The following is a 72089-nucleotide window of genomic DNA, read 5'->3' as shown; positions in this document are numbered from 1 at the left end:
AACACTCGAATTCCGTACGTTTTCCACAACAATTCCACATGGAATCCGCATAAATGGATAGCTGCGTATTCCAGGGGGTGGCTGCGTGAACCTGCGGAAATACCTGCAGAAAATTCCGCATGTATTTTCTCCTGTGGGCACAGGGCCTTAAAGAATTAAAGTGACGGTGCTCAGAGTCTCTCTTAAAGGGGCAGCCACCATATAGTCGCTAAGGTGGGGTAAGCTGATAACTCATTCTAAAGTCTGTAACTATAGCAACGGCTGTCAACAACCAGTGCACAAGTAACTGGGGCCTGATTTGTGAGAACTGCCTCACAGTAATATTGTTCTGGTTGCCTATAGCCACTGCAGAAGTAACTGAGGCCTCATTTATGAAGATTGCCTCAGAGTATCTTCTGGTTGCCTAGCAACTAGAGTGCAGCTTTCAGTATTGAAGCTGCTTACACAGTTTTTGCCCAAAAGGTCTTAAAGGGAACCTGTCACCAGTTTTTCGGCCTATAAGCTGCGGCAACCACCAGTGGGCTCTTATATACAGCATTCTAAAATGCTGTATATAAGAGCCCAGGCCGATGTGTACAAAATAAAAAACACTTTATAATACTCACCTAAACCGGTCGCTGCGGTGGATGTGGCTCAGATGGGCGTCTTCATCCTCCGGGGCCGACACCGGCTCTTTCGGCCATCTTTGTCGCCGCCTCGGTCGTCCTTCTGAAGCTGCGGTGCATGACACGTCCGACGTCATCCACACTCACCGGCATTCAGGTCCTGAGCAGGCGCACTTTGGTCTCTCCTGAGCAGACTGACATCGGGATTTGACTAGTGAACAGGCGCAGGTGGATCTCTGATTAACCCACATCTGTAGGGCCTCTTTCACACATCAGTGAAAAACACATGTTTTTCACTGACGTCCTGAAGGTGCATATGTCCCTCTGTTTGCTGTGATTTTGGCACACGTGTGATCTCCACATGCGATCCGTGATAATATACGAAGATCAGGCACTAATACTCACCTGTGTATGCCGCTGCTGTCCGTGGTGCTGAAGTATCCCGCGATGTGTCCGGCCACCAATGTCTCCCTGCTGCTGCTACTTCCGGGTCGGCTGTGCAGTGCATTTGCATGAGCATAATTAGCCGGCCTTGAAGCAGAGACAACAGAGGCTGAAGACAGCATTACTGGAGACAGGTGTTTATAAAAAGATTTTTATTTTAAATGTACGTGATTTTTCTGGTACGTGTTACACGGATCACACCATTACGTGTGCACCGCACGGAAACACGTCAGTGAGAAATCAATGATGTGTGCGCAGACCCGTTGATTTTAATGGATCTGCGTATGTCCGTGATTCTGGTATGTATAAAAACAGTAACATATGTACCAAAATCACTGACGTATGAAGGAGGCCTAAGAGGCATATATCTGCTGATCATATCAGCCACCATGTGCAGTGAACATGTGGGCTTGCCGCTCAAGCCCACATCAAATCCTCAGCTCCAATTCTTGGAGAGTGGGAGGCAGAGCCTTTTTCCAGTACGAAGCTATGAGATATTTCACCAAGGTTCATATGTGAAGGAGCAGTCTGGCTGAATCCTTTGTAATCCCCGGGGGTGGAACATTAAGGAGATAATTGAACTGATCCAAAGGGACCATATACCCAGAACTTTATGGGCCAGTTCCCTCACCTCTATCCAAAAAAGGGAAAGGACCTCGCAATCCCAGAAAATATGAGGGAGGGATCCTCTCTCATTCATAAATATCCAGCACTGATCCGATGAATCAGGAAAGAGTCTTGCAATGACTTCTGGGGTATGGTACTAATGCATAAATATTTCATTTTGATACTTTTTTTGTGTGGTGCAGAGAGATGTCTTTGCAGCCCTTTCCCAGATAGTCTGCCATAGTGATTTCGGTATATCCCTTCCCAAATACGTCTCACATTTTGTCAAGTATGAATGTTGTAGCTCAACATGTGAGGCAAGGATGTCGTATATGCGTGAGATCAGTCCCTTCGTCAAGGTACCCTGCCTGCAGAGGCCCTCAAACGGAGTAGGCTTAGAAAATGAGGTAGATTTTACATGGAGGTGGCCAGATAACATATCTGTGCATATTTATAGAAGGCTGCCGCAGGAATTTTGCACCTTTTCCGAAGTGAAGAAAAGGGTAGAATTGCATTAGTAAAAGTGTCGCGGGCGGGGAGGGCGCTGCGCTCACCACGCTTGGGTCCAGCACTGCTGCTGCTGCTGCTCGGTGGCTCGAGCGGTGGGCCGGATCCGGGGACTCGAGCGGCGCTCCTCGCCCGTGAGTGAAAGGGGTGGTTGGTTGGTGTTTGGGATGTCGGTTTGTGACGCCACCCACGGTGTGTGGTGAGGTTGGGGCACCACCGCTGCTCTGTACGGGGATCCCGGGAGCGATGGCAGGGAGCAGCTGAGATGTTTCTCTCCCCTCCGTGGGTAGGGGGTTTTTGGCAGTCCCGGGGCCCGGAGTTGTTGTCTGTTTGGTGGATTGCGGGGCCGGGCCAGGTGCAGGGTTGCGGGGCAGCGCAGTGCCCGAAGGCACGGTGGTACTTACTCAGCAAGTAATGCACACAGAGTCTCTGGTAAAATAAACGGCTGGATGGACGAGTCCCACAGATGGCTGCGACGGTCACTCCCGGTAGGTTGGCGGTAACTGTCTCTCTCTGCACCGGTGCTATGTTCTCGGCCCGATGACTTCCCACCGGTAACCCGCTCCCCAGCGGTAGGTTGGCTAAGGGAGCCCCTGTTTGCCCGCAGGCTCTGGCCCTGGGAGCTCTCGCTCTGGCGGTAGCTTTCTCTCCCTCACGGTTTGGACGGTTGCCTTCAGTCGGGTCTTTACTGCTGGGAAACCCCGGAGGTTCCTGTCGCTGACGGATTTGACCGGTTTAACGGCGACTCCTAGCCTGGTCGGGGTCCGTAGGCCCTGCCGGATAGTGCTGGCTTCTCTTCGCTCCCCGATCCGGTACCGGCGGGCCACCGCCCGTCCCCGGTCCTTACGGTTGTGCATCAATCGGCCTCTCCTGCAGACGGTCACCACCGTCTGCCAACCTTGCTCTCAGGTGCCCGGGCCACGTACCCGGACACGGCCAGTCAGTTCCTCCACTACCACTTCCCAGACTCTCACTCTACACTCACTGTTCTCTAACTGCCTTCCTTTTCCCGCCTCCAGGACTGTGAACTCCTCGGTGGGAGGAGCCAACCACCTGGCTCCGCCCCACCTGGTGTGGACATCAGCCCCTGGAGGGAGGCAACAAGGATTTGTGTCTGACTTTGATGTTCCTAACCGGGGTGTGGGGTGTGTTGTTGCAGTACCTGTGACGTCCTGGCTTGTCCAGGGCGCCACATAAGTATCAACAAAACAAAAAGATGTGCTCTGACCCATGGAACAGTCATTTGGCTTGTGGAGCTGCCTGGCAATGCTGGGGTGTATAAGTTTGGCGCCAGTGAAGACTTGTCTGAGTGGGAAGATTTTTATGGCCACCCTCCAAATATGCCTAGTGAAGTCAGCCATAGAAGAGCATTGGGGTGAGTGCGCACCAACCAAATCCGCTCCACTTCCATCCACTTAGTTTTAGCGGCTAAACTAGTCCAGGCCGGAATGAGTCTTAAATGTGTGGCTATGTAGTATTTCCATATGTCCAAGAAAGCTAGGCCGCCTAGTTTCCTAGGACTTAATAACACTGACTGAGCGATTCGATGGCCTTTATAGGCCCAAGCGAAATCATTCAGCCGTTTCTGAAACTGCCGGATTACCAACCTTGGGATTGTTACAGGAAGCGTTTCCAGCAAATATAGGAACTTTGGAAGAATCGTCATCTTAATAGAGGCCATCCTTCCAAAGAACGATAGGCATAGCTTATCCCACTTGGACAATGTTAATTTGAATTCCTCAAAAAAGAATGGAAAATTATGTGCATAAAGTTAGTCATATGAACGTGTTATGTATATCCCTAGATATTTTAAACGTTCCTTTTTCCAGGCATATTTAAATGTGGATTGTAATACGGAGTGGACAGATGACTTTAAATTTAGTGGTAAGGCTTCTGTTTTGAGGCATTAATTTTATACCCCAAGAGGTTCCCATATTCTGTCAGAATGGAGTGGAGGTTAGGTAGAAACACTAGTGGTTTGCGTAAGGTTAAGAGGACAAGAGTGACAATTTGTATTCATCACCCTTGACCTGAAACCCCTGCACGTCTGGACTTTCCCGAATTTGCGCTGCCAGTGGCTCTATACATAATAAAAATAGCAAGGGGGAGAGGAGGCACCCCTGTCTAGAACCATTATATATGGAGAGAGGAGATGATGAGGCATGGGGAAGCTTCACTATCACCTCAGTGTCCATATACAAAGCCTGTAGAAAAGGCCCCTCAATACCAAATCTTTTAAGGGTGACGAATAAGAACGGCCAACCCAGGCTATCAAAGGCCTTTTCTGCATCGAGGCTAAGGAGCACCCTTTCCCCTTTATTTTGGTTCAAGTCATCTATAAGGTTTATTGTCCGCCTGGTATTATCCCCCGCTTGTCTATTGAGGACGAACCCCACCTGGTCCCCGTGTATCAATTGTGGAAGAAGCCCAGAGAGTCTGGTGGCCAGTATTCTCGTAAATATTTTTAGATCTGCATTAGGCAGCGATAACTTGCCCAATCAGCAGGTTCTTTTCCCTGTTTTGGTATTAGGGTTATATGTGACCACAGCATTGAGGGGGGATTAGCGCACCATTCAGAAATGAGTTGAAGTGGGATAACATAGGGGGCATGAGCGTGTTTTGAAAAGTTTTATTGTACAGATACGTGAAGCCATCGGGGCCTGGCGCCTTCCCGTGTGGTAACTCTTTGATAGCAGAGGTCAGCTCTTCCACAGTAATCGGGGCATTGAGTACTTTTAAATTTTCTGCATGTAATGTTGGTAGGGAAAGACCTACATGGTATTCTTTGAGGAAAAAGGTCCCTCGTCGCTACATCTGTTGGTAAAGTGAATACAATCTAGCATGATAGTCTTTAAAGGCATCCGCGTGCCTATGGGGGTCATCGGTCAGAAGGCCTTGCGCATCTCTAACAGCCAGGTGGGAAGTCTGTGTAGTGCAATCTCTAAGCTGTGCTGCATGAATGGAGTGAGACTTGTTACTGCTCTTATAATATCGTTGCCTGGTGTAAACCAGTAACTTTTCCACCTTGTTTTACTACTAAATCTTTCAGCCTGCTCCTTACTTAAACGATACATTTTAGCTTGGATATGGTAGGGCATGGAATCATATCTCGCTCTAGTTGCCCAAGCCATTCAGTAAGCTGTCAATGCTGCTCATTGGCATCTCTCTTCAGGTAGGACGCCAAGGAGATGCAGTTACCTCTCATTACTGACTTATGTGCCTCCCATAGGGTCGACCGTGAAAAAACCGAGCCACCATTCAACTGAAAAAAATCCTCTAGCTCACCCTGGAGTTTAGTCTAGTGTGGGAACCTATAAGAGGTGATCGTTCAATCTCTAGTGGCATGCCCTCCTAGCTTGAGCAGATGAGTGAAGATCAAGCAGGACCGGGGCATGATCTGACCACGTTATGTGGCCTATTTCAGATGTCTTAGCAAGGCAGAGGGCTGGAAGATTGCTAAAAAACATGTCAATGTGTATGTGTGTGGAATGTGTGTGAGAATCAAACGTATACTGCCGAGATTAAGGTGGCTTTACACGCTATGATATCGCTAAAGCGATCTCGTTGGGGTCACGGAATTTGTGACACACATCCGGCCGCTTTAGCGATGTCGTTGTGTGTGACACCTATGAGCGATTTTGAATCATCGCAAAAACGTTCAAAATCGCTCTTCTCAATTATCGTTGCTGCTGCTGCTTGGACGATGTAGTTTGTCGTTCCTGCGGCAGCACACATCGCTATATGTTACACCGCAGGAACGAGGAACATCACCTTACCTGCGGCCGCCGCCAATCAGGAAGGAAGGAGGTGGGCGGGATGTTACGTCCCGCTCATCTCCACCCCTCCGCTTTGATTGGGCGGCCGCTTAGAGACGTCGCTGTGACGCTGAACGAACCGCCCCCTTAGAAAGGAGGCGGTTCGCCGGTCACAGCGACGTTGCTAGGCAGGTAAGTAGTGTGACGGGTCCACGTGATTTTGTGCGCCACGGGCAATGATTTGCCTGTGTCGCACAAACGGTGGGGGCGGGTACGCACGCTAGTGATATCGGTTACGATATTGCAGCGTGTATAGCGGCCCTTAGTCACCCGCCATATGTCATAGAGCGCACATTTATGGATCAAGGCACATAAAGATTTTGATTACCTGATCAAGTTTATCCTCTTAAAGTCACCCCGTATGAACAATGTGGTGAGAAGTTCTTGCACTACGTTAGTCAAAATCCGCTCCAGAAGGGGGATCTGTGCTGTGTTCGATGCATATACATTACAGAGGACTATTGAAGTTCCTTTTAATAGTCCTATCAGGATAATGTAGCGGAACCCTGGTCTGTTATGGACTTAGTGATCTGTATTGGACACCCACTAGCTATAAGAATGGCCACTCCTGCCCTCTTCCTATCACAGGGTGCCACATATGCCATGGGGAACTTCCCTCTCGTGAATTTAAATGAGCCACTGTTATTATGATGGGTCTCCTGTATGAAGGTTATGTCCGCCTTTGAGGATTTCAGCTCTTGTAGGGCTAGCCTCCGTTTAAATTAGGGTTTAACCCCTTAACATTTATAGACACTATACATACAGTATCATGATTGGGGTTTAAAGTGGTCAAAATATTGGTTACTAGAGACCCAGGTCTTTCCCAACTTCAACAACTGCCACACCATCAGCCTCACAGGATAGTTTTCAGCCAGACCATTCCGTGGAATCTTAGGGTACCTTCACACTTTAGCAACGCAGCAGCGATCCCACCAGCGATCTGACCTGGTCAGGATCGCTGCTGCATCGCTACATGGTCGCTGGTGAGCTGACAAACAGGCAGATCTCACCAGCGACCAGTGACCAGCCCCCAGCCAGCAGCGACGTGCAAGCGACGCTGCGCTTGTATGGAGCTGGCGTCTGGAAGCTGCGGACACTGGTAACTAAGGTAAATATCGGGTATGGTTACCCGATGTTTACCTTAGTTACCTGCTCACACCGCTTAACTTAGCGTGTGCAGGGAGCAGGAGCCGGCACTGGCAGCGTGAGAGCTGCGGAGGCTGGTAACGAAGGTAAATATCGGGTAACCACCTTGGTTACCCGATGTTTACCTTGGTTACAGCTTACCGCAGGCTGTCAGACGCCGGCTCCTGCTCCCTTCACATTCAGGATTGTTGCTCTCTCGCTGTCACACACAGCGATGTGTGCTTATCAGCGGGAGAGCAACAATAAAAAAACGAACCAGCACTGTGTGTAACGAGCAGCGATCTCACAGCAGGGGCCAGATCGCTGCTCAGTGTCACACACAGCGAGATCGCTAATGAGGTCACAAAAACCGTGACTCAGCAGCCATCTCAGTAGCGATCTCGCTGTGTGTGAAGTACCCCTTAGACGAATCAATAGGCATAGTGTCAGACAAAGGAGTATGGTTTGGGGTAGGGAGGCACAAGAAGTGAAGGGACAAACAACAATTACAAATAATGCAAAGTGATAAAGTGAAAATGACATCACTGAATTGTTTTTTTTTTCACTCAACTCCAGGAGAAAAGGAAAAAAAACTTGCTCAAGTGTATTTTACACTACAAAAAGTGAAAAGAAGAAAAGAAAACTTCTAGTCGTTTATAACCGTCTGTCTCTAGAGCCCAATCGGCCCTAGGAGATGGTAACACTCTGTGGGGTCAGCAATCCCAGGTGCAGAACAGAGCTCCCAAGTTGCCTAGGAAAGAATACAGAAGTTCACTTGGCTCAGGAAAGAACCTCACTAAGGCAAGAAAAAAAAACCCAAAAGGATCGAGCCTGGTATATGTCTGCTCTCCGCAGCCATTTCTTGTAGCAAATGTTCAATGCGGTCTAAATGGATCATCTTATGGGCTTCCGATGGCACCGAACACAGCCTTCTATCTCTTGTGGGCAGACCTGCCCTCCTCTGGTCTGATGGAGTTGGGCGATGGAGGTGAGTGGTGTCTCTTCAAGCGCGACCTGTGCCAGATTACTGGTGGTGGCGGCTGTGGAGGTGTGAGTTCCCAATTAGAAATTTTCGGAGAGGGCAGCCCCAGGGTCTCGCAGAAATTAGGCAAGTCAGATGAGACCTTGAATGTACCTGTGTGGAGCCAGGATGGCAGGCAGTAGTGGCCTTGCAGTTAGGGGCTACCAGGCCGCAGCGCGGGGGGCAGTTAACCCCATGCCTCTCAGTCTCAGCTCCAGTGAATGGGGTATTGCTGTGTCCTCCACATACAGTCAAACCATACTGCTGAGGCAGGAACAGACACACACAGGGATTTCTTTAATAACACAACGTTCTTTACTTGGTAACAACAGCTCCTTCACTCTTATTCCAACACCAAAATGTTTAACATTCAGGGCACCAGTTTCGGTCCCATAGTCGTTCGTCTCAAACTCCACAGTTAACATTATTCTGAATAATTTGGCAGCTGGCCGCTTCCCTGGCACCCAGGTACCTTTGGGCACTCCTAGGCCCCTCATTCCCCTGGCTAACGTCACACATACAGAGTCCGGATCATTCCATCTCCTGGCCCTCCTTTGTACAATAAAAACACTTAAAAATGCAGATTCACATCTGAACCAAAAACACATTAAATAATGGAGAAAAGGCATAAAAATGCAGCAAAAATGGATTGTGTAGTTTGGTGCAGAAAGCGGCAGAAACAAAAAGAAATAGAATTTATGCAAAGTGTAAACACGGTCTTATAGGCACAAATAATCAACATGTCATATAGTGACACATATAAATATAAGAAAATTCTGGCTGCCTAGACTACGAATGAACAGTCCAAGGCATCTGCTGAATGACCCTTGCATATAGGCCTCTATAAGTCACTTCTAAAGAGAAGTGGTCTCTAATCAATTGGTTGTGTAAGTTTTGTTTAAAAAAAAATAAAAATTGCTGCCAACATTTTTTAAGCCTTCCAATTTTTTTTTTGCTTAGGTATGACTATATGTTTTAAGCCCCCTTCACACGTCAGTGATTCTGCTACGTATGTTGCAGTATATTTTCGTACCAGAATCATGGACATACGCAGACCATTAAAACCAATGGTCTATAGAAAAATCTATGATTTTTCACTGACTTGTTTCCGTGCGGCGCACATGCGTGCCCATGTGTTCCAGGCAGAGACAAGTTCGTTTTTTCAGTTTTTTTTCACAGTGGTGTAATTCATGAAACACGTATCAGAAAAATCACGTACATTTAAAATAAAAAGCTTTTTAAACTCATCTGTCTCCAGTGATGCTGTCTTCAACCGCTGCTGTCCCCTGCTTCCAGGCTGGCTAAATATGCTCATACATATGCACTGCATGCCGACCCGGAAGTAGCTGCAGCGGAGAAACAGCGACAGCCGGAAACAGCATTGCAGGAGATATCAGCACAACGGGCAGCAGTGGTTTGGACAGGTGAGTATAAGTGCCTGATCTCCGTGTATTATCATAGATAGCACACGGACATCACACGTGTGCCAAAATCATGGCAGACAAAGGGACATGCATACCTTTTACACGTCAATGAAATACGTGTGAAAGAGGCCTTAATGAAACTAAGTGGTGGGTGAGGCAGAAAATAATTCCCAGCACTTGGATGTATGTACAAGTAAAAGAAAGACCACCTAAATGCAGTCAAATATACCTGTACCTAAAAAGTAGATGAAGTGAAGATGTACATGAATATTAGAAAGTAGAAGGACCTACGAGAAAACACATGACACGCATTTTGCAGCTGCTTTGTCAGAGAAGGTACAGGTATCCCTAAATAAGATAGTTTGAGTTCCATCGTGTGTTAAGTCATAACATAGAGCATACTTACATAAAAAGTGTATAATATGTATACAGAATTAGTAGTGTGCATAGTATAAGGATGTAATCAATAAAAATATAGCTGGGTCATATTATCTGACTAGTAACCTTCAGTTGCTCTTTTGTGTCAGTGTTGTACAATATTGCACCCAAATGTGAGCGGTCCTTCAAGATCGGTAAGTGGTAGAGTTAAGCAAAACAATCCGTATTCCCCTGGTCCAGCACAGAGGCGTAGCAAAGGGGGGGGCGGTCCGCCCTGTGCGGCACGTGTCAGGGGGCAGCATTTTGGGGTTTATTAAATAAAAAATAGAAAAACATAGAAGAAATAATAATTGTTGATTAACCCCTTAATGACCCATGACATACTGGGTACGTGATGGTGACCTAGTACTTAACGACCCATGACGTACCCAGTACGTCATGGCGAAATTGCGGCCCCGGAGCCCCGGTGGCTGCGATCGGCGTGCAAAAACCTTACATTCTGGGAGGAGGGGACCTCTGGCTGACCTCAGGAGGGGTGGTGTCTCCCCCTCCCGACCTACGTAGGCTGTGATTGGCTGACGAACACCGCTCAGCCAATCACAGCCACTGTGATATTTGAGCCATTGAAAATGGCTGAAACATTCAAATCCAGCCATGATCAGTGCAGCTATAGCACTGATCACTGGCTGGAGCTGGGTGAACTTTGTTTCACCCGCCCCCAGCTCTGATTGGAGAGATCGGCATTGTGACCGATCTCTCCAATCACCTTGGATCTGGGGCCGGTGACCTGTAGGTGACCACTCCCCTCAGCTTCACTTCATCCGTGAAAGCTGAGGAGAGGGATCCCTGCAAGTGCCATTTGGTAAGTGCTCCCGATCCACCGCTGCCCCCGATCAGTCCCCGATCCACCGCTGCCCCCGCCTCTGCCCCCTTTCAGCAGCACCGCCGCTGCAGCAGCAGTAGTTACCGCCCCCGATCCACCGCCACTACTGCCTCCGATCTGCCACCGCCCTCCTCCATCTGCTGTCCCCCCTCCATCCGCCACCGCTCTCCCCATGAGCCACTGCCCCCCTCCATCCATCACCCAATATCCAAGATACCCAAGTTATATGTATTCTGGATTATCGACGGCCAACGGAGGGGTACGTCAAATTTGACGACCGCCTTGGGCGGCAAAAACAGTTGCTACACCACTGGTCCAGCAGCTATGTCGGCAGGCTGTAGTCACCAGAACCTCTTCCTATCTGCTGGCATGCCCAGTTCCTGTTTTGATTTAGGATTTCTAGTACAACTGGTCTAAGGACTGTGGTCCGGTGGCTAAGGACTAATGATGTGGCTGCTGGACGGACCAGGCTTCTTTAAATCATGTTTAAAGTGGGCATATACACTTTTATCAAATTGTGTACTTTAAGACCACTACTTAATGGAAAGCTATCATCAGAAAATAACCTATTAAATAATTTTTAGGAGGTGTCAAATATATTTTTAAAAACCTTTTTGGCAATGTTTTTTTTTACATATTACAATCTATACTAAGAATCAAAAATAGAATCTTTTACACCGTTGAGACGTTTAGCTGTTGAAACATTTTTAGACTCTAACTTCCTTTACTTTCAAGAAACAACACATATACAGTACATAGACATGATGGTCAGATCCCAACTCTATCTTTTATATTAAAGCATCTAATGAGCGTGTGCAAAGGTAATTGTGAAGGGAGGGTCAGCAGGGTCAGCTGTGCGATTGCCTATTATGATTGGTGGAATCTGTGTTATCAGCTGTGCATAGAAAGTAACCTGTTATTGTAATTCTGCCTCTGATGATAAGGAGCCTACTGAAAACGCTTTCTGAAAAGGACAACAATTAAGGTTCTAATAAATCCACATGGTACAGTATGAAAATGGCAAGATCTTTATTATTAAAATGTTTTTTTTTTTTTAATAAACGTAAGATAGCGATTAGAGAAAAAAAAATGCCAAACATTTAAAGAAAAAAATAAAACATGTAGCACAAAACTGTGAAACATTTTGCTAATCAGTAATAGGTTACTGAGAACATTAAAGAAATGTTCTAAATCCTTTTTCTTCAATTTTGCAATAGTACAATTAAAAATTGAGGTGAGGCCCCAGCGAGAATTGAACTCGCGACCCCTGGTTTACAAGACCAGTGCTCTAACCACTGAGCTATGGAGCCTGACATACATTATGACTTTAAGCCTTGTGAGTCAACATCCACCCTCTATCTGTGGAAATGTAGGCAAGGTACAACTACACTCAACTGATAAAAACCTGCTGGACAACTACTAGGAGGAGCGTATCAAGGACATCACTGATCAGCTGTTTTGTGACATACCTTCAGCCCCATTTTCCAGCAAAGACGTTATGAACAGGCTATGAAACAGGTTGTGCTATGAAAAACATTCACGAGGAGTGCAAGAAAGAAAACGAATTTTAAGAAATTGGTTAAGGTGTGGATAGAAGCTGAGAACTGGTTCAACAGCCTACAAAGCAGAACGAGTGTTCATGTCTTTCCGAATTTTCAACCGGCGTTAACCATACATGACGCAATCAGCTTCTCTCACATACAGCAAAGAAGATACCTGCCCGCATCTTATATGTATATTCATCTTAGTGCTTTTATGTCGGCACGCAAAATCTGGAGTTATTTTATTCGTTTCCCAAATAATGACAAATATGCTCTGCATAAGCAGCAGGCACATGGCATGTCATTATGATCATACTAATCATGGGGATGGCACCACACCGCCACTATACCAGGAAATCCTCCCCTGATGAAGCTGGTTGATTTTTTCTGTACCTTATGGTAAGAAACCTGTGAAACGTACGTTGGGGGTCTTTGTTACTGGGGGGGGGGGTGGTAATCGTTTATCTTGTACATGCCTATTTTCCCCGGATTTTGTTACCTTTAATGTATGGGCTTTGATAGCTGATTTTGCTTACTATTTAATAAGGTTTTTTTCCCTGACTTCTGCCCACCATTTATATAATATTGGTACTTTCCTGGGATTCCTTTCCATTTTGTGTAATTTGCACTTGCACTTTATGAGGCTTATTTATTGACATTTATATACCCTCCTCCCCATTGTCAAACTAGTAGCTTTGACCATGAATTTTACATGCTCACTGTCCTTTTGTTATTTGTACGTCTGAATATTTCTTATTGTAAATTAAATTTTTTAAAAAAATATTAATATACTATTGAATAATAATAAAAAAATATTCTGCATGATATATTCTTTGTCCTCCTGTTTTCATATACCAGGAACTCGTAGGCTTCCTGTAATAATGGAGATCAGTGGAGAATGGTGGTAATCAAAGCTGGTTATGGTATACACAAGGAGAATCTGTGGGGGGACCACACTTTATCTCTCTAGTTATCGCTGTGTAAGTGGGTGGCCTAGGTGATCGTGTGTTCTTACCCCTGAAGAAATCAAACATACCATGTTTCCCCGAAAATAAGACATTATTTTATATTATGTTTTGTCCCGGAAAATACGCTAGTGTTTATTTTTGGGGTAGGGCTTATTCTCGGGGAAACACGGTTGGGGATAAGTTTATCCCCCCCCCCACAAAAAACAAAAAGCACGCCCCCTTTCCCAGGAGAATCATATGTACCAGACCCCGAACGTTCGCTTCACTCCCAGGTTCTCTTGCAATCTTCAGCGGGTGCTCCCAGCAGGTATGCTCTACACGGTCCTCACCTGCTTCTGGCTGACACTCGTATACATCAGATCGCACACACACACTCATACACACATAAGGATCAGATTGCGCGCACACATCAGATCGCGCACACACAATCACACATCAGATTGCACCAATGGCGGACACAGACAGGAAAGGGCCCCTGTGCAAGAACAGTACATGGGCCTTTGCAGTACAATAGTTCTGTCTATCACAGTCACTGTGTGTTGATTTGGAGGTGGTAATGGGTCCCCTTACTTCTTGGCCCCCTGTGCAACTGCACAAGCTGCACTAATGATATGTCCGCCCCAGGATTGCACACACAGACTCACCACATCTGGTGAGTGCACTGGAGCGCAAGGACCTGTGGTGGAACGCATATAGGACCTGCAGTGGAACACATCAATGCGTTCCACTGCAGATCCTCCATGCGTTCCACTGCATGCACACCCAATCACACATCAGATCGTACACACACAATCACACATCAGATCCCACACACACACTCACAACATCCGGTGAGTGCAGTGGAGCTCAAGGACCTGCAGTGGAACACACAGAGGGCCTGCGGTGGAACGCATCAATGCGTTAGACTGCATGTCCTCCATGTGTTCCACTGCACTGCGTGCCAGATTCCCATGCCGTCCGGAAGAAATCGGTATCTCCAGATGTGAATCTGTGTGTGCGATCTGATGTGTGATTGTGTGTGCGATTTGATGTGTGATTGTGTGTGCGATCTAATGTGTGTGTGTGTGTGTGTGTGTGTGCGCTGGCGATCTTATCTGTTTGGGTGTGCGATCTGATATGTGTAGGTGTGCGTTCCACCGCAGGTCCTCGATACTTTCCACTGCAGGTCCTCCCATTCGTCGTCTGGTGAGTTAGATTGTGGGGTCTTTTGTCTTCTTTCTTCTCTCTTTTGGGGGTGTCTGCTATTTATAATGAAGTGTCCTTCAGTATTGTTTAACTTTTAGCTGCATGGACACTTCATTATGGAACCGCAACTAGGGCTTATTTTCAGGGTACGGTTTATATTTAACCCTTATGCCAAAAATGCTGAAAATTCTTTCTAGGAATGTTTTATGTTTCTTCAAAAATAAGCCCTACCCCGAAAATAATCCCCAGCAGGAATTTTCGGTCTTTTCAGAGTAATGCTTAAATATAAACCCTACCCCGAAAATAAGCCCTAGTTACAGTTTAATAATGAAGTCTCCATGCAGCTAAAAAAGTTAAAGAATACTGCAGGATACTTCATTATAGAAAGCAGACACCCCCAAAAGAGAAAAGAGAGAAGAGAGAAGGCCCAGTGATCATACTCACCAGACCCCGAGCAGGAGGACCTGCGGTGGAACGCATGGAGGACCTGCAGTAGAATGCACACGCTCATCCACATCAGGTGATACCGTACTGCTCCGAGGTCCTGGGATGCTGCCTTTTTGGGGGGGGTAAACCTACCCCCAACCCGTGTTTCCCCAGAAATAAGCCCTAGCACATTTTTGGGGGGCAAAAAATAATATAAGACAAGGTCTTATTTTTGGGAAAACATGGAGGTATACGATACAAAGGATTGTTATGCAGGATATAAGACATTCTATAGATAGGATGTTTGGTAGGGAAGATCTGCACAGCAACAAGAGGACTGCAGGGGCAGAAATAGTTAAGTATGGGAATAGCTCACAATAGGTGGAGTTAGTTCTTAGGGCAAAACACTGGTTTCAGTTTCACAGCTCATAAAGGGTTTGACTCATGACTACTATAGACATGCAAATCATCTAGTAATGAAAAGCTGCAGTTAGTGGGTGATTTGTGGCAACCCCAAAGCAGAACATCGACTTTTGAGATAACATCAACCCACCTAGAAGCTATAGCTTTGAACAATGAAACAGACAGAGCTGAAAAAAGGACAGCTCTCATAGATAAGGCTTAAATTTCCCCTTCCCATGGCAGTATGCCAACACTATTTTAATCAAAGGCTTTAGATGTAACCTATAAACATGTTAGTTTGAAATTAATATCCAATTATGTAGACAATTGAAAAAGAACCAATCAGTAAAATGCTTATGCAACCAAGAAGATGCTTAGTTTTGTATCTTATCTTTTTGCTAAGCCTAAAAAAATATGGTATAAATATATATTAACTTCCACTAATAAACAGTGGATCTTGTCATACTTTGAACTCTGCTAGTGTGCATATGACACCAGGGGCGGACTGGCCCACCAGGAAGTCGGGAGAACCCCCGGTGGGCCCCTGCTATTGATGGCCACAACCCCTAGGCCCCGCCCCCCTACCCCCCCTGGGCCCCTATGGATGTGTGTGAGAGGCCCCCCCCGTCCGGTAATTTCACTAATCATATCGGCACATTGCCGATATGATTAGTGACAATCCCATTCCCTCTGGAGCGGCAAGCAGGGAGAGCGATCTCCCCGCTCTCCCTGCTGTCACTGTCAGTGCCGCGCGGCTCTGACTCATCTGCGCAGCGACACTGCAGGAGGAGGCAGTCTCATGATTGCTTCCTTCCTGTGCAGGTGCTGGCAGCATCGCACTGCGCGCTGCAGAGGACGGACCGGCGTCACCCCACAGGCTGCAGCAGCACGTGAGTATAAAAGGCGGGGGCCCCGGGGGAGGGTGCGGGGGCCCGGAGAGCGAGCAGGGGCCAGGGGAGGTGCGGGGGCCCGGGGAGCAAGCAGGGGCCCCAAGGGGGGTGCGGGGCCCGGGGAGTGAGCAGGGGCCCCGGGGGGAGTGCAGGGGCCCAGGAAGGGTGTACGGAGGCCCCAGAGGGGGGTGCGGGGTCCCGGGGAGTGAGCAGGGGTTCCTCATACTCACCTGTCTGCAGCCTCCCGGTGCCATGTCCGCTCCCGGTACCGCGGCTCCGGCTGTGTGCAGACGGCCGGGACACCTCCGATAGCTGCAGGACCTGGCGCTGATCACCTGATGCGGTCACCTGAATCAGCTGACAGTGATAGTGACAGCGGTGACGCCGGCTTTTTACTACCCGGCCGGCTAAACTATTAGCTGATGCCGTGAGGAGACTTTATCAGCTGATTACCGCCGGGTCCTGCATTGATCGGTCTGACAGGAGTCTGCACTGAAGTGTGTGGGTTTTTTGTCTTTTTTTTTTGCACTGATGCATCAGCTGATTGCATAAACGGCTTTTATACAATCAGCTGCTGTGTCATGGAATTCACATCTTTGATCCTGACACATCATCTGATCGCTCTGCCTTCCAGCAAACGATCAGATGATATTGGATCTGGATTGGACGGCGCGGGACCCTGACCCAGGATTACTGCTGAGGGGGGTTCTTTATTTCAATAAAGATGGAGTCACTAATTGTGTTGTGTTTTATTTCTAATAAAAATATTTTTCTGTGTGTTGTGTTTTTTTTTTATCTTTACAAGAAGTTCATGGTGGCCATGTCTAATATTGGCGTGACACCATGAATTTCGGGCTTAGGGCCAGCTGATAATATACAGCTAGCTCTAACCCCATTATTACCCAGCGAGCCACCCGACATCAGGGCAGCTGGAAGAGTTGGATACAGCGCCAGAAGATGGCGCTTCTATGAAAGCGCCATTTTCTGGGGTGGCTGCGGACTGCAATTCGCAGAGGGGGTGCCCAGAAAGCTTGGGCACCCTGCACTGCGGATTCCAATCCCCAGCTGCCTAGTTGTACCTGGCTGGACTCAAAAATATGGCAAAGCCCACGTCATTTTTTTTTTAAATTATTTAATGAAATTCATGAAATAAAAAAAAAGGGCTTCCCTATATTTTTGGTTTTGGTTCACAGTCGGGTACAAATAGGCAGCTGGGGGTTGGGGGCAGCCCATAGCTGCCTGCTGTACCTGGCTAGCATACAAAAATATGGCGAAGCCCACGTCATTTTTTTGGAGGGCAAAAAACTCCTGCATACAGTCCTGGATGGAGCATGCTGAGCCTTGTAGTTCTGCAGCTGTCTGCTCTCCTGCATACACTAGTGGAGAATGAAGAACATATTGAAGAAGGGAATGACATCAGATTTTTTTTTCAACAATCTTTAATGGCATTGTTCACTGATAAAAAACGCATAAAAAAGCAGTGAGCAAAAACGTGGTAAAAACGCATCGCGTTTTTACCGCGGGTGCATTTTTGTGCGTTTTTCTGCGGCCAAAAACGCACAAAAAACACCTAGGGCGCACATACCCTTAGTGAGCAGAGAGCCACGGAGGATGGAAGACAGAGGAGAGGCCACCGGTGCTTGGAGCAGATAAGCGCTCAGTGAGCCGAAGATGCAGGGAGAGGGGCCACATAAGATGGCAGCTATATGTGGCTATATGGGGAGAGGGGCCACATTAAGATGGCAGCTATATGTGACTATGGGGAGAGGCCACATAAGATGGGAGCTATTTGGGGAGAGGGGCCACATTAAGATGGCAGCTATATGTGGCTATATGGGGAGAGGCCACATAAGATGGGAGCTATATGTGGCTATATGGGGAGAGGGGCCACATTAAGATGGCAGCTATATGTGGTTATATGGGGAGAGGGGCCACATTAAGATGGCAGCTATATGTGGCTATATGGGGAGAGGCCACATAAGATGGCAGCTATATGTGGTTATATGGGGAGAGGGGCCACATTAAGATGGCAGCTATATGTGGCTATATGGGGAGAGGGGCCACATTAAGATGGCAGCTATATGTGGCTATATGGGGAGAGGGGCCACATTAAGATGGCAGCTATATGTGGCTATATGGGGAGAGGGGCCACATTAAGATGGCAGCTAAATGTGGCTATATGGGGAGAGGGGCCACATAAGATGGCAGCTATATGTAACTATATGGGGAGAGGAGCCGCATTAAGATGGCAGCTATATGTGGCTATATGGGGAGAGGAGCCGCATTAAGATGGCAGCTATATGGGGAGAGGGGCCACATAAGATGGGAGCTATATGGGAAAAGGAGCACATGGGATGTGATCTGCTGGGGAAAGAGGCCATAATGGGATGGGATCTGCTGGGGAAAGACGCCATAATGGGATGGGATCTGTATGGGGAAAGAGGCCATAATGGGATGGGATGTGTAGGGGGAAAGGAGCCACATGGGATGGGATGTGTAGGGGAAAAGAGGCCATAATGGGATGGGATCTGCAGGGGAAAGAGGCCATAATGGGATGAGATCTGTATGGGGAAGGTCGTCCATTCCTATTTTAGCAGGGCTCCTTTAGTAATAATTTTTAAAAACTGTAGAAAAATCATTTAATACAATAAGAGTGACAGTGACTGGAACAACTGGTGCTGGACAGGGGAGTGCAGGTATTGGAGGGGAAGGAGATTTTACTTTAAATTACTTGTATTTTTTGGTTGAGGAAATTGCGTGAAAATGGGTGTGGCTAACAGAATGGATGTGGTTACAGAATGGGTGTGGTTTTCAAATGGGCGGGGTTTACAGAGAACCTGTTAAAAATTTGAATCCCACCCCTGCTATATACAGTACGGTAACTGCATGGTGCTGGTGGGCCCCAAGATTGATTTTTCCTGGTGGGCCCCAGGTACTCCAGTCCGCCGCTGTATGACACGCCCGCACCAGGGCCGTGGGGCACTCGTTACCGGGCTGGTCCTTGTCTGGGATTATGTTGCGGCGGCAAGGGCCGGTTCCATGACCCCGACGGTGTCGTATAAAAGGGATAATAGCTGAGATAACAGTACGTGACGCCACCTGTGGTACTCAGCCAGAGATAGCCAACGCTGCGAGATGGGGACCGCTGGGGCAGATGGTGACACAGCTTGGTTGGTATAGCTCTCCACAGGTAGAGCTGGGCCCCAGGGCTGTTGGGAGTGTTTAAGGTGAACGCTTACAAAGTTCCACAAGTTGCCTACTGCCTGATTCTAATTGGTGTAGATCGAGTGCATGCTTGAAAAATTAGATCAGACACACAGTTGGATATTCATCCTTCCTCGATCAAAGTCGGCCCAGACTCTGCTTTATTTGAACGGAAGCATGCCCTGATATAACCTTGGAAAAGCGCATGTCCGGATGTGTTCATTGGTCAGTGGGTTGAGCAATGTGTTAGTCCATGAGCTGATTGGTGGGCGTCATCATAGGCGGGTCTATGTCATCTGGGGCCATCTTGGTGGTCCTCTCATGGGTGAGTCTGTGATGTCATCGGGGGCCATCTTGGGTTTCTCTGAAGACTGACTGGCTTATGTATAGAGAATTGATTTCATTGAACACACTTCTCACAATGCTCTATGTCCAGAGGTTAATTAAGTATTTCATCTTAAGGCTCTCCTCAACAGGAGTAGTAGTCTTTGTAATTGATAGAGTGACTCTCTTTGGGGTGCAGGACTGAGGACGCCGGTAATAACCGGACAACACAAGGACCATAGTTTCCGTTACCTTTTACTTGGTAGTTGATAGTACAGGCCCAGGAAACTGATCCAGTAGGTAACGGATGTCCGGTCAGCCTGGAAGCAATTGAGGTGATCCACCTAGCTAGGTGGGTTCAGAGACCTTCCTGCTTGCCCTGTGATGTGTGGGTGGCTTGAATCTACGCTGAGACCCTATTCCTTATGTAGGTTCTGGTCCTCACCTGTATGGCAGGCAGCGCGAGTCCTTTACTGGTGCCGCTCTTGTGTCACGGCTCCTGGCTCTATTATGCTGCTGTGCCCCGGGCACTCTGTGGGCCAGGAGACTTGCAATCTTTTGCCCTGCGGATTCTGCTGGTGGGACCTTAGTACCCACGCAGCCTATGGCTCCGTTGCCCTGTTCTCTGCGCTCAGTCCTGAGGATGCTTTTGTGCAGCTCCCTTCCCAGCAACCGTCTTCTCTCCACTCCTGACTTCTTCTGATGAGTTCCACTTTCTGTCTGTGGGTCTGTTCCTAACTCCTCCTCCAGGCCAGAATGCAAAGGGAAGCTCCCCTCATACCGGGTTCTGGAGCTCCCCCTTCTGGTCCGGAGTAGGAATTGTAGAGTGCAGGCGTATCTAGCATGGGAGACTCCCCCCTTGCTTCCAGACATAGCATCACCCCTTGTTAGGAGGGAAATGTTACTGTGGCAACCGGGCCACTGGGGTGCCACACGTATCCTTACTACCTCTGTCGACGGCATTCATCTGTGACACGAGGTGGATCCCCATAGCAGGATGTGACATTTACAAGTGTTCACTTAAAGCAGAAAACCCCTATCCGCAGTATATATATATAGAGCTGTCAATGTGACAAAAGCGCTGCAGACAATGCCCATACACCAGGAGCGGACAGAGACGAGGAGCTGGACCCGAGGAGGGTAATGTGAGCAAAATACTCTGCTTCTATGCCCTTGGAACTCCAAATTAATAAGATTTGTTTTACAAATCAATGCAGCACAGGCAAATGTGGTGTACTGAAGGTTTCTAGTTTATTACATCATGTAACCAGCTTATATAGTACCTCACACAAAGAAATTACCATGCACGAATAAGAGCCACAGGGGTGTGTGCAGAAATGGGAAACTTCCCTGCCCATCAGTGTAAGCTGAGCCCTATGACAATATTCATTTATAAGATAAGATGGTTTCTATAGAATACAACATGGCTTGTATTCTCTCACAGTAAGTAAAATAAACTGTACTTGGGGGGAGACGTTTTGAAAAAGGGAAAACCTTTTTAATTTTTGTGAGGAGTGTATTTCCTCTGTTACTGATCTCACCTTACATAACAAGGTCAGACACAGACAGAACTGTTATGGGGGCACTTTGTAGGCCAGTTGGACTGGCTTTAGAAGTGACTGTAGGCCCAATAGCTCTTAGGTGGCAATGGTGGCACCAGTGGTATGTCCACCCTAGTACATAATGTAGTCTTGTTACACTGTCCCTACAATGAAGAATATACAGTATCTACAGTGAGCATAGTATACATAGAATAATCAGAAAAAAATGTATTTTTAATAATCACTTCCCCTTTAAGCCTCAGCTGAGCTCCAATCTGTACACGTAGGCAACATTTTATTAAAAAAATAAATTAAAAAGTTGGATTAAATTTAGATTATTTTAAAATCTTTTTGGGATTTCCTTTTGTTTCAGTATTATCGAGAAGCAACTGTGTATTGCAGCCAAAGCACAAAACAAGTGGTAGCTGCCATATTGCTGTAGCCGTGCACCTGAATCTTCTCACCACTAGAGGGAGCAATGTACACACACAACGTCATATTGTAGACAAGCGGAAGTCACCGAGGAGCAGCCTCCATAATGTCAGAATGTACCGGTGACGGCTCTGGAGGACGGCTCCAGGCTGTCCTGGGGTGTGACTCACACAATCTGACATTTTACCGAAGCCATAGGAGGGACAATATAACACAGTCATATCCCTGTGACAGCGCCAGAGATCACATGACACCTCCCAGAATCCTCTGCACCACCTGATTGCTACTTCCGTGTTCTAATCTCTCATCTACTGGAGTAAGGGACTCAACTTAATGACAACAAAAGGTACAAAAACCTGTAATATATAGTATAATGCAGCACTACTATGTAATAATATAGTATATAATGTACACTGCACTATAATAGCCTGTAATATAGTGTGTAATGTGCACTGCTGTGTAATAACTTGTAATTTAGTGTATAATGCAACACTACAATATAATTATATAATGTACAGTGCTATATAACAACCTGTAATATACTGTATAATGTACACTGCCCAGTAATATAGTGTACTGTATAATAACCTGTATAATATAATGTACACTGCTCTATAATACCCTGTAATGTAGTGTATAATGTACACTGCCCTGTAATTACATGTAATATAATGTACACTGCCCTATAATATCTTGTAATATGTACACTGCTCTATAAGAACCAGTAATGCAGTGTATACTGTACAATGCCCTGTAATTACATGTAATATCATGTACACTGCCCTATAACCTGTAATATGTACACTGCTCTATAAGAACCAGTAATGCAGTGTATACTGTACAATGCCCTGTAATTACATGTAATATCATGTACACTGCCCTATAACCTGTAATATGTACACTGCTCTATAAGAACCAGTAATGCAGTGTATACTGTACAATGCCCTGTAATAACATGTAATATCATGTACACTGCCCTATAACCTGTAATATGTACACTGCTCTATAAGAACCAGTAATGCAGTGTATACTGTACACTGCCCTGTAATATAATGTACACTGCTCTATAATACCCTGTAATGTAGTGTATAATGTACACTGCCCTGTAATTACATGTAATATAATGTACACTGCCCTATAGCCTGTAATATGTACACTGCTCTATAAGAACCAGTAATGCAGTGTATACTGTACAATGCCCTGTAATTACATGTAATATAATGTACACTGCCCTATAACCTGTAATATGTACACTGCTCTATAAGAACCAGTAATGCAGTGTATACTGTACAATGCCCTGTAATAACATGTAATATCATGTACACTGCCCTATAACCTGTAATATGTACACTGCTCTATAAGAACCAGTAATGCAGTGTATACTGTACAATGCCCTGTAATTACATGTAATATAATGTACACTGCCCTGTAATATAATGTACACTGCTCTATAATACCCTGTAATGTAGTGTATAATGTACACTGCCCTGTAATTACATGTAATATAATGTACACTGCCCTATAGCCTGTAATATGTACACTGCTCTATAAGAACCAGTAATGCAGTGTATACTGTACAATGCCCTGTAATTACATGTAATATAATGTACACTGCCCTATAACCTGTAATATGTACACTGCTCTATAAGAACCAGTAATGCAGTGTATACTGTACAATGCCCTGTAATTACATGTAATATAATGTACACTGCCCTATAACCTGTAATATGTACACTGCTCTATAAGAACCAGTAATGCAGTGTATACTGTACAATGCCCTGTAATTACATGTAATATAATATACACTGCCCTATAACCTGTAATATGTACACTGCTCTATAAGAACCAGTAATGCAGTGTATACTGTACAATGCCCTGTAATTACATGTAATATAATGTACACTGCCCTATAACCTGTAATATGTACACTGCTCTATAAGAACCAGTAATGCAGTGTATACTGTACACTGCCCTGTAATATAATGTACACTGCTCTATAATACCCTGTAATGTAGTGTATAATGTACACTGCCCTGTAATTACATGTAATATAATGTACACTGCCCTATAGCCTGTAATATGTACACTGCTCTATAAGAACCAGTAATGCAGTGTATACTGTACAATGCCCTGTAATTACATGTAATATAATGTACACTGCCCTATAACCTGTAATATGTACACTGCTCTATAAGAACCAGTAATGCAGTGTATACTGTACAATGCCCTGTAATTACATGTAATATAATGTACACTGCCCTATAACCTGTAATATGTACACTGCTCTATAAGAACCAGTAATGCAGTGTATACTGTACACTGCCCTGTAATATAATGTACACTGCTCTATAAGAACCAGTAATGCAGTGTATACTGTACACTGCCCTGTAATATAATGTACACTGCTCTATAAGAACCAGTAATGCAGTGTATACTGTACACTGCCCTGTAATATAATGTACACTGCCCTATAACCTGTAATATGTACACTGCTCTATAAGAACCAGTAATGCAGTGTATACTGTACAATGCCCTGTAATTACATGTAATATCATGTACACTGCTCTATGATAACCTGTAATATAGTGTATAATGTACACTCTTCTATAATAACCTGTGATGTTGTCTAATTTACACTGCCGTATAATAACCTGTAATATAATGTACACTGTATAATGTGCACTGCACTGTAATCCGTAATATAATGTACACTGCTGTCTAATAACCTGTAATGTCGCATATAATGTACACTGCCCTGTAATAACCTGTAATGTAATGTACACTGCTCTATAATACCATGTAATGTAGTGTATAATGTACACTGCCCTGTAATACCCTGTAATATAATGTACACTGCTCTATAATAACCTGTAATGTAGTGTATAATGTACACTGTCCTGTAATATAATGTACACTGCTCTATGATAACCTGTAATATAGTGTATAATGTACACTGCTCTATGATAACCTGTAATATAGTGTATAATGTACACTGCTCTATAATAACCTGTAATGTTGTGTATAACGTACACTAGGGCCCTGTAATATAATGTACACTGCTTTATAATAACCTGTAATATGTACACTGTTCTATAATAACCTATGATATAGTGTATAATGTACACTGCTCTATAATAACCTGTAATATAGTGTATAATGTACACTGCCCTGTAATATAATGTATACTACTCTATAATAACCTGTATTGTAGTTTATAATCTACACTGCCCTGTAATAACCTGTAATGTAGTGTATAATGTACACTGCTCTATAATAACCTGTAATGTTGTGTATAATGTACACTGCCCTGTAATTACATGTAATATAATGTACACTGCCCTATAGCCTGTAATATGTACACTGCTCTATAAGAACCAGTAATGCAGTGTATACTGTACAATGCCCTGTAATTACATGTAATATAATGTACACTGCCCTATAACCTGTAATATGTACACTGCTCTATAAGAACCAGTAATGCAGTGTATACTGTACAATGCCCTGTAATAACATGTAATATCATGTACACTGCCCTATAACCTGTAATATGTACACTGCTCTATAAGAACCAGTAATGCAGTGTATACTGTACAATGCCCTGTAATTACATGTAATATAATGTACACTGCCCTGTAATATAATGTACACTGCTCTATAATACCCTGTAATGTAGTGTATAATGTACACTGCCCTGTAATTACATGTAATATAATGTACACTGCCCTATAGCCTGTAATATGTACACTGCTCTATAAGAACCAGTAATGCAGTGTATACTGTACAATGCCCTGTAATTACATGTAATATAATGTACACTGCCCTATAACCTGTAATATGTACACTGCTCTATAAGAACCAGTAATGCAGTGTATACTGTACAATGCCCTGTAATTACATGTAATATAATGTACACTGCCCTATAACCTGTAATATGTACACTGCTCTATAAGAACCAGTAATGCAGTGTATACTGTACAATGCCCTGTAATTACATGTAATATAATATACACTGCCCTATAACCTGTAATATGTACACTGCTCTATAAGAACCAGTAATGCAGTGTATACTGTACACTGCCCTGTAATATAATGTACACTGCTCTATAATACCCTGTAATGTAGTGTATAATGTACACTGCCCTGTAATTACATGTAATATAATGTACACTGCCCTATAGCCTGTAATATGTACACTGCTCTATAAGAACCAGTAATGCAGTGTATACTGTACAATGCCCTGTAATTACATGTAATATAATGTACACTGCCCTATAACCTGTAATATGTACACTGCTCTATAAGAACCAGTAATGCAGTGTATACTGTACAATGCCCTGTAATTACATGTAATATAATGTACACTGCCCTATAACCTGTAATATGTACACTGCTCTATAAGAACCAGTAATGCAGTGTATACTGTACACTGCCCTGTAATATAATGTACACTGCTCTATAAGAACCAGTAATGCAGTGTATACTGTACAATGCCCTGTAATTACATGTAATATCATGTACACTGCTCTATGATAACCTGTAATATAGTGTATAATGTACACTCTTCTATAATAACCTGTGATGTTGTCTAATTTACACTGCCGTATAATAACCTGTAATATAATGTACACTGTATAATGTGCACTGCACTGTAATCCGTAATATAATGTACACTGCTGTCTAATAACCTGTAATGTCGCATATAATGTACACTGCCCTGTAATAACCTGTAATGTAATGTACACTGCTCTATAATACCATGTAATGTAGTGTATAATGTACACTGCCCTGTAATACCCTGTAATATAATGTACACTGCTCTATAATAACCTGTAATGTAGTGTATAATGTACACTGTCCTGTAATATAATGTACACTGCTCTATGATAACCTGTAATATAGTGTATAATGTACACTGCTCTATGATAACCTGTAATATAGTGTATAATGTACACTGCTCTATAATAACCTGTAATGTTGTGTATAACGTACACTAGGGCCCTGTAATATAATGTACACTGCTTTATAATAACCTGTAATATGTACACTGTTCTATAATAACCTATGATATAGTGTATAATGTACACTGCTCTATAATAACCTGTAATATAGTGTATAATGTACACTGCCCTGTAATATAATGTATACTACTCTATAATAACCTGTATTGTAGTTTATAATCTACACTGCCCTGTAATAACCTGTAATGTAGTGTATAATGTACACTGCTCTATAATAACCTGTAATGTTGTGTATAATGTACACTGCCCTGTAATATAATGTACAGTGCTCTATAATAACCTGTAATATGTACACTGTTCTATAATGACCTATAATATAGTGTATAATGTACACTGCTCTATAATAACCTATAATATTGTGTATAATGTACACTGCCCTGTAATATGTACACTGTTCTATAATAACCTATAATATAGTGGATAATGTACACTGCCCTGTAATAACCTGTAATGTTGTGTATAATGTACACTGCTCTATAATAACCTATAATATAGTGTATAATGTACACTGCCCTATAATAACCTGTAATGTTGTGTATAATGTACACTGCCCTGTAATATAATGTACACTGCAGTGTGGAGCACTGTGCTGCCTATATGTCTTCCTATGCCGACCACCTACACTGTGTACAAGGAAAGATGTTCCCCCATAGACTCCAGTTAGAGGTGTCTCATCTAGCCAAATCAGATCTCCTGCTTTTCTCTGAGGAGGGGCAACATCCCGAGACGTCTGTTAATAGTGTCTGCTTTGGCTTTTTATCCTAAGGGTACGTGCCCTCGATCAGTGTTGGCAGTGTGCAGTACGCTAGGTTGTACAGCACAAGCACAGTGGATGGGATTTATAGAAATCTCATGCCCACTGTGCTTCTTTTCATCGCTACGTAAACTCGGCTTCTATTCACACCATGTCAGTTTCTCCTGTTGAGATGCTTGAGTCTCCAGCATGAGAGAACGCCACAAAGTATGCCACGTGCAGAATGCCACATAATCCTGATTATGGGCACATACTTTAAGGGCTCGTTCAGACATCTGATTTTTCCTTACAAGTGCTGCCCTGTCTTTCACAGATACCTGTCATAGTCTATGGGGCCAGTCACATATGTGTGATTTTTCGCAGTCTGTGGAAAATCACGGAGACATGTCTTATTTTGATCTGAGGCTCACATCAAAATCGGTAAAGTCTATAGGTCCATGAAAAAATTGGAGATCACTCGGATGACATCTGAGTGTGACCCAGTTTCCACAGACTGTCAGAATGGAGAAGGTGGAAAAACATTTCTTTTTTTCTCCAGGTACAAGAAATAGTGACACTCGGATCACACTCTGATCCAATAAAATCTGTCCGCTTTTCTCATATGTATCAAAACCAGACGTCTCAATGAGCCCTAAGTCATGGGGCAAGACTCGTTAAAGGGAACCTGTCAGGTCCAATATGCACACAGAACCACGAGCAGTTCTGGGTGTATATTGCTAATCCCTGCCTAACTGTCCCTGTATACACTAGCATAGAAACAGTATTTCTAAGGATCTTTTACCGTATGCTAATGAGCGCAGGGACTAGTCCCAAGGGTGTTATATCCCCCGACTAGTCCACCCTCTTAGCATGTTAGGATGCCCACAGGGTCATGCTAACATGCTATTCAATGCAGCGTTCACTGTCTCTGCTCTTCTGAATGCCCAGCACTTCCGGTCATGCGCATTAGACCTCTCTGAAACCAGGACGCGTACACCCGGTTTCATACTGCGCATGACCAGAAGTGCGAGGCATTCAAAAGCGAGGTCACAGCTGGTAATGCTGAATTGAATAGCATGTCAGTATGACCCTGTGGGCGTACTAATATGCTAAGAGGGCGGACTAGTCAGGGGATATAACGCCCTTGGGACTAGTCCCCGCGCTCATTAGCATAAGATAAAAGATCTTTAGTAATACTTTTTCTAAATTATAATTAATAATAATAATTTTATTCATTTATATAGCGCTATTAACTCCACATTGCTTTACATACATCAGGAACACTGTCCCCATTGGGGCTCACAATCTAGAGTCCCTATCTATATGTCTTTGAAGTGTGGGAGGAAACCGGAGTACCCGGAGGAAACCCACGCAAACACGGGAAGAACATACAAACTCCTTGCAGATGCTGTCCTTGGTGGGATTTGAACCAAGAAACCCCATCGCTGCAAGACTGTAGTGCTAACCACTGAGATCTCTTTATCAATGCTAGTGTATACAGGGACGGTTAGGCAGGGATTAGCAATATGCACCCAGAACTGCTCGTGGCTCCGGATGTATATTACACCTGACAGGTTCCCTTTAAAGGGGCAATATATTTTTAGGATTCCTACATACTATAGATGGCACCAGAGATCAAGTCCTCTTCCTGCTGAAGAGGCTCCATATTTCTGCAACTGTTGCTCAAATCGATCCAGATTCATTTGCATATCATTAACATGTCTATCCATCCTGTGATTTTCATAATTCCACGAATTTTCCTTCTTGGTATTGTAGGTTAAATGTCGAGGGCTGTATATAGTTTGTTAAAGGAAAGGTGTTGTCCAAAAAAACAAATTTCAATAACTGAAAACATGTAAAGTATTAATGTTTTAATGTTTTGTTTAAATACAGTGGAACCTTGGTTAACGAGAACAATCCGTTCTGGGAGTGTGCTTGTTAATCAAGTTACTCGTTCAGCAAAGCAAAATTTCCCATAGGAAATCATTACAATGCAGACAATTCGTTCCACAACTAGTTAAATGTCCCATCCTGGTCCCCTATTCTGTCATTCCACACACGTACAAACACACACAAACACACACAAAAACACACAAACACACAAGCACGCTCGCACATGCACATATTATGCTCACCTTACCTTCCGTTCCATCGCCTGTCTTCTGGGACTTGCTGTTCTCCGGTGCGGGCCGTGTATCGGGTTACCATAACGACGAGGGAGGAACTTCCTGCCAGAGCGCTGACGTCAAAGGCAGAGCTGCTTGCCTCTGATTGGCCAGCACGCTGCCTTTGAGTAGCGGTGACAGGAACCAGGAACTTCCTGCTTCGTCGCTATGGATGCAGATGCCTGGAGTGGAGCGGAGCGACGCACTACAGGACCCAGGAGATCGGCGATGAAATGAAAGGTACACATATTATATGCTCACCTTACCTTCCGTTCCACCGCCGGCCTCATAGTACTTGTAGTTTGCCGCGAGCACGTCGCGATGTACCCGGGAACTACAAGAACCATGAGACCGGCGGTGGAACGGAAGGTAAGGTGAGCATAATACTGTATGTGTGTGTTTGTGTGGACTGCAAGTGCAGGTCAGAGCGCAGTGGATGGTTGAAACCAGAAGTGTGTGCGGTGAGGATTTTGCTCGTACAGTAAAGCTTTCTCGTAAAGCGGGTTACAAATGTACAGAAAGCTTTGCTTGTTAAGCGAAATTCTCGTTAAGGGGGTTACTCGTTAAGCGAGGTACCACTGTATTATTATTTGTTTTTACTCGATCAAAATATAAGAAAAAATAAAAAGTTTCATATTTTCCACTCTTAAACACTAGGGGGAGCAGCTTCTGAAATTCTACTGTAGAACTAGCTCACATTACACCTGCAGTAAAAGTGGGCAGAATCTGCTCTCCTGTGTGTGATGTCACAGCTCCCCCTCCCAATCTAGGTGTTTCCAAAAAGATAAAGGAAGATGAAGTTTAGGGACACAGTGCGGAGCCATTTTGTTGGTGACCACAAATGTCTAAAGTGTCACCAAGGACAGCTGCATAGTGCTCCTCACATAGCACTCTGCATGCCTTGGTCCAGCAATGCTCTGCTGTATGCACGCCCACCCGCAATGTTCAGCCACATGCAGGCTCGCAATGCTCTGCCGCACACACACACACACACACTGCTCTGCTGCACGCACCCGCATGCCCGCCTGCAATACTCTGCTACACGCACACACACACACACACACGATGCTCTGCCACACGCACGCACAGACGCCCGCACACAATGCTCTGCCACATGCACACACACGATTCTTTGCCACACGCACGCACAGACGCCCGCACGCAATGCTCTGCCACACGCACGCACAATGTTCTGCCACATGCACGCTCGCAATGCTCTGCCACACAGACACACACAATGATCTGCCACACACACGCAGACACACAATGCTCTGCCACATGCACGCATATGCGAGTGAGCTGCACAAACATGGCGCCGATCTCCTCCCTCTGCTGTGATCTGGACAGCCCAGGGGGGCGCGTCTAGGTCACAGCAGGGAGCACTCTTGTATTACGTATACGGTCGGAGTCCGACTATCAGACCCAATGCCATGGGGGCTGCCATAAAGGAGGTAACTGTCATTACACACAGCAAATCTAAGATAGCAGCCCCCAGTGCTTCAGTAACACTAGAATTAAATAAAAACTAAATAAACAGTGAGTTTACTTTTGTATTAAAAATACTTGATTTCATAATCACTATTATTAATATAAAAATAAAAAACATAGCACCTTCCCTTTAAAATAGTCTGCATTGTGCCATATAGTACAGTTTTGGCAATGTTGCCCCTTGTCAGTAGGCAGTGTAATATAGTGCTTATGATATCTCTTGTATAGTGCTGATGATTCAGGCAAAATGTTGTTAATTTATTTCCTCCATTATGATGCCACTCATTAGGCCATCACTCCTTTTTTAAACTTGAGACAATCATGTCATTTTCACAGTCACAAACCTTGGATAATCAGCCTCCATTTCTTCCTCCCCTTAAAGGGGTTATCCAGCTTATTTTGACTTTTTTTTATTATTACTCTATTGGGCTACTTTGGGGCAGGTAAGTAGATAGTGAGCACTTACCTGCCCTGCTGTCAGCCCCTCTTCCCCGGCTCAGAGTGGTCATGTGACCGCTCCTGCTGCGATTTTGCTGCTTCCGGTCATTTCATGTCAACATGGGCAGGACCATGTTGACATGCAAATCTGGGAACAGCTTGTTGCCGCCCTGCTGGGCGGCTACAGTGCGTGGAGTCACCGCCCCCTTCCCTGCACCCTCCCACACATTCCGCGCACCCCGTACTCTCCCCGCCCACGGTGTCACCGCCAGCATCGGGCCCCCTGCTTACAGTGCTTAGGATAGCAAGAGTGCCCGTGCAGTCTGTGTCCCGCTCCCTGCCATCCCCGCGGCTGCTCGCACTACAGCATATCAGCAGCTTCTCACAGTGCGTGCAGCCGCAGGGATGACGAGCGCTGCTGTCGGAAGGTTAGATGAGATCATTACCTCCTGTGACGATCTCCTCTGCCGACGTCACCGCTGTCACTGCCTTCTATGCCTGCCGCGTTCTCACGTCACATCTCGCGGGCGGTAGAGACTCACTAGCGGTGACGTCACGGGCTCTCGCGATACTGCTGAGAACGCGGCGGGCATAGAAGTCAGTGACGGCGCTGACATCAGAAGAGCAGGAGATCGTCACTGCAGGTAATGATCTCATCTAACATCCTGACAGCACCACTCGTCATCCCCTGCAGTGACCTGGGCTATTGAAGTTAGCTCAGGTCACTGCACTGGTCTCCCAGACAATGGGGAACATTCTGTTCTTCATTGACTGGGACAGTGACTATGGTATGGATTGCCGTAGGACCCCCTTATTGGATTGCGCCGGACCCTGATTTTATTGTTCTTTTTAATAAATTGGTGAAAGAGGGAATGTTTGGGGAGTGTTTTTTCAAATAAAACTTTCTTTGTTGTCTATTTTTTTTTTTTTTATTACTGACTGGGTTGGTGATGTCGGGTATCTGATAGACGCGTGACATCACCAACTGCTGGGCTTGTTGCCAGGTGACATTACACATCTGGCATCAACCCCGCATATTACCCCATTTGCCACCGCACCAGGGCAACGGGATGAGTTAGTGCTAAGCGCCAGGATTGGCATATCTAATGGATGTGCCACTTCTGGGGCGGCTGTAGCCTGCTAATTTTAGGCTGGGGAGTGTCCAATAACAGTGGACCTCCCTAGTTTGAGAATACCAGACCACAGCTGTCCGCTTTACCTTGGCTGGTGATCCAATTTGGGGGGGACCCCACGTTTTTTGTTTTAAATTATTTATATAATTTAAAATAACAGCGTGAGGTGCCCTCTGTTATGGATTACCAGCCAAGGTGAAGCTGCCAGCTGTGGTTTGTAGGCTGCAGCCTAGCTGGCTACAAAAGATAGGGGGAACCCCACATCGTTTTTTTTTAATTATTTATTTTTTGGCTAAATACAAGGCTAAGCACCCTTTAGTGCCACATGAAAGTCACTAAAGGGTGCCAGCTTAGAATATGCAGGGAGGTGGGACATTATATAGGTCTTTCTCATCTATCTATCTATCTATCTATCCCATTCATTCATCCGTCTATCTCTCTGTCTCTATATCTATCTATCCTTCTCTATATCTACTCATCTATTTATCTTTCTTGCTGTTTCCGTTTTTTGCGGTCCGCAAAAAAACGGAAGGCACACGTATGACACGGATGCATCCGTGAAAAAAACTGACCCTTTTTTGCGGACCGCAATAACGGAACGGTCATGTGAATGTAGCCTACCTGTGATCCCTATGGGGGTAGGGGTCGGTACAGAACGATGGGGGGGGGGGGGGTCGGTACAGAGTGCCGTGTGTGTGTGTGTGTGTGTGTGTGTGTGTGTGTGTGTGTGTGTGTGTGTGTGTGTGTGTGTGTGTGTGTGTGTGTGTGGGGGGGTTGCAGAGCCCGATGTGTGCTGGGGCGCAGAGCCCGATGTGTATGGGGTGCGCAGAGCCCGATGTGAGGCTGTTATTTCCAATGCTAGAGTGATAACAGGTCAGGCTCTGGGGCAGAATACTCACATGGAATGTGTGTGCAGGGGGAGGGCAGGGGGCGAGGCTGGACACTGGGGTGGGGCTGGGGCCGGGCGGTGCCAGCTCTGACTGAGGTTTTGCACAGGAAGAGGTCAGTTTGCTGGAGCTGAATGTAAACAAAGAGCTGCAGAGAATAAAGGGATAATTCCAGAGGAACAAAAGATAGAAAACAAAAAATAACAATGTAGGGGTGATTTATATGACAATACAGCACAGATAAACTCCAAAATGTTTGGTAAGCTAATGTCGGACAACTCCTTTAAGAGTTTTTGCCATCTAAACGTTAGGTAACACCATGCTGATCAATGGCGGCTCTCCCCAATTCGAATAACATGGCTCTGAAGTCCCTGACCCTGTTGAACATGGTGATGGTCATGCATGTGCTTCACTGTCTATTGTTTGTGGAACAACTGGGCACAGTCAAGTGCTATTCATCTATGTCTGGCATCCCTTAGACAAAATTGGAGTGGTGTCACAAATTTACAATCCATATTTCCATTCAAACAGGGCCCCATTGTCAGATTTGGTGGATAATTAATAAAAAGCCAAAATTTTTTTTTCTCTTTTTCAGTAAATTTTCTCTGATGTCTACTTCTTGATGGTGACAACTGTGACCAGAATGGGGGTCACAAGTGAGCTGACCGAAGTTATATTAAATATCACCTTGGAAATCATCCATCTGCTAACCGGAGAGGTGAGGGATTCTGGCAAAAATTCATATAAGCACATGACTATTAAGGACACGAAGTAGTAGAAGAACCATGGCCGGAAAATGGCGCTATAAGTAAGCTTAGAATTTTAGCATGAGCAGTAAGCCTGTGAATTTACAATACGTTAGGGTAAATGCTGTAATCAAGGATGGGATAGATCAAGCATTGGCAGTCCTTATTTTTACCATATGCTTACAAGTCAATAAAATTCAAACCTTAAAAGGGTTGCCCGGTCTAAATCCATTAGTCTGCACTATGTGACTGCATATTTGTGAATCCTCACATCGCACGTGCTGTGCGCTGTGAGGATCAGCTCGTTACAGAGCAGGTAATGATGGTCATTTATCCGATTACTGTTTCCGGCCTCACTCAATGCAAGTGTATTGAGCGAGGCTCATGCTCTCTACTCGTATTCTAGCCGGGAGCCTACATATCGCATAGTCTTGGACACGTGATCGCCATTCCCGTCTTTGAAACCAGCGAATATACAGTGCATGCACTGTGAGGATTCACAAGTTTTCGTCACATAGTGGTTGCAGACTTATGGATTTAGACAGGAAAACCCCTTTGACTACTGGTCCACTTGAATGCCATGGATTTTTTTACAACCGTCCAGCATTGGAAGTTGGAACCTCCATTAGAAAGCAATGGGTCTCCGCCAGAATATGATTTAATCACCTGTCGTGCCTCTGACAGCCTCGGGTGGATTGGAGATGTACCCGTGGCTGTTAACCAGTTAAAGCCCACTGTCAGTCTCTGACCGTGGGATTAAACATGCGCCAATTGGGAGGGGAGTGTCATTTGCGGCTGCCATTGGCGCGCTCATGACGTGATCGTGGCGCATCATCTGCTAATGGCCTCCATGCCTGTCATTATGGCCCTCCAGTGAGAGGATAATATAATCATATTAGATTATGATTTCTGCTATACAGAGTGTGAGCGAAATACAATTCTTCTATGCCATTGGAACGCCAAATTAATAAGATTTGTTTTACAAGTGGATGAGAAAATCCAAACAGCACACATGGTAATATGGTGTACTGGAGACTTCTGCTTTATTACATCATGTGGCCAGTTTATTTAGTATCTCAAACAAAGAAATAACTGCACCAATAAGAGATGGAGGGGTGTGTGTAGAAATGTGAAACTTCCCTCCAATCATTGTTAGCTGAGCCCTATGACATCATTCAGTTATAAGACAAGATGGTTTCTATAAGAACAAAATGGCTTGTATTCTCTCACATAGAGCAGTGCTAATGCACTGCTCTTTATAACACAATCAGACGATCACAGCTTTATGTTATTAAATACTGTGAAAAGTCAAGAATTAAAAAAAAACTTTTATGAAAAAAATATAACACCTAGAAGTTCAAATCACCCCCCTTTTTGCTCCATTAAAACTAAAACAATTAAAGAAAAAAATGCATGGTATTGCTGCATTCAGAAATAAATTCTATCAAAATACAAAATAGATTAATCCTGTCAGCAAACGGCATAAGTAGAAAAAAAAATGCCAGTATTACATTTTTTTGGGTTGCCGCATCATTGCAATAAGAGGCGAACAAAACATTTTATTTACCCCAATATGATATCAGTAAAAACGTCAGCTCAGGGAGCAAAACATAACACCTCATACAGCCCCAGGTCTCACAAAATGAAAACTTTATGGGTCACGGAGAAGGGCAGTACAAGCAAAAAATATTTTATTTACAAATTTCCCCAAAAAAATATCACCACTGAACCCTTTCACGATATTAAGAAAAGAAGGGGTTCCCGCAAAATGACGTAAACTTACATCATGGCTATCATGCGGGCACAGGAGCTGTACTAGCACGATATCAATGCCGGAAGCTCTGCTTAATCCTTTAAATGCCCCGATCAATAGCGATCGCAGCATTTAGGAGGGTGGGAGAGCGAGTGCTCTTCCTCTCTCACCCTATCAGCATTCCCGCGACGTGATCACAGGGTCCCGATAGTTGCCATGGCAGCCCAAGGTCAAATGATAACTTCCGGGTCTGCAAGCTATAGTGGTCTGTTAGACCATGCCAGGAGCATAATCTTATATAATATAATAATCAATCATATAAATTACTTATGTTCTGGTATCACACTCCTTCGTTATTGCATAAACTAATATACCTAACCTATGTTGGAGGTGTGGATCCAATGATGGAGACTTAACCCATATTTTTGGGAGTATTCCGCCATACAAAGGTTTTGGTATAAGGTCAAAAATGTAATCTTTGAGGTTGCAAGCTATAGTGGTCTGTTAGACCATGCCAGGAGCATAATCTTACAGGTGTTCTGTCAGTATAACACTCACAGGTGTAATGTATTGCAATGCTTGTTCATTGCAATGCATTATATTACTGATCATAGTAATAAGGGTTAACTCCTTTATGACCAAGGACGTACTGGTACATCCTTGGTTGCCTCCCTCCGGTTACCATGGTCTGCAGCGACGAGCCACTGTAATCCCCGCACATGTCTGCTTTTCTGATCAGCAGACTAACAGGCGCAGGGGGATCAGAGATCCACTCGCTCCTGTTAATCCCTTAGATTGCCGCATGACGCAATTACGGGACGCAAATTTGTTGTCACGGTCAGCTGATGACCCCTGACGCTGCCATGACTAACTTCCTGTTAGAGACAACAGAGCGCCAGTACTCACAGGAGATGAGCATTTCTGCTGATCAGAGCTATGCTGCTCTGATCAGCAGAAATGCACAGGCGATCGGACTGTGCAGGCATAAAGTCCCCAAGGGGGACTAGTAAAATAAATAAAATATATAAAAAAAAAAGTATGAAACTATTAAAAATAAAAACTATAAGTTCAAATAACCCCTCTTTTGTCCCATTGAAAATAAAACATTTTTTAAAAAATAAATCAGAAAATAAATAACAAAAAAATTATACCAATAAATACATATATAATTATGTAAAAATAAAAAAGTACGCAAATTTGTTATCTCCGCTTCTGGAACAAACCGAACTATAAAACTGTCACACTAGTTAACCCCTTCAGTGAACACTGTAAAAAAATAAATAAAAATTAATTACTTTTACAACTCGGTGAACGGAGAAAAATAAAACCACATTCCTGAATTTTCTGTTTCTTCTTGATTCTACCTCACAAACTTTCCCAACATGGTACCGATAAAAATTCCAACTCATCCTGTGAAATAACAGGTCTCACGTGACTTTGTCGGCAGAAAAAAACCTATAGCCTTCATTTTTGGTGATATGGAAAACCTTTATTTTGTAACATAAAAAAGCATTCTTTGGTGTGATACTAGCCAATCCTATAATAAAAAAGTATATAAATCTGGTATCGCTGTAATCGTACTGACCTGAGGAATAAAGCCACTTAATCACTTATACTGCAAGGTGAATGGCATAAAAAATAAACAAATGAAACAAATTCTTCAATTGCTGTTGATTTCTTCATTCTGCCTCTCAAAGATTACAGTAAGAATCCTAAAATACCAGATAGCTTAAGAGGGAGTCTAACTAAGCTATGGTTCAATAAACGACTTTTCTGTTTTGCTAATATAGTTGATAGTCACTTTAGGTCCTTGTTACCTTTTGATAAAATACAATCAACTTACAACCTGCTTTCAAACTCTTTCTTCCAATATTTACAAATTCGGCATTATATGCAGCCTCTGTACTCCTCCTTGGTTGTCTCTACACCAACTCGCTTTGAGGGGCTTTGTAGGGCAGGAGTATTGACCAATGGGCTTATCTCTGACATTTATAAGATTTTATTGGTCCCGTGCCCGGAAGAGCCTCCGAGGCACTCCTACATGGTAAGGTGGGAGGGTTACTTGGGTGAGTCTCTTTCTCCTGGTATATGGCAGGGGATTTGGAGAAGAGCAGCTAAGACCTCCACTTGTTATACGTATAAGGAAAACCAATATAAATTACTTATGTTCTGGTATCACACTCCTTCGTTATTGCATAAACTAATATTCCTAACCTATGTTGGAGGTGTGGATCCAATGATGGAGACTTAACCCATATTTTTGGGAGTATTCCGCCATACAAAGGTTTTGGTATAAGGTCAAAAATGTAATCTTTGAGGTTGCAAGCCTCCACATTCCATTAGACCCTAAATTCTACTTGCTTAATATCCCCCCATTTCGAATTGGAAGTAGGAACCAACAGATTCTTCTACATTTGACTACAGCCTCAAGATGGTTAATAGCAAGGAACTGGAAGTTGGCTCGTTCTCCTTCACTCAATGACTTACATTCTTGGGTGCAGGACATTCGAGGTATGGAGCATCTCACAGCTTTAATAAATAACACGTCTGAACGTTTTGAAGCGACATGGAATCTGTGGGATGTATACTGTGCTCAGAATGTTTAATAAGAGTAATTACTTATCAAAGAATATCATCGACGCCTTGTTTTTTTTTTCCCTTTCCCATTTTCATGTTTAATTGTCTTGTCAATTCCATTTGTCTTTACTATATTTGTTACATGATTTGCATTCAATTTCTGTATGCATTCTTTTTTTGAGTGATGTATCCCTGTAATGTTATGTTTGGAAAATCAATAAATACTCAGTTATACAAAAAAAAAAAATTACAGTATGACTCGACTCACATTTATCCTGCGTTCTATGCTGAGCACTTATACTGGGGATTACAGGTAAATTTCTGAAAAACGTAATTTTAGACAAAATTCCCAACAGAAAATTCACTGTAATAAAGCAGATTGAGTCACCCTGAACTCCCGTCTGGCCTGTGATCCAGAGGTGACCATTTTTTTTCTCATGTCTTTGTAGGCGTGCACAAAAGTGCGGTCAGTAACAATTTCGTGCACCTTTGAAAAGACAGACAACTCTGAAGAAAGTCCAGAGTAACTCTGTTGCCTCATTAGTGATTGGATCCATCAGGGGTTTCACCTGAATCTTGTATTTTGGAGATGTAGATGGAAACACTAATGTAAGTGCTCAGCATATTGCACAGGATAAGTTTGAGCTGATCCAAAATGTTCTGTACACCAAATTGCCACCAAATAGCATTCAACTCAACCTACAAAAACAAGTCCTCCCTCAGGAATATCATCTGTTAACAGATATATTGGGGACTTTCATGTTACTAGTAGCACATAGTCTCTGGAAAATCACTGTGACTCCTTCATAAAAAGAAATCCATTAAATCTGCATTCCCAAATCCAAATGGCCCCTTTCCTTTTGAGCACCACAATGTACCTAAACCACAGTTACTGTCCTCATGTTTGACATTGTTGTAGTGCAGAGAACCCGCATAATTTATAGGGTTTGTGTCTCCAGAAGTAGTACCTGGGCACAATGTACTGGGCACTACAAGGGCTTTTTTGCAATTTTAAATTCTGCTACATTCACTGCGTTTGACTCCTTGGGTGATTTGCAGATACAAAATCGTCAATACACCAATAGATGTATTCCCAGAGTGGTGTAATTTCCAAAATGTATTCACTTAAGGGGGTTTCTGCTTTTTTTTGCACTTAGGGGCTCTGCAAATGGAATCCACAGTTTATTCTAGGAAAATCTGTGCTCCAAAAGTCAAATGGTGCTCCTTCCCTCCTGAGCACTGCGTTGCGGTCAAACAGTACGATACAGTCACATATGGGGTATTTCCACGTTCAGGATAAATTGTGTAACATGTTATGAGGCCTTTTTTTTATCTAATCCTCTTGTGAAAATTGGAAATCTGTGGTTAAAACAACATTTTAGTGGTAAAAAAATAATTATTGTTTCTTCAACGCCCAATAGTATAAAATTTTGTGACACGTGGTTCAATATGCTCACTGTACCCCTAAAGGAATTCATTGAGGAGTGCAGTTTGTAAAATCGGGTCTCTTGTGGGGGATTTATGCTGTTCTCATACCTCAGGGACTTTGCCTGTGTGACATGACACACCCAAACTATTCCAGCAAATTCGGAAGTCAAATATGGCACTCCCCCTTAGCATTGCATTGTACCTCAAAAGTAGTTCTCAATTATATGGAGGGTATTGACGCATTCCAGAAAAATTATACAACAAACTGTGGTCTGTTTTTGTCTTATTAGCCGTTATAAAAATTTAAAACCTGGGGCTAAAACAAAATTTTAGTGTAAAAAATGTAACTATTCTTTCTTCACCGCCTAATAAAATTTTGTGGCACACCTGTTGTGTCCATATGCTCATTGCACCCTTAGATGAATTTACTGAGAGTATACTTTGTAAAATTGGGTCACTTTTATTGGGGGAGGTCTGTTTTTCTGGCATGTCAGGGTCTCTGCCAATGTGACATGGCACCCCTAAACCATTCTAATTAAATCTGAACTCCAATGTGGAGCTCCTGTATGCATTATGCCTCAAAAGCAGTTTTCAACCACATATGGTGTATTGGCGAATTCATGAGAAATTGTGTAACACGTGGTATGGTCCATTTTCTCCTATTACCCTTTTTGAAAATTAAAACTAAAGCAACATTTTATTGGAAAAAATATTTTAATTTTTTTTATTTTCACAGCCTAATGTTATACAATTCTGTGAATCATCTCAGGGTTAAAATTGCCCACTACACCCCTAGATGACTTCCTTTAGAGGTGTAGTTTCCAGAATGGGGTCATTTGTGAGAGGTTTCTGCTGTTTTGGCATGTCAGGGGATCGTCAGATGTGACATGGCACCCGCAATCTATTTCAGTCAATATTGTGCTTCAAATTCAAATAGCGCTCCTTCCGACCTGAGCCCTGCCGTGCGCCCAAACAGTAGTTTTGTTGCGCATATGGAGTGTCCTTGCACTCCGGAGAAATTATTATTATTATTATTTATTTATAGAGCACCATTAATTCCATGGTGCTGTACATGAGAAGGGGGTTACATACAAAATACATATACAACTTACAATAGACAGACTAGTACAGAGGGAAGAGGGCCCTACCCTTGCAGGCTTACATTCTATAGGATTATGGGGAGGAGACAATAGGTGGGGTGTAGGTCAGGCGGCAGCTCCGCATGGTGGACGGGCGGCAGCTCCGCACGGTGGTCGGGCGGCAGCTCCGCACGGTGGTCGGGCGGCAGCGAGTTCATTGTAGATTGTAGGCATTTCTGAACAGGTGGGTTTTCAGGTTCCGTTTGAAGTTTGCAAGAGTGGGGGATAGTCTGACGTGTTGAGGCAGCGAGTTCCAGGAGACTGGGGATGCTCGGGAGAAGTCTTGGAGTCGGTTGCGTGAGGAGCGAATGAGAGAGGAGGAGAGAAGGAGATCTTGGGAGGACCGGAGGTGACGTGTTGGAGTGTAGTGGGAGAGTAGTTCGGAGATATACGGAGGAGAAAGATTATGCACAGCTTTGTAGGTCAGTGTTAGTAGTTTGAATTGGATACGGTGGAAGATTGGGAGCCAGTGGAGGGACATGCAGAAAGGAGAAGCGGGGTGGTATTGAGGAGAGAGGTGGATCAGTCGGGCAGCAGAGTTAAGGATGGACTGGAGAGGGGCGAGCGTGTTGGCAGGGAGGCCACAGAGGAGGATGTTACAGTAGTCGAGGCGGGAGATTATGAGGGCATGCACTAGCATTTTAGTAGATTGCGAATTGAGGAAAGGGCGGATTCTGGAAATATTTTTGAGTTGAAGACGGTAGGAGGTGGTGAGGGATTGGATGTGTGGTATGAAGGATAAGGCAGAGTCAATTGTCACTCCGAGGCAGCGAACTTTGGGTACTGGCGAAAGCATGGTGTTATTTATTGTAATAGATAGATCAGGTGGAGTGTGTAGGTGAGACGGAGGAAAGATGATTAGCTCAGTTTTGGTCACATTGAGCTTTAGGAAGCGAGAGGAGAAGAAGGAGGATATAGCAGATAGACATTTCGGGATTTTGGACAGTAGAGATGTGGCATCTGGGCCAGAGAGGTAGATCTGAGTGTCGTCGGCATATAGGTGGTATTGGAAGCCATGGGAGTTTGAGTTGTCCCAGGCCAAATGTGTAGATAGAAAAAAGTAAGGGTCCTAGGACAGAGCCTTGAGGGACGCCAACAGAGAGATGGTGGGATGAAGAGGTTGTGTGAGAGTGGGAGACACTGAAAGTGCGATTTGAGAGGTATGAAGAGATCCAAGAGAGGGCAAGATCTCTGACACCAAGGGAAGAGAGGGTCTGTAATAGGAGGGAGTGGTCAACGGTATCGAAGGCTGAGGACAGGTCTAGAAGTAGGAGTATAGAGAAGTGCTTGTTCGCTTTGGCAGTAAGTCATTCGTAATTTTAGTCAGGGCAGTTTCGGTAGAATGATGTGGACGGAAGCCGGACTGTAGGTTGTCAAAGAGAGAGTTAGAGGAGAGGTGGGAGGAAAGTTCAGCATGGACATGCTGTTCTAGGAGTTTTGAGGCAAGTGGGAGTAGTGATATGGGGCGATAGCTGGTAGTAGAGGTTGGATCGAGGGAAGGTTTCTTTAGGATAGGTGTGACTGTTGCATGTTTAAAGGCAGAGGGGAAGGTTCCAGTCGTTAAAGATAGGTTGAAGAGATGGGTTAAGGCTGAAATTGCACAATACATTGTGTGGTTCATTTTCTAAGGCCCCCCTCTGAAAATAAAAAAAATTGAGGTTAAAAGAATATTTTGGTAGTAAAAATATATTTTTTTTTTCATGGCTAAACGTAATAAAATTCCGTGAAGGACCTGGGGTTTCAAGTTGCTCACCGCACATTTAAATAAATTCTTTGAGGGATGTAATGTGCAAAATAGGGTCATATGTGGGGATTTCCACTGTTTAGGCATACCAAGGGCTGAATAAACGCGATATGGCGTTCGCTATCTTTTCCACCGAATTTTGCATTCCAAAAGTCCTTTTTCTGCATACTTCGGAGACATTGCACAACAAATTGTATGGTCAATTTTCTCTTCTTACCCTCTGGAACATGCAAAATTTGAAGCTAAAGTAATATTTTTGTGGGGAAAAACGTACAATTTTCATTTCTTCCTTCCATATTGCTTAATTCCTCTAAAGCACCTAAAGGGTTAATAAACTTAAAATAGTTTCAAAAATTGATCTTATGTGAAGTAGATATGTGTTAAATGTTATTTATTAATGATTGTGTGATATAACTCCATGGTTTAAGATCATAAAAATTAAAAGTTTGAAAATTGTGAAATTTTTACATTTTTTGTCAAATGTTAGATATTTTTCTAAATAAACGCAAAAGATATCAACCAAAATTTAACACTAACAGGAACTACAATGTGTCATGAAAAAGAAATATCTCAGAATCACTGAGGAATATTGAAGCATTCTAGAGTTTTTACCACATAAAGTGACACTAGTCAGAATTTAAACTTTGGTCTCATCAGTAAGGTGAAAACAGGTTTGGGAGTGAAGTTTTTAAAAACAAAACAAAAAAGTACCGTATTTTTCGCTTTATAAGACGCACTTTTGTTCCCCCAAATTTTGGGGGAAAGTAGGGGGTGCGTCTTATAATCCGAATATACGGGGGTGGGGTGTGTAATTAATATATATATATATATATATATATATATATATATATATATATATATATATATATATATATATATATATATATATATATATATATATATATATATATATATATATATATATATATATATATATACTGCAGGGTCCAGGGGAGGTGGGGGCAGCTCTGGAGCGGTGCTGGGGGCTGGTCAAAGCTGCAGGAGGGAGCCTTTGATCTCCGGCTCCCGCTCATATATGCACTGCCGCTATCCATCACCGTGGTGCTGAAACCGCACCACGGCGATGGGCTGGGGCAGCGGCGCATATTATATCTGTCTGCGCCCCCCATTGATGGCACATGATCCCCTCTGTGTTAGATATGGCACCCATACTGCTGCCCATAGTAAAATAAAAAAAAGCTTTACTTACCTCCAGCGCTGATCTCCCGGTGTCTCTGCTGCCGCTGTCATCAGGCACGCAAAGATGATATCACTCTATTGTGCAGATCACATGACCGGCACCGAGAACCAGGAAATGGAGGAGGAGCAGCAGCACGGAGGGAGACACGAGGAGGGACAGCGCTGAGAAGGTAAGGATAGAGTGTTTTCTTTTACTATGGGCAGCAGTATGGGGGCCATATCTAACACGGGAAGTGTGCCATCTATAGTGGCCATGGGCAGCACACATGGAGGCCATATCAAACACAGGGGAGGTGTGCCATCTATAGGGGCCATGGGCAGCACAGGGGGACGTGTGCAATCCATAGGGGGCCATGGGCAGCACAGGGGAACATGTGCAATCCATAGGGGGCCATGCGCAGCACAGGGGGACATGTGCCATCAATAAGGGGCAATGGGCAGCACAGGGGGACGTGTGCCATCCATAAGGGGCCATCCATAGGAGAACTGTGCCAGCTGTAGGAGACATGTGCCATCCATAGGAGACCTGTGCCAGTTGTAGGAGGCGTGTGCCATCTATAGGAGACGTGTGCCATCTATAGGAGACCTGTGCCATCTATAGGAGACCTGTGCCATCTATAGGAGACCTGTGCCAGCTGTAGGAGACGTGTGCCATCTATAGGAGACCTGTGCCAGCTGTAGGGGACGTAGGCCAGCTATAGGGGATGTGTGCCAGCAATAGGAGACTTGTGCTAGGCTGCCAGCAATAGGCTACGCGTGCCAGCACAGGGGGACATGTGCCATAAATAGGGGACATGTGCCAGCAATAGGGGATGTGTGTCATCAATGGGGGACATGTGGAATCACTGGGGGACGTGTCCCAGCACAAGGGGGCTATATTCAATATAAGGGGGCCATATCCAGATTAAGGGGGGCTAATTTTAGGATGGGGGGCTATGAGGGACATATACCCTATATGATTTGTTAGACGGACACTGGCATTATAAGATGGACCCCATTTAACATTAAAAAAAAATTCTCTTTTCCTTCACCAAATTTGGAGCTGCGTCTTATAATCAGGTGCGTCTTATAAAGCGAAAAATAGGGTATACATGTTTGGTATCTACATGCTTGTACTATGGAGAACCATACTACCAGGTCAGTTTTTACCAAATGGTGAAATGGTAAATAAAAATCCCTCAAAAATTGTGGAATTGCACTTTTTTTTGCAATTTCAATGCACAGAATTTTTTCCTGTTTTCCAGTACACTATGTGGCAGAGTAGTTGGTGTCATTCAACTCATCCCGCAAAAAACAAGCCCACATATGGTGATTTTGACGGAAAAATAAAAAAGTTATGGCTCTTGAAAGATGGAGAGGGAAAAATACAAAAAAAGGAAAATTGCCGGGGGGTGAAGGGGTTAACAATATGACATCTTCTGGGAATGTAATGTATATACTGATGTTCAATGTAGTCTCTCTCCATATACAGGATTACACAGTAGTGAGAAAGGCATCTGGAGAGTGTATGACCTCCAGTAGCTATCCTAATCTATCCAGAGGATGGCGCATGGCACAGAAGCCCATCGTAGAGAAGCCTGTACCTCGCTCTCTAATCCATGGTAAGAACAATGAGCAGAAGATCCTAGAACTCACCAATAAGATCATTGAGCTGCTGACTGGCGAGGTGAGCGCTGCTGGAATACTGGGACATTATTATACAGTAACACAAGGGGTGATGTGTCTGGATGATGACTGTATCATTATGTGTTAGGTTCCTATAAGATGTGAGGATGTTTCTGTGCATTTCTCCATGGAGGAGTGGGAGTACATAGAAGAACACAAGGATCTGTACAAAGACATCATGATGGAGGACCACAAGCCCCTCACAATATTAGGTATGCATACTTTACTCCATTCGCTGTTGATTTTTAGGCTTGTTCCACAAAATTCTTTGCAACGTGGTAGGATTTCATTTAAATTTGCATGAAAGTCAGAATCCCTAGGGTAGTTTTGCGTGTGTTTGGGTGATTTGAGACAGGGTGTAGGAGCTTACCTTTTATTTGGAAGTCAAAGTTGAGAAGTATGAGTATAAAGTTGTTTTTATCTAGTGTCCAGATTATAAGGTGTCATTATGAAAAAAACTTGACAGTTCATTCATGCCTTTAGTCATAACATTAAACATGTCAAGAAGACCCCATGTGGCCTAATACCCCAAATGTATTTTCTGCCACTACCTACTATAATGAAACGCCATTCTTGAGAAGCTAGTCTATAGAATCTTGTGTTTAGAATCTAATGGATGTGCCAATTCTGGGGCGGTTGTGGTCTGTTATTTTTAGTCTGGCGAGGGCCCAATAAGCATGGCCTCCCCAGCTTGAGAACACCAGCCCCCAGCTGTCTGCTTTATCTTGGCTGGGTATCAAAATTGGGGGGACCGCACGGCATTTTTAAAGTTATTTATATAATTTTAAAAAAGCCGCATGGGGTCCCTCATATTTGGATGCACAACGAAAATAACACACACAGCTGGGGGCTGCAGCCTCCAGCTGTCTTCTTTATCTGCTCTAGATATGAAAATACAGAGGACCCCAGTTCTGGAAAATCGCTATGGCTCCCCTCAAAAAGAAATCCAGCTTTTTTGTTTCCAATTTTTTGCTTTTAAATGCTCCCCTCCTTTCTCAGGCCCACAGTGTGCCTAACCACATACAGTGCCTTGCGAAAGTATTCGTCCCCCTTGAATTTTTCAACCTTGTCCCACATTTCAGGCTTCAAGCATAAAGATAAAAAAATTAAATTTTATGGTAAATAATCAACAAGTGGGACACAATTGAGAAGTTGAACGAAATTTATTGCTTATTTTAAACTTCTATAAAAAATAATAAACTGAAAATTGGGGCGTGCAATATTATTCGTCCCCTTTAAGTTAATACTTTGTAGCGCCACCTTTTGCTGTGATTACAGCTGCAGTCGCTTGGGGTATGTCTCTATCAGTTTTGCACATTGAGAGACTGAAATTCTTGCCCATTCTTCCTTTGCAAACAGCTGGAGCTGAGTGAGGATGGATGGAGAGCGTTTGTGAACAGCAGTTTTCAGCTCTTTCCACAGATTCTCGATTGGATTCAGGTCTGGACTGTGACTGGGCCATTCTAACACCTGGATACGTTTATTTCTGAACCATTCCATTGTAGATTTTGCTTTATGTTTTGGATCATTATCTAGTTGAAAGACAATCTCTGTCCCAGTCTCAGGTCTTTTGCAGACTCCAACAGGTTTTCAAGAATGGTCCTGTATTTGGCTCCATTCATCTTCCCATCAATATTACCATATTCCCTGTCCCTGCTTAAGAAAAACAGGCCCAAACTATGATGCTGCCACCACCACGTGTTGATAGTAGGGATGGTGTGTTCAGGGTGATGAGTTTTGTTGTTTTTACGCCAAACATATCGTTTGGCATTGTGCCCAAAAAGTTGGATTTTAGTTTCATCTGACCAGAGCACCTTCTTCCACATGTTTGGTGTGTCTCCCAGGTGGCTTGTGGCAAACTTTAAATGACACTTTTTATGAATATCTTTGAGAAATGGCTTTCTCCTTGCCACTCTTCCATAAAGGCCAGATTTGTGGAGTGTATGACTGATTGTTGTCCTATGGACAGACTCTCCCACCTCAGCTGTAGATCTCTGCAGTTCATCCAGAGTGTTCATGGGCCTCTTGGCTGCATCTCTGATCAGTCTTCTCCTTGTTTGAGATGAAATTTTTGAGGGCCGGCCGGGTCTTGGTAGATTTGTAGAGTATGATACTCCTTCCATTTCCATATGATCACTTGCACAGTGCTCCTTGGGATGTTTAAAGTTGTGGAAATCTTTTTGTAACCAAATCAGGCTTTAAACTTCTCCACAACAGTATCATGGACCTGCCTGTTGTGTTCCTTGGTCTTCATGATGCTATCTGCGCTTTAAACAGAACACTGAGACTATCACAGAGCAGGTGCATTTATACGGAGACTTGATTACACACAGGTGGCTTATATTTATCATCAGTCATTTAGGACAACATTGGATCATTCAGACATCCTCAATGAACTTCTGGAGTGAGTTTGCTGAACTGAAAGTAAAGGGGATGAATAATATTGCACGCCTCAATTTTCAGTTTATTATTTTTTTATAAAAGTTTAAAATAAGCAATACATTTCGTTCAACTTCACAATTGTGTCCCACTTGTTGTTGATTCTTCACCATAAAACTTACATTTTTTATCTTTATGTTTGAAGCCTGAAATGTTGGAAAAGGTTGAAAAATTCAAAGGGGCCGAATACTTTCACAAGGCACTGTATAGTGTCCACATGCTTGGCATTTCTGTAGTTAGGAGAGCCTGCTTAATTTACGAGGTGCGCTTTTTCAGAAGCACGCTCTGGACACAATGTATGGGCACTACAATGTACTGGGCACTACAATGGCAGATGGCAATTTTCACTCAGCAATATCTATTGATGCTTGTTTCTAGAAAACACTCGTAGTCAAAATTGTTGCTACACCTGTAGATAAATTCTTAGTGGGGTATCATTTCCAAAATAGGTTCACTTGAGGGGTGATTCTGCTCTTCTGGAACCTAGGGGCACTGTTTATGGAGTCTGCAAACTATTGTACGAAAATCTGTACTCCAAGAGTCAAATAGTGCTCCTTCCCTTCTGAGTCTTGCCGTGTGGCTTAGCAGTGCTGCACAGTCACATGTGGGGTATTTCTACGTTCAGCACAAATTGTAGTGCAATTTTTACCCATTTCCTTGTGTTAAAATGTAAAATCTGATGCTAAAACGAAATTTTTGTGGTAAAAATGTAATTTTTTTTTTTTTTTATGACCCAATGGTATAAAATTCTGTGCCATTCCTGGGATGTCAATATGATCACTACACCCTTAGGTGCATTCATTGATAGGTGTAGTTGATGAGGTCACTTATGGGGAGTTCTTCCGATTCAATGGCCCTGCCAATTTGAACATGCAGCCTCATACCATAGCAACAGAATCTGCACTACAATATGGCCTTGCTTACCTCCTGAGCTTTGCGCTGGCCTCAAAAGTAGTTTTCGACCACATATGGGGTATTGGCATACTCACGAGAAATTGCATAAGAAATTGTATCATTCATTTTCTCCCATTATTCGTTTTGAAAATTAAAAACTTGGGGCCAAAGCAACATTTTAGTAAAAAAAATATTCATTTACTCAGCCCAATGTTATACAATTCTGTGAATTGTCTGAGGATTAAAAATGATCACTAATCTCCTAGATGAATTCCTCGAGAGAGGTATTTTTGAAAATGGGGTTACTTGTGAAGGGTTTCTGCTGTTTTTGCATGTCGGGGCGTTTCAAATGTGAAATGGTGTCCACAATCTCTTCCAGTCAAAATTGCACTCCTTCCCTTCTGAACCCTGCCGTGCACCCAAACAGCAGTTTTCCATCACATCTGGCTTATCAATGTACTCAGGAGAACTTGCAGATCAAATTGTATTGTGCATTTTCTCCTGTTACTTTTGTGAAAGTAAAAAAGTTATGGTTAAAGCAACATTTTTGTGGGAAAAATTCGATTTTTTTATTTTCACTGCCGAAGGTTATAAAATTCTGTGAAGCAGATAAATTCCTTGGGGGGATATAGTTACTAAAATGGGGTCACTTGTGAGGGTTTCCACTCTTTAGGCACATCAGGTGCAAATGCAACATGGCGTCCGCTATTGATTGTAGCAAATTTTGCATTCCAAAAGTAAAATGGTGCTCCTACTCTTCCGAGCCCTTCCATGTGCCCAAACAGTTGTTTTCTACAACATAATTGGTATCGGTGAACTCTGGAGAAATTGCAAAACAAATTATTTGGTCCATATTCTCATGTTAATCTTGTGAAAATAAAAATTGGGGGCTAAAGCAACATTTTTGTGGGAAATTATGATTTTGTTTTTTTATTTTCAGAGCTCAATGTTACAAAATTCTGTGAAGCACCTGAGGCTTGAAGAGGCTCACTACTAACTAGATAAATTCCTTGATGGATATAGTTTCCAAAATGTGGTCACTTCTGGAGGCACATCAGGAGCTCTGAAAACACAACATGGCGCCCACTAATGATTCCAGCCAATTTTGCACTCAAAAAGTCAAATGGTGCTCCATCTCTTCTAAACCCGGCTATGTGCCCAAACAGTAGTATTCCACCACATATGGGGTATTGACGTACTTGAGAAATTGCACAACAAATTGTACAGTCCATTTTCTCCTGTTACCGTTGTGAAGATGAGAAACAATTGGGGCTAAAGTAACATTTTTGTGAGAAAATTTAAAATTTTAATTTTTTTCCTTCTACATTGCTTTAGCTCCTATGAAGGACCTAAAGGGTTAAGAAACTTCTTGAATGTAGTTTTGAGCACTTTGAGGGGAGCAATTTTTAAAACAATGTCATTTTTGGGTATTTTCTGTCACCTAGGTATCTCAAAGTCACTTGAAATGTGATGAGGTCCCTAAAAAAAAAAATAGGTTTTGTGAATTTTGTTGGATAAATGAGAAATTATTGATGAACCTTTAACCTTTTTAACTTCCTAACAAAAAAAAATTAGGCTGATGTAAAGTAGACATGTGGGAAATTTTTTATTATTTTGCGTGATGTGGTTTAAGGGCATAAATATTAAGTTTGAAAATTGCAAAGAAAGTTTTTGCCAAAGTTTACAAAATCTTCACAAATAAATGCAAAACATATTGTCCTATATTTACCACTATCATGAAATACAATATGTCACGAAAAAACATTCTCAGAATCATCGGGAAGCTTTGAAGCGTTCCAGAGTTACTACCAGATAAAGTGACACTGGTCAGAATTGAAAAAATTGGCCTGATCATGAAGGGGAAAACAGACGCGGGGGTGAATGGATCAGAGTGTCACTATTGTTTCATTCTTATTTTATTCAATACTATTACATGAAAATCTGCAACTTATCTCATCAGAGAATTCTGCTGCTTTCTCTATGAGAACTGATCTTTCATTCTCATAATTCTGGGTAAAATCTGTCTTCAGTGAATACAGATTGTTATAATAGGATGACATGGATTTGTGTAAGATTCTATAACTGTTATCTCTTATCTCAGCAATATAAAAATCTGTGTTCATTGAAGACTGATTTTACTTGGGAATTTAGAATTTTGAGAATGAAACATAAGTACAAGAGGAGAAAGAAGTAAATTTGTCTTATAAGATATATTAGAAAGTTGCTTATTTTCATCTGTGTTATTGATTTATAAAATACAAATTAAAACGACAGTAACACTTTAACCCCTTCGTCCCGAAGCAAATATTTAGAAAATTACGCATACGGTAATTTCCTTTACACTTCACACATACTTGCTATTTAGTGATGGCAGATCACTTAAAGGCGGCGTCACACGCAACGATTTATCTGACGATATGTCGTCGGGGTCACGGATTCCGTGACACACATCCGGCATCGTTAGCGACGTCGTTGCGTGTGACATCTATGTGCGACTCCGAACGATCGCAAATAGGTTGAAAATCGTTGATCGTTGACACGTCGGTCACTTTCAAAATATTGTTCATCGTTTGGAATGCAGCAGACATATTGTTACGTTTGACACCCTGCAAACAATGAGCAACATCCACACGACCGCCTTGGTCAAACAATATATCGCTGAACGATTTTGCGTCGCTCGTGCGATCGTTACGTGGTACCGCTAATAAACGACCTATGTGCGATCTCGGCAAATCGTAACTACGAACTGGGTGTGTCACATCGCTCATGAGATCGTTAGATAAATCGTAGCATGTAAAGTGGCCTTAACCCTAGAACGCATGCCTGGGGCCTCGCAGACCTGCTAGGTTGTTTGTTTTCTATGGTAGATTTCTATGGTTGCGCGTTCTAGAGTTAAAATCTCAATAAAAACATTTAGGGGGCTTTACATGCAACGACACCGCTAACGAGATGTCGTTGGGGTCACGGAATTCGTGACGAACATCCGGCCTCGTTAGCGACGTCGTTGCGTGTGAAACGTACGAACGACCGCTAACGATCAAAATTACCTAATCGTTGATCGTTGACACGTCGTTCTAATCTTAAGTATCGTGTTGCAGGACGCAGGTTGTTCGTCGTGAGGCAGCACACATCGCTACGTGTGACACCCCAGGAACGACGAACAACACCATACCTGAGTCCCCCAGCAACAAGGTGGGCATCACTTTTTTTCGGCTGCTCTCCGCCCCTCCGCTTCTATTGGTCGTCCGCTTAGTGATGCCGCACGAACCGCCCCCTTAGAAAGGAGGCGGTTCGCAGGCCACAGCGACGTCGCTAGGCAGGTAAGTATGTGTGACGGGTTCTAGTGATGTGTGCTACGGCAGCAATTTGCCCGTGACGCACAACTGACGGGGGCGGGTGCTTTCACCAGCGACATCGCTAGCGATGTCGCTGCGTGTAATGTGAAACAAATGTGGAAAATTTCACAGGGTATGAATATTTCTCAAGACACTGTATATTTGGGGACTTTAGCCTACCTCTGGATCAACACACTAGGATCCTGATTTATCAGTGTGTTTTTGCCAGACTTATGTTTTACACTTATATAAGTTGCAAAATTTTTGCTCAACTTGAGTTTCTGTTGCAATTTTTGATGTTTACATACCAGTGTTGCCAAGCTCCACCAAAATGAGTGAGACGGGGGCATAAAGTACAGCCCATCTAATTCATGAAAAGTTGTGGTGTACTTTACACAACAGATCTCACGCCACTAGCAAATATTCAAAAGTTGGCACTCCAATATTATGTGGTACAATAACTATTTTATTTCAAAATTGAAATCCGTTGCATGTGTGTAACGTTTCAGCATATTGGGTCTTCATTAGAACTATAATCAACACAAAAAGTGGTACTATTTTGGGCCACATAATATTTTTTTTATCACTTTTTATTCCACTTTGTGAGGCAGAATCATGAAGAAACAGCAATTCAGGAATTTAACGCTGTTCATTGCATTATAAAAGTAATGACAGCTTTTTCTTTGGGTCAGTATGGTTACAGCTATACCACATATATATATATATATATATATATATATATATATATATATATATATAGTTTTTATGTTTTGCCGCTTTTACACCATAAAAACTATTTTAAAGAAAAAATATACTTTTTGCATCACATACTTTTTTTTTTTTTTTAACTTCGTTTTATTAACAGTTTCAAACATGGTACAACTGACATTTACAATGTGAGAAATAGCTCAGTACATGGATAGTGCTATACGTTCATAACACTGAAGAATCATATTAGAGTCCATAGTATCTGTTGTACTCAAGATAAAATAGTATTATCCATTCTTCTTATCATTTGCATATATATCCAGTTTTATATTAAGCATAAGAACAGCTCTAAAGATCAGCATGACCATATTTTAAGAAACAGGGTAGAAAAGGGAATAAAAAGGTGAAAAAGAAAGAACAGCAGCCACATTGCATCACTTTACCGCAAGATACCGTAGGATAGCTTCCATCTCCCAACATCTAACGGGAACCACCTCTATTCGCATAGATTCCTCTAAGCCTCTGTAAGTGTATCTGGAGAAGAGTTCCATAGACCCCACATTTTGTTAAATTTTTCCGGGCACCCCCTGTTGTAGTATACCACCCGCTCATAGACTATAGTTGCATTGACTAATTTAACCCAGGACCGCACAGTTGGACTCGAATCCCCCATCCACCGCAAGGCTATTACTTTTCTAGCCAAAAATAATGCCCCTCTGAGGAATGTTATCATAGAATGATCCCAGGACTCTTCCTCCATTACCCCAAATAGGCATATCAATGGGTCGCATGAAACAGGAATTGACACAATCAATGATAGCAGGGATGTCATTCCCCTCCAATACGAGGATATATTAGGACAGCTCCAGATCATATGTATGAAATTTGCCATCACATACTTTTTGCATCATGTATTTTGAGAACTATAGCTTTTTTTATTTTTTTCCCCTGATGGAGCTGTATGACGGCTTGGTTTTGTGTGACACGATGATGTTTTCAGCTGTACCATTTTTATTTATATATGATTTTTTTATCGTGTTTTATTCCCCTTTTTGTCAGCGTTTGATGAAACGACAGTTTTTGCTACTTTTTTTATTTTCTTTAGTGTATTCACTGAAGGGGATAACTAGTGTGACAGTTTTAAAGATTGGGTTGTTACAGAAACAGTGATACTAGATGTGTACTTTTTTCTTTTACAAAAATATACATACCGTATTTACTGGAATAATTGTTGGGGTTTTTTTACTTTTTTTTTACGGAGTCCCTATATGGGACATTATTTTTTATTCCCCTGATCGCAGGTATAATGTATTGCAATGCTCCAGCATTGCAATACGTTATACTGTCAGTTTTATACTGACAGAAGTACCTGGGATCCTGATTTTGGTGCTTGCCATAGCTCGATGACTCGTAGGTTGTCATGATGACCTTGGGTCATCATGGCAATGATCTGGCCATTGTGATCACTTCACGGGGGCACATATCAGAGGGGACAGGGAGCGTGATCCCTCTCCCAAACCACTAAATGCTGCGATTGCTATCAATCTCGGCATTTAGGGGGATAAACAGTCAGGAATGGTGCAGGGACCGTTCCTGGCTGTGAGAGCTGGGGTTTGGCTGTCAGATGCTGTGCCACTGCAATCGTCAGGAAAAACTGGGTACGTCCTTGGTCGGTAATGCACTGTTTACTAGATTGTTCTTTGTTGTTCTTTGCCCCCCTTTTTTTAAATGTATTCCCATAAAGCTATAATATGTACACATATGACTGCACAAATCCATGTTAATTGTGTTTCTTTTACAAAATTTCTTTATATATCTCTTTTATTTGTATTGATTATAGTTCTGATGAAGGCCAAATAAGCCAAAACGTCAATTACACTCGACACGGATTGCAATTTTGAAACTAAATCATTATTGTACTGCTTAACAGTGGAGTGCTAAGTTCTTTTGAATATTTGCTATCGGAGTAGAATCCTACTTGAGAACCCCTTTATTTTGAACAGTGACATATATTTCTTACCTCTATACATACAATTGTACTCCTTGTCCATGAGTGGACTAATATTTGTGTTTAAACGCACTCCACTTTTAAGACGTGCCAGATTCATTAAGAGGCATGTGCCTTTTAAGTAATAGGGAGCAGCTGCTTCACTAAGACCACCATGAACAATGCCAGTATTGTTGAATTGGAGGTTATTTTTTAGGGTGGACCTGTAGAACTAGTGCCTTTTTTTCTTCAACATTTTAATGTATAAACTCCAAAGGTTATAGAGAATGAGAATTAAAAGACAAATTAATTTATATTTTACAGGTTGCATTCAAGACAACACATCATCACATGAAGAAAGTTCTTATTTTTCTAACCAACCAAAAGACTCTAGTTGGAGCCATTTAAGAAATGAAATGAAGAGTTCCACCAAAAATGTAACCAAAGTATCATGTGATGGAAAAACTTTAAGATACCTCACCAAATGTGCACCGACAAATCCAGCACAAAATCTATTTAATTTGGAGGAACCTGTCTCATGTAATGAAGGAACCATTATAGACACAATTGTTTCTTCTTCTGTAGATCATAATCAAAAGTATACTTCTACACATATTATGGATGAATCAGTTTCCTGTAATAGAGGAACCCTCAGAGACATTGTTTCTTTACCCATAGATGATGCACAATATCAATCTATACATATTATGGATGAATCACTCCCATGTAATAGAGGAGTCCTCAGAGAAATTGTTTCTTCACCCACAGCTGATACACAGTGTTCTACACATATTATGGATGAATCCGTCCCATGTAATGAAGGAACTTTCAGAGACATTGTTTCTTCACCCGGAGATGATACACGGTATTCATCTACACATATTATGGATGAATCAGTCCCATATAATCAAGGAACTCTCAGAGACATTGTTTTTTCACCCACAAGTGATACACAATATACATCTATACATCTTATGAAGGGACCAGTCTTATGTGATGAAGAAAACATTACAGACCCTGATATTTATATACCTTCTGATAATACACAATTATATCCATCTTTTCATATAAAGGAGGAACCCATCTCAGGTGATGAAGATTTCAAAGCATCCAACAGCTATATACTCACAGATCATTTAAAATATCAGTCTACTGATATTAAGAAGGAACCAATCTCATCTGATGAAGAAAACTTCACAGACTTCAACATTTATACACCCACAGATCAAACGCAACAATATTCATCTCAAATTAAAGCGGAACAAGCCTTATGCAATGACTTCAACAGTTATATACCCACCAATCAATATTCCTTTATTAAAGAAGAACCAGACTCTTATGCTGGTGAAAACATTCATCCTCAGAGTTATACACCCAGAGTCCATGCACAATATACAGTTACTCATGTTAAGGAGGAACCAGTCTCATATGATGCCGGGAACATTACATACCCCAACCGTTATGTACCCACATTTGCACAACAATATCCAACTACACATATTAAGGTGGAACCAATGTCATCTGATGTAAGAGACTATCCGCACCTCACCCATTACCATACACAATATCAATCTTCACATATTAAGGAGGAACCAGTGTCATGTCAAGGAAATGCCAAATATCAATTTGCTCAACCACATGAAGAAACAATTTCCAGTCACTTGGGATACTTTAAGGAATCTGATCTTTACAACTCTACCAAAAAATGTCCATCTACTTGTATTGAGGACAAACATGCTGACCAACATTCACCATCATCAGATCATACAAATGTCAAAAGAGAAAACTCATCGTCCCCTGCAAAGGTTATAGTACTAGCACACTTAGTTGACATCAATGAGACTAAACCAGGTAGCACAAGTATATTCAGATATCGTTCACGGTCATTGAAAATTCCTGAACCAGGTCATACAATTGGTGATATTTCCAATCTTACAAAATATTCAAGGACTCACTCCAGAAAGAAAACCCTGCAATGTTCAGAATGTGGACAGTATTTTTTAAGGAAACTACAACTTGAAGCTCACTTAAGAATGCACACAATGCAGAAGTCTTTTCAATGCTCCGAGTGTGGAAAATACTTTTACGATGTTAAACTACTGCATCGAAAGAAACATCCTGGAGAAGTCACATTTCAGTGTCCTGTTTGTAGGGAACATTGTGACACTAAACTAAATCTTCTTTCCCATGAAAAAAATCAAAAAGAAGAGAAACCATTCCAGTGTCTTGAATGCGGCAAAAGTTTTAGCATCTACTATCAACTCTATGTTCATAAAAAGACTCATACAGAAGACTTTTAGTATCAGTGATCCTCATAAATAATGGTAAAACCTAAGTTGGACGTTCCACACAAGTATTAAACCATCTGAATAATTAGAGTGTGAGAAATATTTCAGAAATGATTGTCTAGAATGACCTCAACACTCAACTCAGAGAAGACCACTTGGTACTGTCTGAAATCAGGAAAGGATCCAAGGTTGAACGAACCTAAAAGGAAGACGTTTTAGGCTTGGTGTGTTTCCATCCATAACAGAAGCCACAATGCACTGCTGGATCTGTTGTATGTTGGTGTGGTATCCATTGTTTTATGGGAAAAATACATCTTTTAAATTTGAAATGTAGGACGGTGTGTGGGGGGGACTATATATATTAAATCTCTAAACTGTGCCCACTGATATCTGAAAACGGCCCTGTTGTCATGAGTACACACACACAATACAAAACTTGTTTTAAAGTGAAATTGTCCATTATATATACAATTCTTCTTTACATTATGGTATTGAGAAGTTTCTTACTGTACTATAAAAAAAGTACGTCTAGTCCTCGTCTCCTTTACTCATAGGGTTAATACTCTAATTGGAGGAATTATGTGTTTTCAGTACAGAAAAGCAACTTTATTGGAAATATATGATTTGATATTGCCAACATTGTGTTTAATTCAGTCACAATTTTTACAGCTGACAAGCATTTAAGCCAGTAATAATTGGGCTCCTGGTTGCCCTCATTGTCCATGATCCTACATTTCTGGAACAGCGTTGTCGTTTCCAACGGAGATCTCAACACATATGCTATATTCATTGAAACCTCTTTGAGACCATCCAAAATGACAAATTGTGTTTAGAACTGTGGTCCGCTATCAGAAGAGAGACAAAATAAATGGGATAAAGAGGTATGGTCTCACGAAAAATTGCTGCTGCATGTCGCTGAGAGCCATGTTCCTTGGCTGGGACAAATGTGCGTAAACGATTGCTACATTGTAGCTTTTCGCTGCTCACAGAGACATATTTTGTGACTTTTCTCTTTAAAAAAAAAATATGAAAATTTGTCACAGAAAAGGTATAGGCAGGGATAATAATCAATTCAACTTTTCAGGGTGTCACTAAAGAAAAAGATTTGGGAAATCCTCTTGCTAAATAGGTTTGAGGAAAATAAAAATAATATTGAGTTGCATAGACCTAAATATTGCACGTCATCTCCAAGGAAGAAGGACCATTGGTGAAGCACCCTTTTTATCATTGTTAGAAATACTTCACAAGGCATTTATTTTTAGCCAAATTACCTACCTTACCAATTTGGAAAAATGTGTGACAAAGACTTTGATCTCCACCACTGTAAAAATTCTTCTAACTGGATTGAATGAATACTGTGATTGGCTCCATGGCTAATTCCTATTATGCTGTAATGATTTCTCATTGGTGCGTAACTAGAGAGGACTGTTTTTGTATAATTTTTCTTGGCAGGACACCTGCAAGAAAGCTGTTTGTGTGGCTGGTAGGGTTCAAGGATCGAAATATCAGCATTCACTTTTACTGCATAGGGTAGTCTTTTACTGATTTTGAACCCCAATTCACAAAAGGTTGGGACACTGTGTAAAATGTAAAGAAATCAAGAATGTGAAATGGAAATCTGTATTATCTGCATATTTTATTTACAACAGGAAATAAAACACATATAGTTGAAAGATATTTCTCCATTTCATTTGAAAAAAAAATAACTTAATAATTTAGAAATTGATGGCAGCAAGGCCTCAAAAAAGTTGGGACAGGGTTCTCAAAAGGCAGGAAATGTAGGTGGTGCTAATAAAAAACAAATGGAAGGTCAAGTTTCCACTAAGTCACAGGACTATATAAAGAGAGCATGTTATAGAGGCAAAGTCTCAAAGATGGTCAGAAATTCACCAATCTGAATAATTACGTTAAAAAATTGTGTAACTATTTCAGAAAAAATTTCTTTCACGTAAATTTGTAAAGACTTTGGATATCCCAACAGCTACAGTAAATAACCTCAAATGTTTCAGAGCTCCTGTAGAAATCTGTGTGCACAAGGAGCAAAGCTAATTGTCATTATTAGATTTTCATGATCTACGGGCCCTCAGGAAGCACTGTATTTAAAACAGGGTTGATTTACATGGTTTGTGGGAGTGTAGGACGATAAAGAGGTTCTGGAACCAAGTCAGAACATTAGTCCAGACAACATGGAGAATTTCCTGTAAATCAGAGCTAATGGTGTGGATTTTCCACTTCTTTGAGGGTGGAGTCAGAGGGGGACTAAACAACCAGGACAAAAAGGCATTTGCAATCATACACGACGTAGCCATGATAGCCAAAAGATGCATTTTAAGGCACTGGATACAGGAGGAGGCCCCATCCACAGGGGAAGTCATTGGTGAGTTACACAATCTTCTGAGGATGGAGAGATTAGAAGCAGAAAGGGACAGAGACAATAAGACAACCAAGTTTTTCAGGAGATGGAAAACTTTCATCGAAATTTACTGCAAACAGGAAGAAATAAATCATCTAGTGACACCTTTCAGGCAAACGGAGTGGTACCTTCTGAATGACGTACAGGATAGCTTGGGAAAACTGAGGATTGTTTAACGGGGAATAAGGTGAAGGTCAGGGGTAAGAGGATATGACACTTTCAAGACTCGACATCGACACCAGAAATTGCAAAGAATGACATTGGGGCTCGAGGGTTTGTTATGACATGTTATGTTTGGTTTCTCCTATCTTGATTTATTTTATATCAATGTAACCTGAAGATGGACTTGAGATAGAAAGGGGGATTTTACCCTCCTCTTTGACATATTCGGACAGTTCAAAGTTTGTCTTTTGCAAATCATACACTTTTTTGATGCGATATTGTATAAAAATTTTGTAAAATCAATAAAAATGTTTGGAAAAAAAAAAAAAAAAACAGGGTTGATTCGGTCATGGAAAACACTACATGGGCTTTGGAATACTTCCAGAAATTATTGCCTGTGAACACATATTGCTGTGCAATCCACAAATATAAGATAAAGCTCTATCATGAAAAGAAAAAGCCTTATAGCAACACAATCCAGAAACGCTGCCATCTCTGGACAAAAGCTCTTGTTAAAATGGAACCCTGTTTTATTTTTCGATGAATCAAAATGTGAAATTCTGTATGTAAACCATCGATGCCATGTCCTGCGGACTCAAGAATAGAGGTGAGCAAATCTGGATCTTGGGGTTCGGGCTTGGAAAATGACGTGAAAATCAGCCAGGTGAGTATCGCGCAGTGCTCGTGTCTGCGTGATGCCTTGCATTGTGCGCACTGCGGGAACTGTTTCTTCGGCTCAAATTAGGCTTACATTGAGCGTACTAAGATGTGTATTGCAATGCTAGTGATTTGCAACATACTATAGCTGCGATCATTATAGTAAAAGGTAATGTCCCATATCGGGACTAAGTAAAAAAAAAATTGGAAAGTAAAGAACAAAAGAATTATTCCAATAACTATATGTAAAAAAATTAAAAAAAGTATGCATATTTGGTATCACTACGTCCGTAACAACCCAATCTATGAAACTGCAACACTAGTTAACCCTCTTAGTGAACACCGTAAAAAAATGTGATCAAGAAGTAGAGATGAGCGGTGTTCGAATCGAACTGTTCGCCAATTTCACATTCACAGTTGTTTTGGGCGATGTTCGAGTCGTTCGACGAACTGGAACGGTTTGCTTAGCGTTCGACCGTTCGAGTTACCGTTCAATAACTGTTCGATCACCAAAAGCGTAGCTAGTTACTAGCTGGCTTTTCACTGTAATACTGTCAGTCACTGTTAATAATGATATTATCAAAATTCAGCGTATAGTGTGCGGGAGGGACGAGGTTTAGATCAGTGCTCCTGAGTGCTGAAAGAATTGGCGATCGACATTTTGTTTTTTCCTAACCGTGCGCACAGTGGGGCGGGCCAGGCTGTCAGCCAATCACAGACACACACAGCAAAGTGGATTTTTGCCAGGCAAACAAGGGCATGTTTCATTGGCTGTGCATGTCACATGTCCTTGCCCTATAAGACCCAGCCATTTTCCCCATCGCCGCCATTATCTCAGTGCTGCGGGTGTGTCCGTCACCGCTCCCGCTGCTGTTTCTGCTGCTCTGGGCGCTATACACTTATACAGTGCAATCTACACGTCGGTTAGGGATTAGGGACTACTTGTAATTTCAGCCCTTTTCAGGGCTAGATTAGAGCAGTTCATAGCCATTTTTGCTAGGCAGCTCTATGCCAGGGCTGTGCAAGGGTTTTTCACAGCGTCTGTCTAAATCAGCTCAGGCAATTCCTTGGGGCATAGTATCAGTGTGTGTGATAGTCAGTGACTTACCACTGCTTTCCACAAACATAGCCCAGTTCTCCATTTCTGCTAGACAATTTTTAACTGCAAAAAGTGCAGGCACTTCCTTGGGGCATAGTATCAGTGTGTGTGATAGTCAGTGACGTACCACTGCTTTCCACAAACATAGCCCACTTCTCCATTTCTGCTAGACCATTTTTAACTGCAAAAAGTGCAGGCAATTGTTTGGGCATAGTATCAGCGTGTGTTATAGTCACTGACGTACCACTGCTGTCAAGAAAGCTACCCCACCTCTCCATTTCTACTAGCCAATTTTTAACTGCAAAAAGTGCAGGCAATTGTTTGGGGCATAGTATCAGCGTGTGTTATAGTCACTGATGTACCACTGCTGTCAAGAAACCTACACCACCTCTCCATTTCTACTAGGTAATTTTTAACTGCTGGTAGTCCAGGCAATTCTTTGGGGCATAGTATCAGTGTGTGTGATAGTCAGTGACTTTCCACAAACATAGCCCACTTTTCCATTTCTGCTAGACAATTTTTAACTGCAACAAACAGTGTCCAATTTGTTCACAAACAAAATGAGTAGCAAAAGGCCAGATGCTGGTGGAAAGGGGAACAGGCGTGTTGGAAAGGGAAAAAAAGTTTGTGTCCATGGGGTAGGTGGTAAAGCAACAGTAACATCTGCTGAAGAAAGACCATCTTCCAGCCAAAGTAAGATGTCTACTACTTTCCGTGGACAATCTGATTTGATCCCTTTGTTATGGAAATGACCATTGCCACCAAAGGTAGATGAGGCACAAAAACAGCAGATGCTTGAATGGATCTCAAGTGCTCCATCAAGTGACCTCTCCTCTACCTCAACTTCAACATCCCAAAGACTCCAGTCCTCTGAGTTGTCACCCAAATCACACTTGCTTTCAGCCAGCTCTCAAGTCTCCACCCGCCCTGCAGAGTATGGGGTAACAGAGATGGTTGAGTCTGTAGAGCTGTTCACTCACACTATAGCCTGGGAATCAGAGGTCTGCTCCAAAGCTGCAGTGAGTCCAGACAAGGAAATGATCTGCACTGATGCCCAGAAGCTTTGTGAGTCGGATACAGGCCCAGATGAAGAAGGTTCTGAGCATAATGTAGACCCTCATTCCCAAACTGTAACTCCTCTTGGTGGAGACATTGAGGATCAAGCTGATGAGCCTCAGATACCTGATTGGAATGACAACTTAAGTATTCGGTCAGGGCAGGGAGAATTTGGCTCTGAGGACGAGGGCAGTGCAAACACACAGGGTGATGATGAGGTTGTAGATCCCACTTACTGTCAACCCACAGTCAGGCAGTCGATGAGGTCAGCAGAGGAGGTGGAGGAGGATGCTACTGACGACGAGGTTAGGTTGCCCCTTCCTGGACAGAGACGGAGTACTGGAAACACGTCAACAACTGCATCTTCATCTACAACTTTGCCTCTGAGCAGAAGTGATGGTGGCTCTGCAGGTCGCATGGGCTCTAAGCCTTGCCTAGCCTGGTCCTTTATTGACATCGCAAAGGATCAGCCAACTCATGTCATCTGTAAGATTTGTCACCAATCTCTAAGTAGAGGCCAAAAACTCACTAGTTTGAGTACTTCGTCCATGAACCGTCACATGGTTCTGACGCATAAGTCGCAGTGGGAAGCTCACTGTGCTACAATGTGGCCTAGTGGGGCGGGCCAACCACCGTCTTCCTCATCAAGTGCATCGACGCGCTCTTCATCCTCTGTGACTGGGGGGACAGCAGTCACACATGCTTTATAACGCAGACCTTTCACCTTTTTACCCGCAACAGGCAGTGTGATTGGCAGGTCGTCAGTTGTTTTGGAAGTGGAAACAGCTGCTGGTGTTGAGCTCTTTCAGACATCGAGAGCACCACCTTTGGATGAAGCCAACATTCTATCTCTGCCTGCACCTTCCTCACAGACCAGCAGTTTGCCAGGGACACCCTACTCAACGGCATGTCAGCACAGGAGCCAGTCCTCAGTCCCTCAGACGTGGACAAGTAAAACACCATTCCCTCCTAGCCATGACAAAGCTAAGAGGTTGACTTTCCGCATCTGCAGGCTGTTGGCGACAGAAATGCTGCCTTTCCGCCTTGTGGACATAGAGGATTTTCGAGACCTTATGTCCATCGCAGTGCCCCAGTACCAGATGCCCAGTCGCCACTACTTCTCCAAGAAAGGTGTACCTGCGCTACACCAGGATGTCGCACACAACATCAATGCTTCCTTGAGAAACTCTGTGTGTGACAGGCTGCATTTCACCACAGTTACTTGGACCAGTAACCATGGACAGGGGCGTTACTTGTTGCTGACTGGACACTGGGTAACTATGGTGAGATGGAGAAGGGTCTGCTGTACAAGTCTTGCCGTCCCCACGAGTTGTGTGTCTATGTAGAAGATCCTCCACTGCTTCTGCCTCTTCCACCTCATCTGGGTCCTCCCCCTCCGCCCAAAGCCTGTCTGGTCAGGCCACTCACGTTGTAACTGCGCACAAGGAATCCCACAAACCTACTTACTATGCTGGCAGCAGAGCTCAACGGCATCAAGCGGTCTTTACCTTGAAAAGTCTGGGAAATGTGAGTCACACAGCTGAGGAGTTGTGGTCAGCTCTGGAGACCGAGTTTCAGCAATGGTTGTCTCCACTCAACCTGCAGCCAGGGAAGGCCGTGTGTGACAATGCTGCAAACCTGGGTGTGGCCCTTCGCTGGGGCAATGTGACACATGTGCCTTGTATGGCTCATGTGTTGAACCTTGTTGTCCAGCAATTTTTAACACACTATCCCGGCCTACATGGGCTTCTGCAGAGGGCACGGTTACTATGTGCTCACTTCCGGAGTTCACAACCCGTAGCTCAACGATTTGCATCGCTCCAGAAGTCTTTCGGCCTGCCGGTTCACAGCCTGAAATGCGATGTGCCGACATGCTGGAATTCGACTCTACACATGTTGCAGCGACTGTGGCAGCACCGCCGTGCCCTGGTGCAATACGTTCTGATGTATAGCCTGGGCCAACGAGATCCAGAGGTGGGACAGATCACGCTGCTGGAGTGGTCTCAAATCAAGGATCTATGCACCCATCTGCACAGTTTCAACATGGCGACGAAGATGTTTAGCGCTGACGATGCCTCTATCAGCATGACAATTTCAGTCATTTACATGCTGGAGCACACTCTAAACCAGGGGTCTCAAACTCGTCAGAGTAAGTGGGCCGCATATAAAAAAAATTTAAGGCAGAGGGCCGCATTCCTTTCAAATTTAATACAATACAATATAATTGTTAATCAATTATTTCAACTATTATAACAATGCTACATTAGTATAACAACACTGCTAAGTTTGAACGTAATGGAAATTTTCAGGTGTTTTCCACCTGCTCATTTTTTTTAACAATACAGTTTTCAAGTTCAAGTGTGACAAACTCCAGTCTGGCTGCTCAATTGACTGCGTTTGCCAGATACAAGCATGTCAACTTGGGGTTTGAAATCATGTGCAGTAGCCAATCGCAATGTTGCACGAAGATGCTCATCTGTAAGTCTTGACCGTAATGCTGATTTGTTAAGCTTCATTGAGGAGAAAAACTGTTCGCATACATATGTACTGCCAAACATGGCCATGATCCTGGCAGCAGCTTTAACAAGTTTTGGAAACTTTTCTTGTGAAACAAACTTATAGAAATCTGGAACACCAATGTCCATATACTTCTGTTTCAGAACAGTGTCACACTGCAAGTCAACAAGCTCCATCTGCAGATCTTCTGAAACACAAGAAACATCCACTGCAAATGGTGTGGCAAAGAGTGCAAATTCAGTTTCAAGATCCTGGAAATCATGAAAACGTCGATTGAACTCCTGTAGTAGTTGTAAAATTATATCGGAGTACATTTTCAAACGATCCGGTGTAGTTTGTACCAGTGACTGCATAGCTGAGAAATGAGCCAAATTGCCAGACTGCAACTGTTTGGCCCACAAAGACAACTTACATTTGAATGCTTTGACACTGTCAAACATTATTGTAATTATGTGCTTTTGGCCTTGGAGCTTCAAGTTGAGTTCATTGAGATGTTCTGTGACATCAGTTAGAAACGCTAAATCAGATAGAAAAGCTGGGTCAGAAAGTTGGAAGACATCATTATCTTTCAGTGCCATAAAAAGCGCTATCTCCTCTCTTAAGGAAAAAAATCTTTTCAACACTCTTCCGCGGCTCAGCCATCTGACTTCAGTATGATACAGCAAGTCTCCATATTCGGTGTCCATATCAGACAAGAATGAAGTAAACTGCCTATGATTAAGACCTCTTGCCCGTATAAAATTCACTGTCTTAACCACAAAGTCCATCACTTCTTTCAGTTGTACACTTTTTCCACACAGCGCTTCTTGATGCAGAATGCAGTGTATTGCGCTGAAAGGACCCGACAAAGAAAGCTGGTTTCGTTTTGCTTTCAATAATCCCACAACACCGATGTTTTCAGAACACATTGCTGGTGCACCGTCGGTTACCACAGACACAAGTTTATCCCATGGCAGTCCTGCTGTATTGATACAATCTTCAAGTTCTTTAAAAATGTCACGACCAGTTGTTGTGCCTTTCATAGGTAATAAGTCTAAAAATTCCTCAATTATGTTTAAGTTTTCATCAACCCCACGAATGAACACAGCACAGTATGCTGTATCCGTTACACCAGTACTCTCGTCAAGTGCTATGGAAAATGCTTCAAAACTTTGTGCTGCTGTAATGAGTTGCTGATGAATGTTACTAGCAGATTCAGTGATTCTACTAGCAACAGTATTCGCGGACAAGCTTATGCCTTCGAATAGTTTTGTTTTGTCTGGACACAAAATTTCACTTGCCTTTACAAAACAGTCTTTAATGAACTGACCCTCAGTAAATGGTCGTGAAGATTTTGCTATCATGTTACTGAGGACGAAACTTGCTTTCACCGAAGTTTCGCTTGCCTTGTTAATACTTGAGAAAAGGTTTCGCTGTTTTTTAAGTGATGCTTTCAGCTGCTGAACCTTTTCATCTCGTAGTTTGCCAGACAGTGCTTCATACTGTTCTCCGTGGTGCGTCATGTAATGTCGTCGCACATTGTAGTCCTTAAGCACTGCGATAAATTGAAAACAAATCAAACACTGGACTTTCGCTCCAACCTCTGTGACAAAATATAGCTGTTCCCACTTGTCCTGAAATATTCGTTTTTCATCAGCAATCTTGCGCTTTTTTGATGACATTGCAGATGCCATTTATGATTTGAAGGGGTTCTCTGTGAATTGAAAAATGTCTGTTAGCATCTCGGTCCTTCCCCCTTAGAAATGCATAGTCTACTGCCCATATAGAAATATTGAGACTCTGTCCTTATATATAGTCTGGTGCCCCAGCTTCAGTGCTCCAGCAGCTGCCAGGACTAAGCACTGTATGGGCAGACCACAGCAGCCTAGTACATTTGTTAGTGGCTGCACATTACAGCAGCACATTCACTTCAATGGGAAAAAAACGTAGTACACGTATGTGATCACTAATACATGAGGGTGCTGTTTTGCTCATTTGTCGCTTTGTTCTGTCCACTGCCAGAGCAGTTCTCAGCTGATCTTGGCCATTAGGCTGGGGTATCGAAGCAGTTAATTAGCAGCAATATACTGCAGCATTTCTTTGAATCACCCAATGAGGGCTCACAGGGTCCCCTAACCACGGGCTGATTGCTCAGCAGTGAACTCGATTGACTTCTGACTTTCATTGTTAGTCTGAGCCTGCTTGTCGCTCTGGACAGATGCTTGCTGAGTGTCGCAGAGCTGACATTGCTCTGCCTGTGAACTAACTCGGACTGAAGATGGAGTCATTAAATGTGTTTTTTGTTTAATTTGTAATAAAAAAAAAATCTGTTGGTTTTTTTTAATGTTTTCTAGAACGTCATGGTGGCCAGGTCTAATTGGCTTGATGCCATGAATTTCAGGCTTAGTACCAGCTGAGAATACAAAGCTGGCATTACCCCATTTTTACCCAGTGTGCCACCCCCCCCTCACCCACCAGGGCTGCTGAAGAGCCGGGTAAAGCGCCTGGAAATGGCGCTACGATGAATGCGTTTTCAAGGGCGGCTGCAGACTGTGGTTTTCAGCGTGGGGAGCCCAGAACACTTCGGCCTTACCACACTGAGAATCTCAGCTCCCAGCAGTCTGGTTTTACCTGGCTGGTGATCAAAATATGACAAGAGCCCACGCATTTTTTTAAATTATTTAAATAAAAAATATATATTGGGCTTCCCTGTATTTTGATTGCCAGCCAAGGTAAAGCCAGGCAGCTGGGGGTGGCAGCCCGTAGCTGTCCGCTTTATCTGCGCTGAGAATCAAAAATACTGCAGAGCGCTATGTCATTTTTTTAATGTATTTATTTTTACACTGTGTGTGACAGACCCAACAGCCAATCACGGATGCTGTGACAGAATCAGTGTCTGTGCTTGGCTGTTGGAATAACCTGGAATCTGCTTATACATTTTGATGCTGATGCCAATCACAGATGCCCATTCTCTTTGACAAATAATATAAAAAAAAATGACGTTTCGCTTCACGGTATTTTTTTTTTATATTATTTGTCAAAGAGAATGGGCATCTGTGATTGGCATCAGCATCAAAATGTATAAGCAGATTCCAGGTTATTCCAACAGCCAAGCACAGACACTGATTCTGTCACAGCATCCGTGATTGGCTGTTGGGTCTGTCACACACAGTGTAAAAATAAATACATTAAAAAAATGACATAGCGCTCTGCAGTATTTTTGATTCCCAGCGCACATAAAGCGGACAGCTACGGGCTGCCACCCCCAGCTGCCTGGCTTTACCTTAGCTGCCAATCAAAATACAGGGAAGCCCAATTGTTTTTTAATTAAATAATGGGGAAAAAAAAATGCGTGGGTTCCCGACATATTTTCATCACCAGCCAGGTAAAACCAGAGAGCTGAGGGCTGGGATTCTCAGCGTGGTAAGGCCTAAGCATTTTGGGGCCCCCACGCTGAAAATCGCAGCCCACAACCGCCCCTGGAAATGGCGCATTCATCACAGCGCCATTTCCAGGTGCTTTACCTGGCTCTTCCAGCGTCCCTGGTGGCAGTGGCACACTGGGTAATAATGGGGTTAATACCAGCTTTGTATTCTCAGCTGGTAGTAAACCCGAAATTCATGGCGTCATGTCAAATTAGATGTGACCACCATGAATTTCTAGTAAACAGTAAAAAAAACACAACAGAGAGAAAAATATTTTTTATTAGAAATTAAACAAAAAACACATTTAGGGACTCCATCTTTTTTAGAAAAAAAAAAAAAAAAAGCTTCCCTCTGACGTAGTCCACAGTCAATGTCAGCTCAGCTTCATCGCGCTGAACAGATGAGCGTCTGTCCAGACCGACAAGAAGGCTGAGACCGAAAGTAATATTTTCCGGTCTTCCAGTCACCATCATCATCAAAATCATTTTTATCATCATCATACAAACACAGCTACCATCATCATCATCAACACACAGCCATCATCATCATCCACACACACACAGCCATCATCATCATCCACACAAAATACACAATCATCATCCACACACACACATACAGCCATCATCATCAACACACACAGCCATCATCATCATCCACACACACATACAGCCATCATCATCCACACACACACACAGCCATCATCATACACACACAGTCATCATCATCCACACACACAATCATCATCATCATCCACACACACACACAGAGCCATCATCATACACACACACACACACACACACACACACACAGCCATCATCATACACACACACAGCCATCATCATACACACACACACAGCCATCATCATACACACACACACAGCCATCATCATACACACACAGTCATCATCATCCACACACACAATCATCATCATCATCCACACACACATACAGCCATCATCATCATCATCCACACACACAGCCATCATCATACACAGTCATCATCATACACACACACACACACACACACACAGCCATCATCATACACACACACAGCCATCATCATACACACACACAGCCATCATCATACACACACACACATCATCATACACACACACACAGCCATCATACACACACACACAGCCATCATCATACACACACACACAGCCATCATCATACACACACACACAGCCATCATCATACACACACACACACACACACACACACACACAGCCATCATCATACACACACACACAGCCATCATCATACACACACACAATCATCATCATCATCCACACACACATACAGCCATCATCATCATCATCATCCACACACACAGCCATCATCATACACACAGTCATCATCATACACACACACACACACACACACACACACACACAGCCATCATCATACACACACACACATCATCATACACACACACAGCCATCATCACACACACACACACACAGCCATCATACACACACACACAGCCATCATCATACACACACACACAGCCATCATCATACACACACACACACAGCCATCATCATACACACACACACACAGCCATCATCATACACACACACACAGCCATCATCATACACACACACACACACAGCCATCATCATACACACACACACACACAGCCATCATCACACACACACAGCCATCATACACACACACACACAGCCATCATCATACACACACACAGCCATCATACACACACACAGCCATCATCATACACACACACACAGCCATCATCATACACACACACACACACAGCCATCATCATACACACACACAGCCATCATCATACACACACACACACAGCCATCATCATACACACACACACACAGCCATCATCATACACACACACACACAGCCATCATCATACACACACACAGCCATCATCATACACACACACAGCCATCATCATACACACACACACAGCCAACATCATACACACACACAGCCATCATCACACACACACAGCCATCATCATACACACACACACACAGCCATCATCACACACACACACACAGCCATCATCATACACACACAGTCATCATCATCCACACACACAGCCATCATAATCCACACACACAATCATCATCATCATCATCCACACACACATACAGCCATCATCATCATCCACACACACAGCGATCATCATACACACAGTCATCATCATACACACACACACACACACACACACAGCCATCATCATACACACACACAGCCATCATCATACACACACACACACACACACACACATCATCATACACACACACACACACAGCCATCATCATACACACACACACACAGCCATCATCATACACACACACACACACACACACACACAGCCATCACATACACACACACACACAGCCATCATCATACACACACACACACACACACACACACACAGCCATCATCATACACACACACAGCCATCATCATACACACACACACACACACACACACACACACACACAGCCATCATCATACACACACACACACACACACACAGCCATCATCATACACACACACACAGCCATCATCATACACACACACACACACACAGCCATCATCATACACACACACACACACACAGCCATCATCATACACACACACACACAGCCATCATCATACACACACACAGCCATCATCATACACACACACAGCCATCATCATACACACACACACAGCCAACATCATACACACACACAGCCATCATCACACACACAGCCATCATCATACACACACACACAGCCATCATCACACACACACACACAGCCATCATCATACACACACAGTCATCATCATCCACACACACAGCCATCATAATCCACACACACAATCATCATCATCATCATCCACACACACATACAGCCATCATCATCATCCACACACACAGCGATCATCATACACACAGTCATCATCATACACACACACACACACACACACACACACACACACAGCCATCATCATACACACACACAGCCATCATCATACACACACACACACACACACACACACACACATCATCATACACACACACACACAGCCATCATCATACACACACACACACAGCCATCATCATACACACACACACACACACACACACACAGCCATCACATACACACACACACAGCCATCATCATACACACACACACACACACACACAGCCATCATCATACACACACACACACAGCCATCATCATACACACACACACACACACACAGCCATCATCATACACACACACACACACACACACAGCCATCATCATACACACAC

General features: G+C 43.1%; 2 protein-coding genes and 1 non-coding gene across 4 annotated transcripts; 1 reads left to right on the top strand and 2 right to left on the bottom strand.

Moving 5' to 3' along the window:
• Nucleotides 1-12045: 12045 nt before the first annotated feature.
• On the bottom strand, nt 12046-12118 carry TRNAT-UGU (transfer RNA threonine (anticodon UGU)). Its single transcript has one exon. It is a non-coding gene; the product is annotated as a tRNA-Thr (tRNA).
• A 9706-nt stretch (nt 12119-21824) lies between these two features.
• On the top strand, nt 21825-60331 carry LOC142311191 (uncharacterized). Of its 2 annotated transcripts, XM_075349382.1 has the most exons (5): nt 21825-22067; nt 34179-34301; nt 45642-45836; nt 45924-46047; nt 55523-60331. In XM_075349382.1, the coding sequence occupies exons 2-5, from the start codon at nt 34206-34208 to the stop codon at nt 57496-57498; spliced, it is 2391 nt and encodes a 796-aa protein (XP_075205497.1). In that variant the 5' UTR covers nt 21825-22067; nt 34179-34205; the 3' UTR covers nt 57499-60331. The 2 variants fall into 2 exon arrangements, with proteins under 2 accessions (XP_075205497.1, XP_075205498.1); XM_075349383.1 differs by lacking the exons at nt 21825-22067; nt 34179-34301 and adding an exon at nt 34335-34391.
• Nucleotides 60332-65227: 4896 nt separating this feature from the next.
• On the bottom strand, nt 65228-67063 carry LOC142312730 (general transcription factor II-I repeat domain-containing protein 2-like). The gene has a single exon (XM_075351717.1). It carries the CDS (start codon nt 67061-67063, stop codon nt 65228-65230), a length of 1836 nt encoding a protein of 611 aa, XP_075207832.1.
• Nucleotides 67064-72089: the final 5026 nt, after the last annotated feature.

This window comes from Anomaloglossus baeobatrachus, chromosome 5, assembly GCF_048569485.1.
Source record: "Anomaloglossus baeobatrachus isolate aAnoBae1 chromosome 5, aAnoBae1.hap1, whole genome shotgun sequence".
Taxonomy (NCBI): Eukaryota; Metazoa; Chordata; class Amphibia; order Anura; family Aromobatidae; genus Anomaloglossus; species Anomaloglossus baeobatrachus.
Note: the sequence above shows the minus strand (reverse complement) of the source record. Positions and strands in the feature narration are given on the sequence as shown.

What these genes read in the sequence shown, in the direction of transcription:
- LOC142311191 (XM_075349382.1), top strand. Translation starts at nt 34,206, where the DNA reads ATGGTGACAACTGTGACCAGAATGGGGGTCACAAGTGAGCTGACCGAA. An exon ending in TCCATCTGCTAACCGGAGAG is followed by an intron (nt 34,302 to 45,641) that starts GTGAGGGATTCT and finishes CTCCATATACAG; the next exon opens with GATTACACAGTAGTGAGAAA. An exon ending in TTGAGCTGCTGACTGGCGAG is followed by an intron (nt 45,837 to 45,923) that starts GTGAGCGCTGCT and finishes ATTATGTGTTAG; the next exon opens with GTTCCTATAAGATGTGAGGA.
- LOC142312730 (XM_075351717.1), bottom strand. Translation starts at nt 67,063, where the DNA reads ATGGCATCTGCAATGTCATCAAAAAAGCGCAAGATTGCTGATGAAAAA.